This window comes from Hypanus sabinus, chromosome 5, assembly GCF_030144855.1.
Source record: "Hypanus sabinus isolate sHypSab1 chromosome 5, sHypSab1.hap1, whole genome shotgun sequence".
Classification (NCBI taxonomy): Eukaryota; Metazoa; Chordata; class Chondrichthyes; order Myliobatiformes; family Dasyatidae; genus Hypanus; species Hypanus sabinus.
The window spans coordinates 172,909,302-172,981,390 of NC_082710.1; the positions used below are offsets into that span (position 1 = coordinate 172,909,302).

The 72,089-nt window shown below is 43.9% G+C and overlaps 1 protein-coding gene across 2 annotated transcripts; it reads left to right on the forward strand.

Moving 5' to 3' along the window:
* The first annotated feature begins 24,507 nt into the window (after nucleotides 1–24,507).
* Nucleotides 24,508–27,468, forward strand: LOC132394590 (uncharacterized). Of its 2 annotated transcripts, none has more exons than XM_059970914.1 (2): nucleotides 24,508–25,332; nucleotides 26,886–27,468. In XM_059970914.1, the coding sequence occupies exons 1-2, from the start codon at nucleotides 24,766–24,768 to the stop codon at nucleotides 27,261–27,263; spliced, it is 945 nt and encodes a 314-aa protein (XP_059826897.1). In that variant the 5' UTR covers nucleotides 24,508–24,765; the 3' UTR covers nucleotides 27,264–27,468. The 2 variants fall into 2 exon arrangements, with proteins under 2 accessions (XP_059826897.1, XP_059826898.1); XM_059970915.1 differs by having other exon boundaries at nucleotides 24,513–25,332; nucleotides 26,951–27,468.
* Nucleotides 27,469–72,089: the final 44,621 nt, after the last annotated feature.

A 72,089-nucleotide genomic window follows, 5' to 3' on the forward strand; every position in this document is an offset into this window, starting at 1 on the left:
TATTCAGCCCCAAACCTTTGTTCACATGAATGAGTGTTACAACCAGGGATTCTGAACTCCCACCCCACCGCACAAAAACCTGGGAAAACTAAAGTATCAAACATGGAAACATCAGCAGTTTAAAACTTATGGGGAACTGGAACAGAAGTGATCAAGCCTGAAATCTGTCAGACCAGACCATATGGAAAGGCCCGACAGACTCGAGGGGCCTGGTGGCTACTCTTGCTCCCATTTTGATTTGATCTTGAGTCCGGAAAAGTTGAGTCTCGGCCATAGAACAGAGATTCACTGAGGCTACAATTCACACAGACATACAGTGTAATGAGCTACCTGCCATGAAAGTTCTCCGAAGTCCTCAGCAGGGGTTAGGGGTGTGTGTGATGGGGTTGGGGTGACAGGTTGGGTTTTTTCCCACTTGGGATAACTCCGGCCAAGTCATGATTTTACCAGAGTTGATATATCTGTTGGAACATCGCACATTACACATAAACCCAATAAATGTTCAGCTAGGATAAAGATCACATTTCACAAAGAGATAAGGAGATAGGGTGACAGTGAACACTGCACAAAACAACTGAAATTTCCCGAACAAAAGACATAGTAAAGTTGCTCTTCCACAGTTGCTGCCTGAGCGGTTTTCTGCATTCTCTGTTGCTATTGCCAGTACTGGAGACGTTTCAGTTTCAAAATAATTTGCAACACTTCAATTCAAAGTACATTTGTTATCAAAATATGCATACGGTATTCACCTTTTTTGTTTGGATATTTTCACGTTGCAGTGGATCATACAGGTTTGACATGAATTTGGAATGAATTAGCATAGATGCCAGTAAAGTGGGAGTGGACATGCGAATGCGAGAAAACCAGTATTTCCACAAGTGAAAACACCGTTGCTGAATTTCTGAATAGAATCTGCAGCCACAGAAATGAATTCAGAGCAGCGTGCTCGAAGGGTGAAATTTAGCTCTATTTCTCTTCCACAGTTGCGGTCTGAAGGCTTCACTGTTTCCAACACTCTTGTTTATACTTATGAACAATTCTTGCATCTGTAGTTTTAAAAATTACTTTTAATTAAGCACGCCAGCTGGTGGTCAGCTCAGGGGAAACTTGGAGCAGCAAAACTTGCTTTCCAAACTTTGTCTCTCAAGGGCGCCTTACAGCTCCTTATTGATCACTCCGCTGTCCTTGCCGGAGCAAAGGTACCCCTTAAGGGAACTGCAATGAGACTTCCGGTGGATCGGGTGATTAACTACTCGGACCGTGCCATCCACACTGTGCTATCGGAGTCATATGATAAGCGGCTGGAGTCATTGTGTTCAGCGCTCTTGCGGTCTACATAGGAAACACATCACCGGAGACCAACAGACGCTGCAGGCAAGAGGATGCAGGTATCGGTGAAACCTTTTACATGAAAGTCTAACTGAGGAGCATATATTTACAAAACCTTTGTATTTCTGCTGTAAACATAATTATGTAAATTAAACCTATTTTTGAAATAAGCAAAATAATGTGGTTCGAGGGTGGATTTTCCGACGTTGGCAACCAAAGTGGGAAACCCTATTGATGATCAGTGAACGTGATGAAGAAAGGGTGGAAGAACGTACCCTACCTGCATTGAACTGACGAGAAAAGGTGGACGGGTTGTGGTTGTTAGGATAAAGCAGTGTTGTCACTGAATCAAGTCAACTGAGTGAGCAGTAGGTTGAGCTGGGAGCTGCCGCACCGACACTGACCAGTGCTAATGCTCACCGGTAGTCCCTTCCCAGCAAACCTCGGAGCGCACAGGTCAGAAATGCACCTTTCACAATTGTTTAACAGCAAAGTCGGCTCCGAAGCAGGCAAAATAGGACTGAAAAGGGCATTGGCTTCACATGATCTGGTTGAAGACGGAAGTTAGATTTGCATAAATGTACAATTTTGAACAATCAAGGAATACCCACCAGTGTGTTATATCTAGACTAGAAGTCAAATGCCACGTTAGCATTCAATTCAAGAGGTCTAGAAGCAGGGAAGAGCAGGGAAGTAATGCTGAGGCTTTATAAGGCACTGGTGAGGCCTCACCTTGAGCATCGTGAACAGTTTTGGGCTCCTCATCAAAGAAAAGATGTTTTGGGATTGGAGAGGGTCTGGAGGCTGTTCACAAGGATGATTCTGGGAATAAAAGGGTTATCATACGAGGAATGTTTGATAGCTCTGGGTCTGTACTCCCTGGAATTTAGAGGGATGAAGGAGGATCTCATTGAAACCTTTTGAATGTTGAATGGCGTAGACAGAGTAGATGTGGAAAGGATGCTGCCAGTGGTGGGGGAGTCTAGGACAAGAGGGCACAGCCTGAGGATAGCATTCATAGCATTCAAGAGGATGGTGCTTGTGATGTGGCAATGTTTTGCAGACAGCTTAGAGAAGGGAGGCTTCAAACAAGTGAGAGAGGAAGTTCACGGGGCTTGTCTCTGCTCTTTGTGAAACACCACTTTTTTCCCATTCACAGGGAGCCATGAAACCTGTCCAGATGTTGTAACTGTAAGATGAGCCAAGGAGGATATTGAGAGAGAGTAGGTGTTGGAGCCTCCTCTCCATTTCTATTAACCCCCGTGTCACTTTCTAGACTGCATGTCCTCTTCATGTCGCCTTGTACCACTGGTTGCAGTTGTTACGATAGTGAACAGTCAAAGAGTAGAGACACACCTGTATCATATTCCCACTGAAGAAGTAGGAGCATGGGTCTGCCATTCGGCCCCTCCATCCTTTTCCTCCATCCAGTTGGATCATAGCTAGTCTGAGCTCACCACAACTAAACTTTGAAAACCAGTCCCCAGTGGCCCTTCCCTCCAAGGAATTATCTCAACTCTGGATATATTTTAATAATTCAGCCCAATGTCTCACTGTGCAGATAGTTGCAATGAAAAAGCTAAATAAAAGACCTGCAGATGCAGCAAGTACGAAATTAAATCAGAAGGATAAGCAATGAATAATGCAATCAGGCATTTGGGGGACAGTTGGTGAGGGAGAACATTATCCTTTCTTCATCAGGATAACATTTGCCCTCACCGAGGGCAGTCGGTCAGGATGATCTCATTTAAAACTTACCTTCATGGCAACCCCGGCCTCTCTCAATCCCAATCCTCCCGTTGTCCCTGCCATTCTGCCCCCTCTCTCCCTTTACCTTGATTCTAACTTAGTTTTATTCCCTCTTTTCCATTTCCAACATGACCTGAAACAATTAACTCAGTTTCTCTTTGCTTAGGTGCTGCCTGACCCATCCTGTGTTTCTTGCATTTTCTGTTTTATTAGGAAAATTCAAGATTCCTATCTCTGAGATAAGAAATTCCTTCGTGCCTGTGCCTTAATTCATCTCTGTGAAATAATGCCCTGGTTCTAGATTCTCTCGCTATCTTGCCGTTCAAAACCTCCGTTAGGGCATAAATGATTCACTAAGATCACCTCACTAGTTTTCTGGACTTCTGTGCGTTCAGGTCCTACCTGCTGAATGAAAACCACCTCTTCATCCCAGGAATCAGCCTGGGACAACCTTCTCCCAAGTGCCTTCAGTGTAGACATTTCCACCCTAACTTACCGGATGAAAGTTGCACACGAGTGTAGCCTCTCCCATAGTTGCAACTCAGCTTTTCCCTCCTTTTCAGCTCCATCCCCGGTCCAGTTCTGTAGGTCAATGTAATCCAGTTGTAGATCTTAAGCCTAATATGGAAGTTCAGATCTGTTCATGCTGTTCCATTCTCCCCGGGGACGTAGCTGGAATCACAGTGTAGAAATCTGCACCAGGTCGGGACAGACCCGTGTCCCGGGCTTCCGTCACCACCACTTGCTAAGCACGTTTCAATGAAAGTTGGGTGCAAAATATTATTTTAACTTGTTAGACTGGAGAGGTTTTGCATCAAGCACTGGTTTAGCTGTAAATTCTCTGTTTTAGAAAAAGTATGATCACCATTCAATATCCCGTGGCCTGGCTCCTCTCTTAAAATTGTTGGTGGGAGAATGGCAGTGGGAGAGGGGAGACAGTTACATCCACCACAGCCAGCTTAGTTTTCGGTCAACACCGCCCTCTATTGGCAGGTCAGTGTCACTACCTCCTTTCTGAAGAAGCAGCCTTTAAATCTGGGCCCATGTTGTCATCCTCTTCTCCACATCATTCTTTTTCAAACCTGCAGCCTTGCGTGTGGAGAAATCCAGAACTTACTGAAGATATTCTTTCTAAGTGCCTCGTTTCTGACAGATTCTAGGTAGAACTGTTGAGCTCACTGTCTAAGGTCTCCTGACTTGAAACGACCTTTCTACTCCTCTCATCTTATTCCCTGTGGGCTTCAGGTTCCTTTGTTGCCTGATCCTTCCTCATGGAATGCCTTAAGGAGTTTTATAATGAAATCTAACTTATCTAGCTTCTCTCCCAAGTGCTCTCAGAGTTCAGTGATGTGGTTACCCTGCACTCTTTTTTTTCCCAGAAATAAACTTTATTCATTATATATGTATATATACAGTAAATATAATCAATTAGGGTGTCATTCTGTGTCATTCTGCTATACATCCAGCATATTGTATACTTTGTTTACAAATATACGTATTTTATCCATCATTATATGCACTGGAAATGCAATTGGTGCATCAAATCAATACAATCTCTTAGAACATTATAACACAGTACTGGCCCTTCGGTCCATGATGTTGTGCTGATCTTTTAATCTACTCCAAGATCAATCAACCCCTTCCCACCCATGTAGTCCTCCATTTTTCTGTCAACTATGTACCTATCTGAGTGATTCTTAAATGCATCTGGGTCTACCACCTGGCAGGGCAGGGCACTCTACCCACCCACCACTCTCATTGTAATGAACATTTCGCCTATCAATGTTCCCTCTAATTTGTAATGACCACTGTGCAAAGATCCCATGCTGTGCAATTTTTCACCCAATAACAACAGCATGTGTGCACTGAATAATTTTGTCAATAAAAACAATATAAAATAGCCAGTTCTAAAATCTGCAAAAAAACAGCACAAATTCCACGTTGTCAGAACTGCACGCATCAGAAACCGGAAAAGGAATTGTGATTGTGTATGATCATGAAAAATACTTAACATGCCAACAAGGCTGAGAGTGACACAGTTAAAAATTCTTTCTGCACTAATAGCAAAAGATGTGTACATGTGCACACCTTAGAGGGAACATTACCCCCTATACTTTCTACCAATCACCTGAAAATTGTCTTCTCCCTCTCATCTTCACCATTTCTGCTCGATGAATGCCAGTCCTGTTTCCTCCTCAACTCAGTGCACCCAGGAATCATTAGAGGGGCTGTTACACAGGACCCAGCCCAGTGGTACAGGACCAGAGACTCTGCTCTTCCCTGCAGAGCCCTGGTGTGTTTTGTAACACATTCTTGCCCCTCAGGATGTTCCAATGAGCAACATTCCCCTACAGACATCTCCAGACACTGGAGGATGAGCATGATAAAGACTAAACAAAGTGTGTCTTCACCAAGTTGGATGACTTTCCAGTAGAAGCTGACATTTATCACAATATGCATCTTGATTTTCTCATTTTAGTGCTAAAATTTAACCTTATTTGTGAAAATGTGATCAGGAAATAAGGTACGGCCATTACATCACAAACAGGGACTTAAGTGTTGACTGCACCAAGCCCCAGTGTGTCTCCAGGCAAGGATTCCTACAGCTTAGGCATCCCGGACATCTCGTTGCAGTTTGAGGGGTGGAGTTTGTATCAGGGAAAGGGTTAACTCCACCAATTAATACACCAATCTGTGCGGCTCCGGAAGGTGGGAGGAAACTGGAACACCCAGGGGAAAAGCCACGCAGTTACAGGAACAACCTATAAACTCCAAACTCAGCCCCAGAGGTCGGGATCGAGCCCGTGTCGCTGGAACTGTGAGGCAACGGCCGTGTCAATGTACTACCCACATCCCCGGAATCCAAGGTGTGGAAAATTTCTTCTTCTCCAGCCCTTTACCCCCCCACACACACATGACTGCACCTATTACCTTCTACCTAGTCCTCCTTTCCCTCTCAACCCACCACCTTTCTATTCTGGTATCTTCCCCCTTCCCCTCCAGTCCTGAAGAAAGGTCTCGGCCCTAAACATCAACTGTTTATTCATTTCCATGTGTGTTGCACCTTTCCGTTTTCTGATCCCCTTACAGTAAAACCCTTTGACTAATTGGCATTTCTAATTGTTCGTGCTCCTCTGGCATCTGGCTAAGGGGAGGCATGTTTGGTGCAGGTATTAAACCTGTTTCCTCACAGGGATCAATCCTGACCCCGGCCTGTATGGAGTTGGAACGTGCACCATGTCACCATGTGATTCGGGCTCCCCCTGGGTCCTCTGGTTTCCTGCCACATCCCAACAACGTGCGGGCTGGCAAGTTAATCAGGCACTGTAAGTTTGTTCCTTGTGTGAGCAAGTGGAATCTCTAAGGAATTGATGGTAATGCAGGAAGATTAAAAGAAATTAAATGGTTAAACAGGCAGATGATGGGATGTATTACTTGAACCAAAACATTTGTTTATTCAGCAGACATCAGAGGTGTCTTCCTTCTTCAAAGAACCGGGTTTCTCTTCTTCCACTGTTGATGCTGCCCTTGTCCGGATCTCCTCCATTCCCCAGATATCTGCACTCACCCGTTCTTCCTGCTGCGTTAACAGTGATAGAGATCCTCTTGTTATTACCTATCCCATATGCCCCTGCATCCAGCTCATAATTCACCACCAATTGCACCATCTTCTATGGGATCCTACCAGCAAACTCAACTTTCCCTCCCCCTACCCAGCTCTCTGCTTTTCACAGGGCTTGCTCCCCTCCATGAATCCCTGGTCCATTTGTCCTTCCTCTCTAATCTCCCTCATAGCATTTATTCCTGCAAGTGGCCAAAGTGTTCCACCTGCACATTCACCTGCCCCCTCAGCACCTTTCAGGGCCCAAAATAATCCTTCCTGGTGAGGCAACACTTCACCTGCGAATGTGCTGGGGTGGTCTGTTGTATCCGGTGCTGATCTACACTGGTGAGATAGGTTGTAAAATGGGTGCCCGCTTTGTCGAGCACCTCTGCTCTATTCACCAAAAGTGGAATTTCCCGGTACCCAACCATTTTATTTCCAAATCTCATTCCCGTTCCAACATCTCTGTCCATGGTTCCTCTTGCTCCACAACGAGGCCACTGCCAAAATGGAATAGCAACATCTCATATTTTGTTTGGGTAGCCTCAAATTTTATGAACGAACATTGATTTCTCCTTCCACATTTCCCTCCCCCTTCCCTCTTTTTCTATTCCCCACTCTGGCCCCTTACATCTTCTCACCTGCCTATCACACCCCAGGGTGCCCCTCCTCCTTCTCTTTCTCCCATGGTCATTCTCCTCTCCTGTCAGATTCCTTCTTCTCCAGCCCTTTACCTTTCCCACTTAGCTGTTACCTATCACCTTCCAGCCAGGCTACCTTCCCCCACCCCGCACCTTTTTATTCTGGAGTCTTGTCCTTTCATTTCCAGTCCTGATGAAGGGTCTCGACCAGAAACATCGACTGTTTGTTCATTTCCTTATATTTCATTTTATTATTTTGACATGTACTGAAGTACAGTGAAAAGCCATCATACCGTTAATACAAAGCCATTCCTTACAAAAGTACATTGAGGTGATCAATTGATTGGCTGTCCGTCTTATCCTGAATATGACAGATTTGTGAAGATCTTAAATGATATGAACTGCACTAAGAAACCTGTGTGGGAGAGTTTCTAAACGGGAAAGTCTGATCCCCTCTCTCGACCTCAGAAGTCCAGGTCCAGCGGTAAGATTAGTCATTACAACTGAGGCCCATGACTACTTCTGTGCCTTATCGCGCACTTCACTCTCCTCGAAGCATTGCAGAGCCGCCTTCCCAGCTGTTGAGTGTCACTGTTGATCTCATCCGCTCAGTCCGCCCGAGCTGCCTTCTCAGCTAGGACAGGCCAGTCATTTCTCATCTGGGTATGAGGTCCGCTGCCTACCCTGGCTTAGCCCGCCTGTCAAAGCGGCGTAACCACGGCATGGACGCCATCACATGCAAACACCTACTTGGAGTCACGGGTGAGAGTTGAGAATCTGTTGGGTCCAGAGGTAAGTGAACGATTGCAGAATAGTCTCAAACCTTTTTACCACCCCCCCACACTGACACCCCATACATTGGGGTAGTACAAGATAAAACAACAACCGAATGCAGAATGAAGTGTAACAGCTAAGGAGATAGTCAGAGCAGGTAGACAGGAAGGTGTGAGGACATTACGAGGTAAATTGTGATGTGAAGAGTGCATCTGATCAGACTAGGGGACTGATCAACAGCGGCATAGAATCTCTCCTTCAGCCTGATGGTACGTGCTTTCAGGTGTTTGTGTCTTCTGTCCAATGGGAGTGGGGGATGAAAGAAAGTCCGGAGAGTGTGGAAGTTGTTACGCAAATGTGTTTTAATCTGGCATCTTAATGTATTTGTGGATGGTAGATTGTTCTAACATTGTAGATGTTAAGCTGACAACGGATGGAAGTTTGCATTACTGAGAGTTTCCCTCCAGGGAAAAACGTGGGTAGAGGAAGGAAGAGTTGTATCAACAACCCAAGAGATTCTTCAGATGCTGGAAATCTCTGATCCTGAACACAGGTGCCCCCAGGGTTGTGTTCTGAGTCCCCTTCTCTGCTCCCTTTACACCCACGACTGTACTGACCCAAACAGCTCCAATCTGCTGATGACATGACTTTGACTCACCTTATTTCTAACGGCAATGAGACAGTTTATAGAGGAGATGTTGACACCCTGACACAGTGGTGCCAGGATAACAATCTCTCCCTGAATGTTCAAAAACAAAAGGGCTGATTGTGAGTTACAGGATGAACAGAGACAGGCTTTTACATGGGCACCACTGAGAGCATCCTGACTGGCTGTATCACTGTCTGGTGTGGGAACTGCACCAACCTTGATCACTGGTCCTAACCTATTCAATCTTTCCTTATCATTCAGGTTCTCCAGACCTGGGAACAACATTGTCAATTTTCTTTATACTCTTTCAACTTTGTTTATATTTTTCCTATAGATTGGTAATGAAAATGCACACAATACTCCAAATTAGGCCTCACCAAGTTCTTATACAGCTTCAACATAACAACCTATCTCCTGTACTGAATACATTTATCTATGAAGGCCAAAATACCAAAAGATTTCTTAACATCCCTATCTGCCTGTGACGCCCCTTTCAACGAATTATTGACCTTGATTCCCAGACCCCTTTGTTCTACCACACTACTCATCTATGATGCAATTTATCCCTGTGGTGCCCAATGGCCTGGAACACTTCCACGGTACCTGTGGAGACCGTATCTTCTTTCTCCACAAGACTCCTATAGAAATCACTGATGTCTGTATCAGTGTGCACACCTGTTAGCAGCTCACACCCAGATTCATGTACTGTGGAGCAGGGTTAACAAAGACCACTGAATCCCTTTCCAGATCTTGGCGGCAAGGAAACGAAAGGCAGCCTCGTCCCACTGGAGTTGTTGTACTATCTCCATGCAGCTCTTGGCGGAGAGCCGTCCTGGGTCTGGGGGTGTTATTGGTTATTTGCCGTTACTTTGAAGGTAGTGCATATTTCACACTATTACAGTCCTGGTAGAAGAACTGAAAGTCTAGAGGGAGGGTTGGAAATTCAGTCAGACAGGCTGTTTTGTCCTCGATCGATGGATCCCTTTCTATTAAAGAAAGCTTTTCTTTAAAAGCTGACTGAGGGAAATAGTTTCAGACAGAGGGTGTTAGAGCAGCCAGAGGAAGTGGTGCAGGTGAGTACATTTATTGTGTTTACAGGATAATTCACAAGCATGGCAGTGGACAAACCCAAATGCAGAACAGAGGCGTGGAGGCAGAGTCGGGATGCATTATTGACGTAGTAAGTGTGCAATCGGTATCCAGGAGCGACTTAGAACTGGCAGTCCTAAGAACCACGAAACAAGCTTACTCACACCAGAGTCGACCAACGAACTGGCAGCTCCTTGTTGTGCTTCCAGGGCTCTTATCCTGCAGTTACTGATGGGAATGATTGGAACTCAGGCAAGAGGGTTCAGACCCTATTAAAGAGGTAATAGAAGAATTGCCAGACCATGACAATACATTATACATATAATTATTACTCCATTTTGAGCAGTGTTGGGAGGAACGACCTACCTTGGGGAAGCAACAGCACCTGTGCCTCTGGTACTGAGTCTGACCCTCTGGCTCAGAAAGGTAGGGAATAGAAGAGGATGGCAGCAGTAGTATGGAACTCTTTAGTTGGGAGACAGATAGGCAATCCTGTGGATGTAAAAAGGAAACACAGATGGTAGTTTTCCCCCGGGGTGTCAGGGTCCAAGATGTTTCTGAATGCATCCACAATATTCTGAAATGGGAGGGTGAGTAGCCAGAAGCTGTGGTAGCAACAACACAGGCAGAAAAAGGGAGGTGGTCCTGAAAACAGAATGCAGGGAGTTAGGAAGGAAGCTGAGAAGCAGGATCTCGGGGATGGTAATCTCGGGATTGCCTCCCGTGCCACATCACAGTGAGGATAGGAATAGAATGAGGTGCATATAAATGTGTGACTGAAGAATTGGAGGAAGGGACAGGGATTCAGATTTCTGGATCACTGGGACCTCTTCTGGGGCAGGTGGGACCTGCACAAAAGAGACAGGTTTTACTTGAATCCCAGGGGTAACAATATCCTTGCAGGCTAATTTGCTAGAGCTGTTTGGAGTACTTTATACTAATATGGCAGGGGTATAGGATCCAGTATGATAGAGCTGAGGATAAGCCAGGAGTTTTACAAGCAGATGACGTAATATGTAAAATGAATGTATTACATGAATGACAAGCCAATCATCGGATACAAAAGCAGATAGAGCAAGAAGTATGTTGTACCACAGAACCAAAATTCATACGGGCAAAGCACTGGCAGTGTTGTATTTATATGCACATAGAATTCGGAATAAGGTGGACAAGCTCATGGAGCAATGAGAGATTGGTTCATATAATGCTGTGGGTATCACTGAGTCGTGACTGAAAGGAGGCCATAGTTGGGAGCTTAACATCAAAGGATATACTTTATATTGAAAGGACAGGCAGGAAGGCATAAGTGATGGTGTAGTTCTGTTTGTAACAGATGGAATTACACTTTAGAATGAGGTGTTATAGGATCAGAGAATGAAGAATCTTTGTGGGTGAAGTTAAGTAACAGCAAGTGTAAAAAACACTATTATGGGAATCAAAGATACACCTCCCAATAGTAGGCAATATGGGGGTTCAGATTGCGAAGGGAGCTGGAAAGGGCAGATCATGTGGGTAATGACACAATTGTAATGGGAGACTTCAATATGCGAAGGGGTTGAGAAAATCAGATTGGTGTCAGATCACAAGAGAGGGAATCTGTTGAACGCCTATGAGGTGGCTTTTTAGAGCAGCTTGTGCTTAAGCCTACTCAGGCAAAGGCTATTTTAGATTGGGTGTTGTGGAATAACCCAGAGTTATTAGGGAAATTAATGGAAAGGAACCCTGAGAAGGTAGTGATCATATTATGATTGAATTCATACTACAGTCTGAGAGGGAGAAGTGTAAGTCACATGTATCAGTATTGCAATGCAATAAACGAGCACGAGAGAGGAGATTGCCCAGGTGGATTGGAGGGGGATCCTGATGGGGTGATGGCAGAACAGAGGTGGCAGAAGTTTCTGGGAATAGTTCACAAAGTGCAGGATAGATATCCCCACAGAAGAAGAAGTTCTCAAATAGCAGGGCTAGGCAACCATGCTGACAACACAAGTTAAGGACTGCATGAAACCGAGGAAAGGACATATAATATAGCAAAAGCGAGTGAGAAGTTGGATGATTGAGAGAAAAGATGAAATATGAAGGAACGCTAATTAATAATATAAAAGTTGAAAAAATGCTTTTTTCAGATACAATATCTAAGGAGTAAAAGAGAGCCAAGTGAATATTGGACTGCTGGAATATAATGATGAAGAGGTAGTGATGGGGGGGAACAAAGAAATGGTGGAGGAACTTCATAAATATTTTACATCAGTTGTCACAGTAGAAGACACTGGCAGAATGCCAGAAATGCGGGAGTATCTGGGGGCAGAAATCAGTGACATTGATGTTAGTAAGGAGAAGGTGTTTGGGAAGCTGAAAAGTGTATTGGTAGATAAGTCACATAGACAAGATGAACTACACTCCCGGGATCTAAAAGAGGTAACTGAAGAGATTGTGGAGGTTTTAGAAATGAATTTTCAAGAATCATTAGATTCCAGGTTTGTTCCTGAAGATTGGAAATTTGGAAATGCCACTCCACTCGTTCAGAATGCAGGAAGGCAGAAGAAAGGAAATTCTAGGTCATTTAGCCTGACTCAGTGGTTGGAAAGATGTTGGAGTCTATTTTTAAAGATGATGCTTTGTGCTACTTGTAGGCACATGATAAAATAGGCCAAAGTCAGCATAGTTTTCTGAAGAGGAAATCTTGCTGGACAGATCTGTTGGAATTTTTTAAGGAAATAACAGGCAGGATAGACAACAGCATCAATGGATGCTGTTTATTTGGAATTTCAGAAGGTCTTTAACAATGTGCTGCACATGAGCCTGCTTAACAAAATAAAAGCTCATGATATTACAGGAAAGGTACGAGCATGAGTAAAACATTGGCTGACTGGCAAGAGAGAAACTTTGGGAATAAAGCAGATCTTTTCTGGATGGCTGCCGGTGACTCTTGGATGCTGCAGGAGTCATGTTGGGACTGTTTCTTCTCATGTTGTATGTCAATAATTTGGATGAAGGAATTAACTGCATTGTGGCCAAACTTGTGAATGATTTAAATGTAGGTGGAGGGGCAGCTAGTGTTGAGGAAGCAAGGTGTCTGTAGAAGAACGAGACATTTGGGGAATGAGCAAAGAATTTACAGTTTGAATATAATATTGGGAAGTTCATGGCAATGCACATTTGCAGAAGTAATAAAGGTATGGACTATTTTCCAAATGGGGAGTAAATTCAAAACATAGAGGTGCAGAGAGCCTTGCAGGATCCCCTAACAGTTAACTTGCATGTTGTGTTGGTGGTGAGGAGGACAAAGGCAAGGTTAGCATTCATTTCGAGAGGACTAGATTACAAGATGATTTATTGGCATTGGTCAGACCGCATTTGAAGTATTGTGAGCAGAATTGGGTCTCTTATCTAAAAAAAGATGTGCTGACATTAGAGAGGGTTCAGGGGATGATCACCAGAATGATGGGTTAACAGATGAGGAGAGTTTGATTGCTCTGGACCTGTACTCACTGGAGTTTAAATAATGAGGGGGATCTCATTGAAACCTATTGAATGTTGAAAGGTCTGGATAGAGTGGATGGGAGCAGGATGTTTACTGAAGGGGGGGGGGGGAGAAGTCGAGGACCGGAGGGCCCAGACTCAGAAATGAAGGACGTTCATTTGGAACAGAGATGGGGATGAACTTATTCAGCAGGAGGGTGGAGGTCAGGCCAATGGGTATACTTAACGGTCTTGATTAATCAGGGTGTCAAAGAGTACAGGGAAAAGGCAGGAGAATGGGGTTGAGAGGAATAATAAATCAGCTATAATGGATTGGCAGAGCAAACTCGATGGGCTGAATATCCTAATTCTGCTTTTACGTCCCGTGGTCTTATGATAAGAAATTTACTTTGAACTGTTCTGCAGGTTTCGCTTTTCTGTTCAAGTCACAAGGAAGGCATGATGGTGTGGTAATGGCGACTCATTGTCCATTTGCCTTCTTTTATTCCCATACTCCTGTTTGCCATTCTCCAATAACCTGCTCTCCCAGGGTTGTTCTGTGCATCTGTGCCTTGCATAGACCTACCGATATGAACTGGGTTAAACACTCACGACAAGTTGCTGGTGAGACTACGCTTGGAATACCATGTGCAATTCTGGTCGCCTGGCTGTAAAACTGATTACATTAACCTGCAAAGATCTACAAGGATACCACGGGACTGGAGGGTTTGAGTTATTTGAAGAGCTCGATACTTCAATCCTTCCCCACCCTCCCTCAACATAGGAGAGTAACCTATCAAACATGAGGAGTAAAGATCAGATGCATCGTCACAGTCCTTCTCCCCAGGATAGAGAAGTGTAAAATTAGAGAGTAGAATTTTAAGAAGAAATGGGGAAGATGAAATGATAGTGGCTACTACCTAGATGATCAATATACCCCTGTTATTTTTTCGAGACCTTCTTCACAGTCTACAATAGCACCTACTATTATATCATATGCAGAAATGTTACCCACATCTTATACATTGTGATGCAAATTGTTGACATTAAATGAAGGAAAGTTGTGACCCACAGCCATCCCTGTGGCATAACACAGGCCTACAGTTTGATAAACAACCTTCCACTGTAACACTTTGCTAGCTACCCTCAAGACAATTCTGCATGCACACAGCTAGCTCTCACTAAATCACATGCAATTGGACCTTCCAGACAGCCTTTCTCACAGGATCTTTCTGAAAGCCATGCTTAAGTCTGTATAGACAACTTCCACTACCCTGTCCTCACCAATCTCCTTGCTTACCTCGTCAAAGAATTCTTAATAGATGCGTGAGATATGACTTCCCTTGCACAGAGCCAGATCAGTCCTTGTCTATCCAACTGCTGAAATATTCTGTTGCTTAGAATCCTCTCCACAACTGATAACAGGTTTGCTTGCCTGTAGTTTACTGCTTCTATTTGTTACTGTTCTTAAATAACAATGCAACACTTGCCATCCTCCGATCTCCGGAGATTCACCTGCGGCTGAAGATAATGCAATTACTTCTACAAGGGCCTCTGCAATTTCTTCTCTGGATTCCCAGAAAAGTCCAAGGATTCATTTGGTCATATTCTGCATATCCGTACATTGTCCGAGATATCACAACTTACTTTGACTCATTTTCTTCTGTATTCTTCTTCACAGTAAAATTTGTAGGGAAATATTTATTAAAATCCTTGCCCATTCTCTTGTGGATCCATAGGTGGACAGCCATGTTGATCTTCAATGGACCAATTCTCCACACCTCCTCACTGCCAATGCACCTCGTAGTTCTTACTCCCATTTATACACAAGGTAGAGGAGATGATTAAAATCTATCTCTCTGACTATCTATTTATATCTGCATTCATTTATTCTTTTGATTATTTGCTTGTTTATTTATTATTTTGTATCTCTGTCCCTTCCCCACCCTTCCTGCTCTCTCCTCTCTCCTCCCCCTCTCTCCATCCTTCCTCTCTCCTCCCCTCTCTCCTCCACTTCTTTCCTCCTCCTCTTTCCTCCCTCCTCTTCACCCCCCCTCCTCCATTTCCTTGTCTCTCTTCTCTGTCCTTTCTATCACTTTTCTCTCTCATTCTTTCTCCATCTTCTCTCTCCTTCTCTTTCCCTCTCTTTCCCTCTTCTCTCTCTCCTGCTCTCTCTACTTTATTCTCTTTTCTCTCTTTCCTTCTCTTCTCTCTGTTCTGTCACCTCTTTCTCTTCTCTTTCCCTCTCTCTCTCTCTCACCTCTCTCTCCACTTCTCTCTCCTCCCTCCTTCTCTTCTTCCCTCTTCATCCTCTCTCTCCTCCTTCCATCTCTCTTCCTCTCCTCTCTCTCTGTTTTCTCTCCATCCTTCTCTCCTGACCTCTCTCCCCTTCTCTACTCTCTCTCTAGTTTATTTTCTCTCTCATCTGTCTCTTTCTCTCTTCACTCACCTCTCATCAATTTTTTTCTCCTCCTCTCTCTCCTTCTCCTATGTCTTCTCTCCTTCCCTCTCACTCTTCTCTCTCTCCTCCTTTCTTTCACTTTTCTCACTCCTTCTCTCTCTTTCCTCCCTTCCTCTCCTTCTCTCTCCTTCCTCTCTCTTTCTCTCTGTTCTCTCTCCTCTCTCTTCCCTCTCTCTCCTTCCCTCTCTCCTCCTTTCCTTCTCTTTTCTCACTCCTTCTCTCCCTCTTTCCTTTCTCTTTTTCTTACTCCTCTCTCCTCTCTCCTTCCCCCTCTCTTTCTCTCTCTCTCTCCTCCCTCACTTTCCTCTCTCTCCTTCTGCTCTGTCCCCCTCACCCTCTTCTCTCTCCTTCTACCTCTCCTATTTCTTTCCTTTTCTCTCTGCTTCTCTCTCCCCTAATTTCTCCTCTGTTTTCTCACTTTTCTTCTCTCCTTCCAAATACTCGCCACTCTTCTCTCTCTTCTTTCTTTTCTCTCTCTTTTCTCTCTTTCTCTCTCTCCTCTCCCCTCCCTCTCTCCTTCTCACTCTCCTCTTTCTTCCTCTCTCTCCTCTCCTCTCTCTTCTCCCTCTCACTTTTTCTCTCTTTTTCTATTTTCTCTCTCTCTTCGTCACCTCTTTTCTCCTCACTCTGCCTCCTATCTCTTTCCTCTCCTTCTCCCTCTCCTATTTCTTTCCTTTTCTCTCTGCTTCTCTCTCCCCTAATTTCTCCTCTGTTTTCTCACTTTTCTTCTCTCCTTCCAAATACTCGCCACTCTTCTCTCTCTTCTTTCTTTTCTCTCTCTTTTCTCTCTTTCTCTCTCTCCTCTCCCCTCTCTCCTTCTCACTCTCCTCTTTCTTCCTCTCTCTCCTCTCCTCTCTCTTCTCCCTCTCACTTTTTCTCTCTTTTTCTATTTTCTCTCTCTCTTCGTCACCTCTTTTCTCCTCACTCTGCCTCCTATCTCTTCCCCTCTCTGCCCTCCTCTCTCTTCACTCTCTCCTTCTCTCTATTCACTCCTTTCTCTTTTTGTCTCTCTCCTCCTCCTCTCTTTCTTTTCTCTCCTCTCCCTATCCTCCTCACCCTCTCTTTCCTTCTCCTCTCTCCTCCCTTTCTCTCATCTCTCTCTCCCTCTCTATTTCTTTCTTTCTCTTCCTCTTCCTCAGTCTCCCCTTCTCCCCCTCTCACCCACTTTCTCTTCACTTTCTCCTTCTCTCTCTATTTCTTTTTTTCTCTTCCTCAGCCCCCCTCTCACCTTCCCTCTCCCCCACCCTCACTCTCTCTCCTCCTGTTCTCCTGTCTCCCCTCCTCTCGCTCCTCTCCCTCTCTTCTCTCTATTCCTGTGGTAAACTATGTATACCTGTCTGGACACGCCCTCTGCTGACTGCTCCTGTGGCTCCTCTCACAGACCCTTGTATAAAGGCGATTGGGGCACTGTCCTCCCTCAGTCTCAGAGATGTAGTGGGCTCCCCTTTTGCTGCTAATAAAAGCCTATCGTTCACTTCCTGTCTCCGAGAGTTACTGATGGTGCATCAATTCACTCCTTTCTCCTTTTGTCTCTCCACTCCTCTCTCTATCCTCTCTCTTTCTTTCTCTCTCTCATACTCTCTCTCCTTCTCCTCTCTCCTCCCTCACTTCTTTCTCTCTCTCTCTTCTCTCTCTCCTTCTTGCTCGCACTCTCTATTTCTTTCTTTCTCTTCCTCTTCCTCACTCCCCTCCTTCTCCCCTTCTCCCTCCACCTCACTCCCCATCCCACCCTCTTCCTCCCTCTCCCTCCCTCTCTCCTCTCTCCCTTCCTACCTTCTTGCTCCCCCTCCCTCCACCTCCCTCCTGTCTCCCGTCCTCCCCTCCCTCTCACTCCCCCTCTCTATCCCTCCCCTTCTCCCTTCCTCCCTCTCTCTTTCTCTCACACGCACGGATACATGGGATTTACAGGAATTGTTTGCTTCTCCTCAAGATTATTATCTGTTAAAAAACAGAACATCAAGCTCATTCCTAAAGCTAGTGAGAAAAGATTGTCGGAGATTATAGAATCCTGACCAAATAAAGTATGCTTGGTTATCATTGCATGCATCGGTTGCTTTGTTAAATTTTGATAAATATATTTGAAGTTGTATCATGAATGCATTAGTTCTGAATCTGACTGCACAATCCACTGCGATCTGCTGAAAGTAGCTGTGTTGTTTGATTATGGCTGTGATCAATACTGTTTTGCCGTACAGTGCAACTGTTGTCCTATAATGACAGAAATCCATTTGAGAGTTAATTCTATGTTTTGATGTTCAAAGTTCAAAGTAAATTTATCATCAAAGTACTTAAACAGTATGTCACCATATACCAGTTTTAAATTCAGTTTCTAGCCGGTAGTCACATTATAACAAAGAAATACAATCGAATCAATGAAAACCTACACACCAAGACAGATAAAGAACTAATGTGCAAAAGAAACCAAATGCAAAGCTATTATAATAAATAATTAATCAAGCAAGTCCATAAATGTGTGATAATAAACAAACAATTAAATAAATATCAACATCGACTCTCTCACACACTTCATCAGCTTACAATAGTAGGGTAGAAGGTATAAGTTATTAAACCAATTGAGTGGGCAGTAGGTTGAGTTGGGAGGTGTTGCACTTGCCCTGACCTCTGCTGAGGCTCATCGATTGTCCCCTCATGGGAAGAGCGGTTCAGGTTGGAACATAAAGGTGAGCTGCATTTCACACATCTGTTTAACCAGAAAATCAGCTCTGTGTTGAAGGGAAAGGAAAAGATCCAAGATCGAGTCATAGAACAGAGAAGGATATGCATCACAATTATCATTTTGAATCATATGAAAGGAATTCAGTGGAGACATAATATATGTATTAATGATTATGAGAGGCATAGATGAGGTAGGCTTAGTAAGTGAGACAGAGGTCTTTTACAGGGAATCTGTTAGATTTGTAGCAAAGAAGGTGGAACAAGAATGTAGAACACCACGTTGTGCCTAAAAAGTAAATCAAAAACACACAATAATGAACCCCTCCTACCTACACAATGTCCATATCCCCCCATCTTTTTCACATTCATCGCCTATCTAAGCATCTCTTAAAAGTCTCTAAAGTATTTGCTTCAACCACTGTATCAGGCAGCACATTACAGACACCCACCCCTCTCTGAGCAACAAATTACCCCTCATATTCCCTTTGAACCTACCCTTCTCACCTTCAGTGCACGCCCTCTGGTATTAGACTTTTCCACCCTGGGAAACAGATATTCTCTTTCCAATCTATCCAAGCCTCTCATAATTTTATAAGAACATAAGAGCAGAATTAGACTATTTGGTCAATTGAGACTGCTCAGCCATCTCATTATGGCTGATCCAATCTTCCTCTCAGCCCCAATCTCCTGCCTTCTCCCCACATCCCTTCATGCCTTGATCAATCAAATCTTTTTCAGAACTCCCCTCAGACTCTGTCACCCCAGAGAAAACAATCTAAGTTTGTTCAGCCTCTCATGGTGTTACATGCCCTCTAAACTAGGCAGAATCCCGCTAAACCTCTTCTGCACCCTCTCCGAAGCCTCTACATCTTTCCTATAGGGAGACAACCAGAACTGTTTGCAAGCGTCCAGATGTGGCCTAGATCGAGCTTTATAAAGTTGCAACATAACCTCGAATTTTTAACTCAATGCTTTGCCCAATAAAACAAGCATTCCATTAGCCTTCTTAACCACCTGTGGGCCTGTGTAGCCACTTTACAGGAGCTATCAACTTGGATCCCAAGATCTCTCTGCTCAGCAACACTTTTAAGGATCTTGCCTTACTGTCCCCTTGAATTTCCCTACCAAGGTGCAGCAGCTCACATTTTATCTGGGTTAAATTATATCTGCCATTTCTCTGTGGAGGTTCCAGCACAGATCCCTGTGGAACACAACTAATTACAGCCCTCCAGCTTGAATAGGCCCCTTCAAACACAACACTCTGTGCACAAGCCAGTTCTGAATCCAAACAGCCAATTCACTGCAGACCCCATATTTCACAATGTTCTGGATTAGCCTCACATGAGGGACTTTGTCAAACGCCTTACTGAAATTCATGTAACAACATCCACTCCCATACCTTCATTAATGCCTCTTGTCACCTTGTCAAAAAATTCGATCAAGATGGTAAGACACAATCTGACCCAAACAAGGCCATTATGGCTCTCCCTAATTAGTCCATGGGAATACCTCTGATGGGGTGGGACCAATTTCATTAATCAGTCTCACTACAGGAAGAATGTGAATAGTATAGAAAGTGTGCAGAGGAGATTAACAAGGATGTTGCCTGGATTGGAGAGCATGCATTACAAGAATAAGTTGAGTAAACTTGGCCTTTTCCTTTTGGAGCAACAGAGGATGAGAGGTGACCTGATGGAGGTGCATACGACGATGAAAGGCATTGATGATGTGGACAGCCAGAGGTGTTTTCCCAGGGCTGAAATGCCCAACATGAGGGGGCGCAGTTTTAATGTACTTGGAAGTAGGTACAGAGGGGATGTTGGGCTAAGTTTTTCACACAGAGTGCTGTGGGTGCTTGAAATACACTACCAGCCATGGTGGTGGAGGAAGATACACCTTCAGGTCTTTTAAGAATCTCTTAGAATATACATGGAGCTTAGGAAAATAGAGGCCTATGTGGTTGGGTAATTCTAGTCAGTTTCTAAAGTAGGTTACATGGTCGGCACAACATTGTGGGCCAAAGGGCCTGGAATGTGCTGTAGATTTCTATGTTCTATGTTCAATGCATCAATTAGAAGCCCGTTATGCATCCGAATCTCTCCTCATATGTCAAATCAATCACCGAGCTAAGAGAACTACAACTCATCACCACACTCACTCTCCAGAAAGCACATTCCTTTTGGTTAAGGCAAGAAAACTTGCCTTTCTTCCTATTCCATATTTATGGTTGCAATCGGACTTGTTACCCACCTCAGTCCTATCATAATAAAGTGCAAAACAGAGAATACTGGAGGAACTCAGCAGGCCAGGCAGCATCAAAAGAAAAGAGTAGTCAACGTTTCTGGCTGAGACCCTTCAGCAGGACCAGCCGTGTTGAACAGTCTCAGCCTGAAATGTTGACTGTACTCTTTTCCGTAGATGCTGCTGTGCCTGTTGAGTTCCCGCAGCATTTTGAGCGTGTTACTTGGATTTCCAGAATCTGCAGATTTTCCCTTGTTTGTTGATAATAAAGTCCAACATACTGTTTACAGGAGAGATTCAGCGGGTACTGGAAACCTCGAGCAATACACACAAAATACGAGAGGAGCTCAGTGAGTGGGCGTCACCTCTGGGAGAGTAAACAATCGAATTTTTGGGGCAAGACGCTTCTCTTTTCTCATGTGGTGCACATTGATATTGAATGCAAACACACCGAGGTACCTTTCAACATGAACATGGTCATATCTCCAATTTTATAAAAATAACACATGGTGTTTTCAATAAAAGTCAATTGCGTAGTTATTCCCAATTTATTGATAATTCTTCTTATGTTCTTGACGATTCACTCAGTTTGTCTGATTCAAAGCTCTTCACCCCCTCCTTCATATTCACAATCTCGCTCAGTTTTGCACCAGATGAGTCTTCTGTGTTCTCTTGTAAGCATGGTGCTACTTATTGCAATTATGTTTTGTTAGTTGCAGTGCATCTTAGATTAAAGAAACTTTTTTCCTTTGAATATTGGACTGCTTTGTTCTGAGATTAAACAGCCATTGCTCAACCAAATTGGTTCCTGTCTGAACACTGACTGAATTGAATTGAAGTGACTTTATTTCCTACATCCTTCACATACATGAGGAGTAAAAATCTTTATGTTACATCTCAGTCCAAATGTGCAATGTGTAATCATAGTAATTTATAATCATTTATAACAAATTGAACAGACAATATACCAAAGAAATACACTCAAATTAGTGTGAGTTATCAGTCTGGTGGGCTAGTGGAAGAAGCTGTCCTGGATCCTGTTGGTCCTGGTTTTCATGCTGCGGTACCATTTCCCGGATGGTAGCAACTGGAATAGATTGTGGTTGGGGTACCTCCGGTCCCCAATAAACCTTTGGGCCCTTTTTACAGGACTGTCTTTGTAAATGTCCTGAATACTGCAGTGGGAATTTCACATCTACAGATGCACTGGGCTGTCCGCACCACTCTCTGCAGAATCCTGTGATTGAGGGAGGTACAGTTCCCATACCAGGCAGTGAAGCAGCTGGTCAGGATGCTGTCAATTGCGCCCCTCTTGAAAGTTCTTCGGATTTGAGGGCCTTTTCTACCACCCAGCTGCGGTCCTCATTGATTTCAATGCCGAGGAATGTAAAAGCTGTTCACCCTCTCAAGCCCAGATCCATTGATGACAATAGGGGTTAGCCCATCTCCATTCCTCCTGTCAACGACAGCCAGCTCCTTTGTTTTTGTGACATTGAGGGAGAGGTTGTATCACTATCTGCAGAATAACTCGGGTTGTCCTATCCCGATAGGGGGAAGAAGAAAGTTATGTGGACCAGTGTTTGAGCAAGAATTACTTCTGAAGCCGGATACATTGTTGCGGCTGCATCTGAACTTGTAAGAGGTTGAGAAATAGAAGAAAACTCCATGGCTACGAAACGTCAATAACGAGTAACAACTGTGCAGCAAATAGCATCTGGGCATCGAACATAGTGGCGGATAAACAGAAAGATAACAGAATTTGGAGAACATGTTCAGTCAAATAAATTGGCATGAAAAGATTGTCAGAGATTAGACGGGAGACAGAAGAAAGAAGAGCAGCGCCAGAATAATAAATTCCTGGAAGAGGGAAGATCATACGTAAACGGCTCTTTCAGGAGGGCAATAATTGACAGAAAGTGTAAAACAGAAATGAGACATATGCTGACCATACAGCCGGGCTGAAAGAGGCACGGTATTTCATGAACTTTATTTGTGTGTTTGTTTAGCGGCAGCAGTACAGTACAACACATACAATCAGCATCGTACTGTGCAGAAGTCTTAGGCACCTTAGCTATCTATCTGCTCCTTAACCTCTGCACAGTACTGTCTGTACGGGTTAGGGTTAGTACGTTGCGGGCATGCTATGTCAGTGTCGGAAGCCTGGCGACACTTGCGGGATGCTCCCGGGACATCCTGGGACTGTGTTGGTCATTGACTCAAGTGATGGATTTCACTGAACCTTTCGATCTACAGTGCATGTGGCGAATGAAGTCAATATTTTTTCTAATTGTATTCCTTTCCCCACATTAATCCCATATTTTCTCTCCACTATTCCGTGAACCAGATCCACTTAGATTTCACTCCTGATCTACGCAATTTCAGCGGCCAGTCAATCTCTGACCTCTGAGGTTCAAGAGGCTGATTCTGGGAATAAAGGAGTTAACATCTGAGGAAAGGTTTAGATCTGGAATTTAGAAGAATGCGGGGGATGTTATTGAAACCTACCGACTGTTGAAAGGAGAATGCTGAAAGGATGTTTCTGATGGTGGGGGTGTCCAGAACTATAGCACACAGCCTCGCAATTGAGGACCGACCCTTCAGAACAGAACAGGCGAGTTTTTATTAGCCAGAGAACAGTGAAGCCAGAGAGAGGAATATTCTGCCAAAACCGTGGATATATTTAAGGCAAAAATTATTAGTTTCCTGATTGGTCGGGGCATCAACGGTTATGGGAATGAAAGGGATCCGGGACTTGCCATGATGGAATGGTAGAGCAGACCCGATAGGCTGAATGGTCTCCTTCTGCTCCTATGCCTTACGGTTTTAACACGGAATGCCCGGCAGTCCCTGCAAGGGAATGGCCCGTGTGGGATGGTCAAAGGCGTGTGGGATGGTCAAAGGCATGTGGCAGATTGGCTCATTGATAATAATCAGCAACAAGCACAAGTACCTCACTTGGATGGCAATAGGAGGGGGCCTTCCCTCCAGAATCCGTTCTGAAAGTCAGAGTCACTGACTGGCCTGATGCACTTGACAACGGTCAAATTAACAGTCCGGACAGTCCGGAACTCTACCACTGTCCCCAAGAGGATGAATGAGAAATGAACGGAGATGTAGAGATCACACGAGAGGCCGGAATGAATACCCAGGCAAGTACTACAGGGATATTTTGCCTTTCCAGCACAGTTCCAAAACACAGGCAATAATCTAAATCAGAAGTCCGGAAATAAGAAAAACAAGAGTGAAAGAGCAGCCGGCAAGCAATTCCAAAAAACACAACAGACTGAATCAAAAGCTTGAAAATCAAACCGGTCCACAATATAAAAATTGCAAGGCAAGGCAAAGAAAACACATTCGAAAGGAAAGCGCACTGGATTACAAGACAGACACACGATCAATTGGCTAATAGACTGAGTGAGGAACAGCACAATTCACAGCTTAAATATTCAGAATAACCAGGCACAGGTGAATTCAGTAACCATGCAGGTAACAGAGTAAGGCAAGAATGTTTAGCAAAAAGAATCCCGCTGACAGTCACACTACCAACACAGCACGGACCTCGGGACGACTGCGATATGCGTGGATCAATGTCCAGTTTTCGTAGGGAGAGTCGATTTGCAAGGAAGGTCTGCAGGAGAATGCAAGGGGTTCAAACAAGTTACCTGATTTACGGGCTGTTCCGGGGGACACATATCGGTCTACCGTTGAACCTCCTTCCGCATTAGACTTTGAGGGACTAAACACTGGAAATTTCTTCCTTGGCCAGAAGCAACAACGTGAGTGGTAACAGTGACCCGAAGACAGAGGCACTGACACTACAAATGTAGAGAACCAATTACACCTTCAATATTTAGGCCGAACGACATATTGAATGTAAATAAAGTTATTCACAATGCATAATGTATATTTTATCAAGGGCAGGAATCTGCATTAAGGAAGGCGTGTTCCGAAACTTACTGAGGACTTTGCAACAACCGTTCCGTAACCTCCCCTTCTGCGGATTAAATAAGAACTCCTGCTCATCTCCGCGCCCATTGCTGTGACGGTTGCTTTACTAAGAGTGTGAGAGCCGGAGAACTGTGTGACTGCGATGGATCAGTGGCCAGACGTAAAAGAACTATTTTCGAACCTCGTTCCCGCCGCTTTGGGCGTCATCGGCAATACAGCATTAACAGCAGTTCTGTATGGACTGGAGTATCTGGTGGAGAAAAACAGCCCATGTCCCTGTGATCCGGAATGGAATGCTATCCATTCGAATCTTGCTTTTATTGTACCCACAGTCGTCCTCCTTCTCATCAGTATGATGGTGGTACCCCGTTCGCGGCGAATGTTTAAGTGTGGAACGTGCAGACCATGTCCCGAGTGTGGAAGGTGCAGTGGATGTTCCCAGTGTTGTACGCGCAGTGAATGTCCCGAGTCTGGTTCACGGTTCCCAAGTTGCTGCAACAGCTGCAGAAAATGTTGTTTTGAATTGAACACACTGATGCAAATATCGATCCCATCTATCATATGGGTTGTTATTTTACTGCTGGATGGGGACTATGTCGCCTGTTACCAAGCCCCTTCAGTCAATCGGACGCACGGCCATCAGAAATGCGAACAGTTTTGCAACCTCGAGACTTCGTCTTCTCTGCGCTACTATTGCTTCAGGTCCCGGGTGAGTATCGTCAGATATTGCTTAAAGTCTGCGATTATAACAGTGCAGGTCTCTGGCCAGTGGATCTATCCGCGCCGTTACCGCCCCGGTACATCATAATTCAGATGCGAGAAAGCGCCCAGAACTGACATAGAAATGATGGCACAGGTTTAAAGTGAGAAGGAGAAATTTACAGGGTGATTTGAACGATAGGCTTTCCACTAAATGTTGGTGAATAACTGGAAAGTGGTGCTGGATGAGGCGTTGGAGACGGAAGTAGTTAAATACAGATACTTACGGACGAAATGAGTAGTGGAATACGGAATAAATGCAGGGAAATGGGGTTAGTGTCTGAGGGGATCGCAGTCGGCAAAGGTCAAAGTTCAAAAGTTCGAAGTAAGTTTATTATGCAAGTACATATATGTCACATGTCCCTACATTAGAAATTACTAGGCTTACCCAGCGCCCTGTATTTTTCCGAGCTCCGTGTACCTATGCAGGAGTCTCTCAAAAGACCCTGTTGCATCCGCCTCCACGACCGTCACCGGCAACCCATTCCATACACTCGCAACTCACTGCGTAAAAAACTTACCCTTGACATCTCCTCTGTACCTACTTGCAAGCACCTTAAATCTGTGCCCTCTCTTGTTAGCCATATCAGCCCTGGGAAAATGCCTCTGACTATACACACAATCAATGCCTCTCATCAGCTTATACACCTCTATCAGGTAACCTCTCATCCTCCGACGCTCCAAAAGAAAAGGCTGAATTAACTCAACCTATTCTCATAAGGCATGCTCCCCAATCCAGGCAACATCCTTCTCAATCTCCTCTGCACCCTTTCTACGGTTTCCACATCCTTCCTGTAGTGAGGCGACCAGAACTGAGCACAGTACTCCAAGTGGGGTCTGACCAGGGTCCTATATTACTGCAACATTACCTCTTGGCTCCGAAACTCAATCCCACTGTTGAGAAGGCCAATGAACCGTATGCCTTCTTCACCACAGAGCCATCTTGCACAACAGCTTTGAGTGTCCTATGCACTCGAACCCAAGATCCCTCTGAAACTCAACACTGCCAAGAGTCTTACCATTAATACTATATTCTGCCATCATATTTGACCGACCAAAATGAACCACCTCACACTTATCTGGGTTGAACACCATCTGCCACTTCTTAAATAGTTTTTCATGCTATGAGTTTCCCGCTGTAACCTCTGACAGCCCTCCACACTATTCATAACACCTCCAACCTCTCATACCCAGACATTCATTTTCTTGTGGGCATTCAAAGTAAATACAAAGGGAGAAGCTCTTTAGTTTGAGGGTAGTGACCCTTTGCAGTTCTTCACCAGTTGGTACCTGGCTCACTCTGAAGTGCGTACAAAGCAGTGATTGATGGCTTTCTTTAGATTAGAGCAGAATAATATGATATGGAGTTAGTACAGGGGATGAGTATTGGAGCAATGGACGGCCTCCTTAAAAAAATACCTGATCAATTTCAGCGGCTGGGCAAGCTCAATATTTACTCTCATTCTATTTATAAGCTGCTTGTTTTTTTTTATATCCTGGCAGATAATTGGCAGCATTATACTCGGTGTATCTGTGTTCTTACTGGTATTACTAAAATTCTTTCCGAGGTGGACTTATTGTGACTATACTGAGGAGGGATATTACAAGTTCAAGTATCTACAATCGTTGGAAAAGAAGAAATGGAAGAAGATAAAGAAAGAGTTGGGGAATATGGTGGCAAAGACGGCAAATGTGGAGGCCAAAGAGCTAATTTCAAATCTGAGCCACTACATAACTGATCAGGGTGAACAGAACCCTAACCACGGCGCACACAGCTCTAACGAAGGTGCACAGAGCTCTAGCCAGGGTGATCCGAACTCTAGCCAGGATGATCAAGAGTTGCAAGCACTGATAACGCCGGCCAGTGACAGTTCAGCATAACCAACTGTAGGAGCCGTGTTTTCTGAGCTGCACGTTAATTATTTTTATCATAAAATGTAGTGGTGGTAAAAGCAAATGGAATAAGTATCATACTGTTGCTTATTTCTTTGTAGGTTATAGCTTGGAAACGCAGTGTTCATGTTTTTGCTGACTGATTAATATCACTTAATATTGCTTCGATATTGTATGTTTTCTAATTATTAATAAAAAATTGAATAAAAGATTAGACTCTTTGGAACACACATTTAATTGGAGTCGAGGGTGAGTCAAGCAGGTAGAACAAATCTGTCTGGGTTCGCAGGCTGGTGACAATTGTTTGGTTTGATTTCGGATTTTTGTTTTGCCGCTACACCAACTGTTGACAATATTAAAATGAGGTGTCATCTTAATCACCATTTCAGAGACATCAGTGACCGACCACAACTCAACAAGGCAGGGTATACTTCCTGAACTCCAGCTGCAGCGCCCTGCAAAAGTATTCAGCCCCAACCCTTTGTTCACATGAGTGAGTGACACAACCTGGGATTCTGAGCTCCCACCCCACCGCACAAAATCCAGGGAAAACTAAAATATCAAATTTTGAAGCATCAGCAGTTTAAAACTTATGGGGAACTGGAACAGAAGTGATCAAGCCTGGGATCTGTCAGACCGGACCATATGGAAAGGCTCGACAGACTCGAGGGGCCTGGTGGCTACTCTTGCTCCCATTTTGATTTGATCTTGAGTCCGGAAAAGTTGAGTCTCGGCCATAGAACTGAGATTCACTGAGGCTACAATTCACACAGACATACAGAATAATGAGCTACCTGCCGTGAAAGTTCTCCAAAGCTTATAATGGCTGGGGTGTGTGTGAGCATATATATACAAGACCTTACCATACACAATCACAAACATCCCACAGCTCCATTTGGACCCGTTAAATTTTATTTTCTGCTCTGGTGAGGTGTTAGCAGAGTGGCCTGAGAACCGGGCGTACGCTGGTGATAATTCAGATGTAAAGGAGGAATTAAGTTGGAGTCTTGCATTTTACTGGTGGGTTCAGCCCCGCCATTAAAGTCAATTGACCATGTTATTGTGACCACAGCCTATCAGGCAGTGGTCAGCACAGAGATCCCTGCAGATACTGCAGGAGAAAAACACAGGGAATCCTGTACCGAGGTTCTTCGAGCGGGCTGTCATAACCCTGTGGCAGAATGTCTCTTCACCAAAACTCATCAATAAGCATCAAGACGTCACCCGCTGGCAGTGAGAGTACTCCTCTCCCCCCGATTCTTCCTGCGTGGTCGGAGTCTCACTGCAAGCACACACTGCCCTTGGACTGGCTCTGATGAAGATGAGACGCCAACCCCACCTCTTTTCATTTTGAGGAGCTATGCAACTGAATTCACGTGCTGACTGGTTCCATGGACACACACCGAATCAGACATCAAGATCTGCTGGAAGATCTTCAACTTGGTGAAAGAAATAATTCAGTCTATCCAGAAAATTTTCGACTTCTGGTGCAATGAGGTGTCTGTAAGTAAATACTGCCGGCTGGAATATTTATCCAGGGACGCCCTGAAGCCCGGTGGTCCTGCGCACAAGCACAGCTACCGCAAGTGAATTGTGGGAAAGGCTACCGGCGAGAGTCATGTGGACACTGGATACTGAGGGATGGGGTCCTGTGTAACAACCAGGCAAACACCTGAACACGTGATGGTCTGCTGTTCAAAGAGACTACATACATACCTTGGCCGCTTTGTTAGGTACTTCGAGTAGCTAACACAGTGGCCATTGAGTATATGCTCGTGTTCGTTTGCCGCTGCAGCCCATCCACGTCATGGTTCGACGTATTGTGCGTTCAGAGATGCCCTCCTACACAGTACTGTTGTATCAGGTGGTTATTTAAATTACTGACACCTTCATGTCAGCTTGAACCAGTCAGGCCATTCTCCTCTGACTTCTCCATAACAAGGCACACAGAAACACAGTTTACTCAATCTTTTAATTGTTCTGCTTTGTTTTGGTTTTCGTACCTTTCTCTGTAAACTGTAGAGATCGTTGTGCGTGAAAATCCCGGAAGATCAACAGTTTCTGAGATACTCAAACCACCCCGACTGGATTCAACAACCCTTCCAGGGTCAAAGTCACATTTATTCCCAATTGTGATGATCGGTCTGGGCAACAAGAGAACCTCTTGACCATATATGGATGTTTTCTGTATTGAGCTGCTCCCATATGATTGTCTGATTACAGAGCTGTATCAATGAGCGAGTGCACGGGTGTACCTAATAAAGTGGCAACTGAGTGTGAGGTGCATCTGATCCTTGTGCACAGAATGCCTGAGTTTGATGACTGTACTGTTGTATAGTCTTGACAACATTATGAACGTATAGTCTGGGCAAAACTATGAACATAGTGCAGCCGATGCACAGTTTGTGTTTCTGCTATGAATATAATTATATAGAAAAAGCATAGAAACATAGAAAAATACAGCTCAATACAGGCCTTTTGGCCCAAAAAGCTGTGCCGAGCATGCCTCTACCTTAGAACTACCTCAGCTTTACCCATAACCCTATATTTTTCTGAGCTCCATGTTCCTATCCAGGAGACTCTTAAAAAATCCGTTTGTATTTGCCTCCATTGCCATGGCCAGCAGCCCATTCCACACACTCTCTACGTAAAAAAACACCCCTGACATCTCCTCTGTACCTACTTCCAAGCACCTTCAAACTGTGCCCTCTCGAGCCAGCCATTTCAGCCCTGGGGAAAAGCCTCTGACTGTCCACAAGATCAATGCTGGTCATTGTCTTCTAAACCTCTATCAAGTCACCTCTCATCCTCCGTCTCTCCAAGGAGGAAAGGCTGAGTTCACTCAACCTATTCTCATAAGGCATTCTCCCCAATCCAGGCAACATCCCTGTAAATCTCCTCAGCACCCTTTCTATGGTTTCCACGTCCTGCCTGTAGTGAGGTGACCAGAACTGAGCACAGTACATGTTATGAATGTATACGCTCGGCGAAACTATGAACGTAGTGGAGCCCACACACAGTTTTGTATTTCTGCTGTAAACATAATTATGTAAATCAAACCTATTTTTGAAATAAGCAAAATAATGTGGTTCGAGGGTGGATTCTCCGACGTTGGCAACCAAAATGGGAAACCCTATTGATGATCAGTGAACGTGATGAAGAAATGGTGGAAGAACATCCCCTGCCTGCAGAGAACTGACGAGAAAAGGTGGACGGGTTGTGGTTGTTAGGATAAAGCAGTGTTGTCTCTGAATCAAGTCAACTGAGTGAGCAGTAGGTTGAGCCAGGAGCTGCCGCACCGACACTGACCAATGCTAATGCTCACCGGTAGTCCCTTCCCAGCAAACCTCGGAACGCACAGGTCAGAAATGCACCTTTCACAATTGTTTAACGGCAAAGTCAGCTCCGAAGCAGGCAAAATAGGGCTGAAAAGGGCATTGGCTTCACATGATCTGGTTAAAGACGGAAGTTAGATTTGCATAAAAATACAATTTTGAACAATCAAGGAATATCCACCAGTGCATTATATCTAGACTAGAGATATCCAATACATATAACAAAGGCCCTTGTTTTACAAAGCAACAGCACAATCAACCCCAGGGAAGGAAAACCTTGACTTTTGTATCTTTTGACCCAGCATGGATCTAAGCAGAAGACATGAATGGTCATGCACTTTGGTAGCAGAAATAAATGAGCAGACTGTTTTCTAAACAGGCAGAAAATCAAAAAAATCTGAGATGCAGAGGGATCTTGGAGTTCTGGTGCAGAACACCCTAAAGGTTAACTTGCAGGTTGAGTCAGTGGTGAGAAAGTCATATGCCATGTTAGCATTCAATTCAAGAGGTCTAGAATACAAGAGCAGGGAAGTAATGCTGAGGCTTTATAAGGCACTGGTGAGGCCTCACCTTGAGTATTGTGAACAATTTTGGGCTCCTCATCGAAGAAAAGATGTTATGGGATTGGAGAGGGTCCGGAGGCTGTTCACAAGGATGATTCTGGGAATAAAAGGGTTATCATACGAGGAATGTTTGATAGCTCTGGTCTGTACTCCCTGGAATTTAGAGGGATGAAGGAGGATCTCATTGAAACCTTTTGAATGTTGAAAGGCCTAGACAGAGCAGATGTGGAAAGGATGCTGCCAGTGGTGGGGGAGTCTAGGACAAGAGGGCACAGCCTGAGGATAGCATTCATAGCATTCAAGAGGATGGTGCTTGTGATGTGGCAATATTTTGCAGACAGCTTAGAGAAGGGTGGCTTTGAACAAGTGTGAGAGGAAGTTCACGGGGCTTGTCTCTGCTCTTTGTAAAACCCCACCTTTTTCCCATTCACAGGGAGCCATGAAACCTGTCTGGATGTCGTAACTGTAAGATGAGCCAAGGAGGATATTGTGAGAAAGTAGGTGTTGGAGCCTCCTCTCTATGTCTATTAACCCCGTGCCACTGTCTAGTCTGCATGTCCTGTTCATGTCGCCTTGTACCACTGGTTGCAGTTGTTACGATAGTGAACAGTCAAAGAGTAGAGACACACCTGTATCATATTCCCACTGGAGAAGTAGGAGCATAGGTCTGACATTCGGCCCCTTCATCCTTTTCCTCCATCCAGTTGGATCACAGCTAGTCTGAGCTCACTGCAACTAAACTTTGAATCCCAGTCCCCAGTAGCCCTTCCCTCCAAGGAGTTATCTCAACTCTGGATATATTTTAATAATTCAGCCCAACGTCTCACTGTGCAGAGAGTTGCAATGAAAAAGCTAAATAAAAGACCTGCAGATGAAATTAAATAGAAATTAAAAGTATGAAAGTATGAAATTAAATCAGAAGGATAAGCAATGAATAAGGCTATCAGGTTACAGCATTTGGGGGACAGTTGGTGAGGGAGAACATTATCCTTTATTCATCAGGATAACATTTGCCCTCACCGAGGGCAGTCGGTCAGGATGATCTCATTTAAAAGTTATCTTCATGGCAACCCTGGCCTCTCTCAATCCCAATCCTCCCATTGTCCCTGCCATTCTGCCCCCTCTCTCCCTTTACCTTGATTCTAACTTAGTTTTATTCCCTCTTTTCCATTTCCAACATGACCTGAAACAATTAACTCAGTTTCTCTTTGCTTAGGTGCTGCCTGACCCATCCTGTGTTTCTTGCATTTTCTGTTTTATTAGGAAAATTCAAGGTTCCTATCTCTGAGATAAGAAATTCCTTCTTGCCTGTGCCTTAATTCATCTCTGTGAAATATTGCCCTGGTTCTAGATTCTCTCGGTATCTTGCCCTTCTAAACCTCCGTTAGGGCGCAAATGATTCTCTAAGATCACCTCATTTTTTTTCTGGACTTCTATGTGTTCAGGCCCTACCTGCTGAATGAAAACCACCTCTTCATCCCAGGAATCAGCCTGGGACAACCTTCTCCCAAGTGCCTCCAGTGTAGACTTTTCCACCCTAACTTACCGGATGCAAGTTGCACAGGAGTGAAGCCTCTCCCATAGTTGCAACTCAGCTTTTCCTTCCTTTTAAGCTCCATCCCCGGTCCAGTTCTGTAGGTCAATGTAATCTGGTCGTAGATCTTGAGCCTAATATGGAAGTTCAGATCTGTTCATGCTGTTCCATTCTCCCCGGGAACGTAACTGGAATCACAGTGTAGAAATCTGCACCAGGTCTGGAAAGACCCGTGTCCCTGGCTTCTGTCACCACCACTTGCTAAGCACGTTTCAATGAAAGTTTGGTGCAAAATATTATGTTAACTTGTTAGACTGGAGTGGTTTTGAATCAAGCAGTGGTTTAGTTGTAAATTCTCTGTTTTGGAAAAAGTATGATCACCATTCAATATCCCGTGGCCTGGCTCCTCTCTTAAAATTGCTGGTGGGAGAATGGCAGTGGGAGAGGTGAGACAGTTACATCCACCACAGTCAGCTTAGTTTTCCATCAACACTGCCCTCTATTGGCAGGCCAGTGTCACTACCTCCTTTCTGAAGGAGCAGTCGGTAAATCTGGGCCCATGTTGTCATCCTCTTCTCCACATCATTCTTTTTCAAACCTGCAGCCTTGCGTGTGGAGAAATCCGGAACTTACTGAAGATATTCTTTCTAAGTGCCTCGTTTCTGACAGATTTTAGGTAGAACTGTTGAGCTCACTGTCTAAGGTCTCCTGACTTGAAACGACCTTTCTACTCCTCTCATCTTATTCCGTGTGGGCTTCAGGTTCCTTTGTTGCCTGATCCTTCCTCGTGGAATGCCTGAAGGAGTTTTATAATGAAATCTAACTTATCTAGCTTCTCTCCCAAGTGCTCTCAGAGTTCAGTGATGTGGTTACCCTGCACTCTTTTTTCCCCAGAAGTAAACTTTATTCATTATATATGTATATATACGGTAAATATAATCAATCAATTCTGTGTCATTCTGCTATACATCGAGCATATTGTATATTTTGTTTACAAATATACGTATTTTATCCATCATTATATACACTGGAAATGCAATTGGTGCATCAAATCAATACAAGCTCTTAGAACATTATAACACAGTACTGGCCCTTCGGCCCACGATGTTGTGCTGATCTTTTAATCTACTCCAAGATCAATCAACCCCTTCCCAACCATGTAGTGCTCCATTTTTCTGTCATCTATGTAACTATCTGAGTGATTCTTAAATGCATCTGGGTCTACCACTTGGCAGGGCAGGGAACTCTACCCACCCACCACTCTCATTGTAATGAACATTTCCCCTATCAATGTTCCCTCTAATTTGTAATGACCACTGTGCAAAGATCCCATACTGTGCAATTTTTCACCCAATAACAACAGCACGTGTGCACTGAATAATTTCGTCAATAAAAATGATATAAAATAGCCGGTTCTAAAATCTCAAAAAAATCATCACAAATTGCACGTTGTCAGAACTGCATGCAATCGAAACCGGAAAAGGAAATGTGATTGTGTACGATCATAAAAAATTCTTAACATGCCAACAAGGCCAAGAGTGACAAAATTTTATGTACAGTTAAGAATTCTTTCTGCGCTAATACCAAAAGATGTGTACATGTGCACACCTCAGAGGGAACAATGCCCCCTATACTTTCCACCAATCACCTTAAAATTGTCCACTCGCTCTCATCTTCACCATTTCTGCTCTATGAATGCCAGTCCTGTTTCCTCCTCAACTCAGTGCACCCAGGAAGCATTAGAGGGGCTGTTACACAGGACCCAGCCCAGTGGTACAGGACCAGAGACTCTGCTCTTCCCTGCAGAGCATTAGTGTGTTTTGTAACACATTCTTGCCCCTCAGGATGTGCCAATGAGCAACATTCCCCTACGGACATCTCCACATACTGGAGGATGAACATGATAAAGACTAAACAAAGTGTGTCTTCACCAAGTTGGATGACTTTCCAGTAGAAGCTGACATTTATCACAATATGCATCTTGATTTTCTCATTTTAGTGCTAAAATTTAACTTTATTTGTGAAAATGTGATCAGGAAATAAGGAATGGCCATTACATCACAAACAAGGACTTAAGTGTTGACTGCACCAAGCTCCTGTGTGTCTCCAAGCAAGGATTCCTACAGTTAGGTATCCCGGACATCTCGTTGCAGTTTGAGGGATGGCGTTTGTATCAGGAAAGGGGTTAACTCCACCAATTAATACGCCAATCCGTGCGGCTCCAGAAGGTGGGAGGAAACTGGAACACCCAGGGGAAAGCCACACAGTTACAGGAACAACCTATAAACTCCAAACTCAGCCCCAGAGGTCGGGATCGAACCCGTATTACTGGAACTGTGAGGCAACGGCAATGTACTGTCAATGAACTGTCCACATCCCCGGAATCCATGTTGTGGAAAATTTCTTCTTCTCCAGCCCTTTACCCCACCCCCCACACACATGACTGTGTCTATCACCTTCTACTAGTCCTCCTTTCCCACTCAAACACCACCTTTCTATTCTGGTATCTTCCCCCTTCCCCTCCAGTCCTGAAGAAAGGTCTCGGCCCTAAACATCAACTTTTTATTCATTTCCATGTGTGTTGCGCCTCTCTGTTTTCTGATCCCCTTACAGTAAAACCCTTTGACTAAATGGCATTTCTAATTGTTTGTGCTCCTCTGGCATCTGGCTATGGGGAGGCATGTTTGGTGCAGGTATTAAACCTGTTTCCTCACAGGGATCAATCCTGACCCCGGCCTGTATGGAGTTGGAACGTGCACCATGTCACCATGTGATTCGGGCTCCCCCTGGGTCCTCTGGTTTCCTGCCACATCCCAACAACGTGCGGGCTGGCAAGTTAATCAGGCACTGTAAGTTTGTTCCTCGTGTGAGCAAGTGGAATCTCTAAGGAATTGATGGTAATGCAGGAAGATTAAAAGAAAATAAATGGTTAAACAGGCAGATGATGGGATGTATTACTTAAAAGAAACCATTTGTTTATTCAGGAGACATCAGAGGTGTCTTCCTTCTTCAAAGAACCGGGTTTCTCTTCTTCCACTGTTGATGCTGCCCTTGTCCAGATCTCCTCCATTTCCCAGATATCTGCACTCACCCCTTCTTCCCACTGCTTTAACAGTGATAGAGATCCTCTTGTTATTACCTACCCCATATGCCCCTGCATCCAGCTCATAATTCACCACCAATTGCACCATCTTCTAAGGAATCCTACCAGCAAAAACAACTTTCCCTCCCCCTACCCAGCTCTCTGCTTTTCACAGGTCTCGCTGCCCTCCATGAATCCCTGGTCCATTTGTCCTTCCTCTCTAATCTCCCTCCTAGCATTTATTCCTGCAAGTGGCCAAAGTGTTCCACCTGCACATTCACCTGCCCCTTCACCTCCTTTCAGGGCCCAAAATAACCCTTCCAGGTGAGGCAACACTTCACCTGCAAATGTGCTGGGGTGGTCTGTTGTATCCGGTGTTGATCTACACTGGTGACATAGGTTGTAAATTGGGGGCTCGCTTTGTCGAGCACCACTGCTATATTCACCAAAAGTGGGATTTCCCGATACCCAACCATTTTATTTCCAACTCTCATTCCTGTTCCAACATCTCTGTCCATGGTTTCTCTTGCTCCACAACGAGGCCACTGCCAAAATGGAAGAACAACATCTCATATTTCGTTTGGGTAAGCTCAAACTTGATGAACGAACATCGATTTCCCCTTTCGCATTTCCCTCCCCCTTCCCTCTTTTTCTAATCCCCACTCTGGCCCCTTACATCTTCTCACCTGCCTATCACACCCCAGGGTGCCCCTCCTCCTTCTCTTTCTCCATGGTCATTCTCCTCTCCTATCAGATTCCTTCTTCTCCAGCCTTTTACCTTTCCCACTTAGCTGTTACCTATCACCTCCCAGCAAGGTTACCTTCCCCCACCCCGCACCTTTTTATTCTGGAGTCTTGTCCTTTCCTTTCCAGTCCTGATGAAGCGTCTTGACCAGAAACATAGACCCGTTTGTTCATTTCCTTAGATTTCATTTTATTATTTTGACATGTACTGAAGTACAGTGAATAGCCTTCATACCGTTAATACAAAGCAATTCCTTACAACAGTACATTGATGTGATAAATTGATTGGCTGTCTGTCTTATCCTGAATATGACAGATTTGTGAAGATGTTAAATGATGTGAACTGCACTAAGAAACCTGTGTGGGAGAGTTTATAAACGGGAAAGTCCGATCCCCTCTCTCGACCTCAGAAGTCCAGGTCCGGCGGTAAGATTAGTCATTACAACTGAAGCCCATGACTACTTCTGTGCCTTATCACGCACTTCACTCTCCTCGAAGCATTGCAGAGCCGCCTTCCCGGCTGTTGAATGTAACTGTTGATCTCATCAGCTCAGTCCGCCTGAGCTGCCTTCTCACGCTAGGACATGCATGTCATTTCTCACCTGGGTATGAGGTCCGCTGCCTGCCCTGGCTTATCCCGCCTGTCAAAGCGGTGTAACCATGGCATGGCCGCCATCGCATGCAAACACCTACTTGGAGTCAGGCGTGAGAGTTGATAATCTATTGGGGACCAAATGTAAGTGAACGCTTGCAGAATATTCAAACCTTTTTACCCCCCCCCCACTGACACCCCATTCATTGGGGTAGTACAAGGTAAAACAATAACAGAATGCAGAATGAAGTGTAACAGCTACAGAGATAGTGCAGAGCAGGTAGACAGGAAGGTGCGAGGACATTACGAGGTAAATTGTGATGTGAAGAGTGCATCTGATCAGACTAGGGGACTGATCAACAGCGGCATAGAATCTCTCCTTCAGCCTTGTGGTACATGCTTTCAGGTGTTTGTATCCTCTGTCCAATGGGAGAGCGGGATGAAAGAACGTCCGGAGAGCGTGGAAGTTGTTACCCAAACGTGTTTCAATCTGGCATCTTAATGTATTTGTGGATGCTAGATTGTTCTAGCATTGTAGATATGAAGCTGACAACTGATGGAAATTTGAACAACTGAGAGTTTCCCTTCAGGGATAAACATGGGTAGAGGAAGGAAGAGTTGTATCAACAACCCAAGAGATTCTTCAGATGCTGGAAATCTCTGATCCTGAACACAGGTGCCCCCAGGGTTGCGTTCTGAGTCCCCTTCTCTGCTCCCTTTACACCCACGACTGTACTGACCCAAACAGCTCCAATCTGCTGATGACATGAATTTGACTCACCTTATTTCTAACGGCAATGAGACAGTTTATAGAGGAGATGTTGACACCCTGACACAGTGGTGCCAAGATAACAATCTCTCCCTGAATGTTCAAAAACAAAAGAGCTGACTGTGAATTACAGGAGGAACAGAGACAGGCTTTTACATGGGCACCACTGAGAGCATCCTGACTGGCTGTATCACTGCCTGGTGTGGGAACTGCACCAACCTTGATCACTGGTCCTAACCTATTCAATCTGTCCTTATAATTCAGGTTCTCCAGACCTGGCAACAACATTGTAAATTTTCTTTATACTCTTTTAAATTTGTTTATATTTTTCCTATAGATTGGTAATGAAAATGCACACAGTACTCCAAATTAGGCCTCACCAAGTTCTTATACAACTTCAACATAACAACCCATCTCCTGTACTGAATACATTTATCTATGAAGGCCAAAATGTCGAAAGATTTCTTTAAATCCCTATCTGCCCGTGACGACCCTTTCAACGAATTATTGACCTTGATTCCCAGACTCCTTGGTTCTACCACACTACCATTCACTAATCTACAATGCAATTTATCCCTGTGGTGCCCAATGGCCTGGAACACTTCCATGGTCCCTGTGGAGACCGTATCTTCTTTCTCCACGAGACTCCTATAGAAATCACTGATGTCTGTATCACCATGCACATCTGTTAACAGCTCACACCCAGATTCGTGTACTGTGGAGCAGGGTTAACAAAGACCACTGAATCCCTTTCCGGATTTTGGCGGCAAGGGAACGAAAGGCAGCCTCGTCCCACTGGAGTTGTTGTTCTATCTCCATGCAGCTCTTGTCGGAGAGCCGTCCTTGGTCTGGGTGTGTTATTGGTTATTTGAAGGTGGTGCATATTCCACACTATTACAGTCCTGGTAGAAGAACTGAAGGTCTAGAGGGAGGATTGGAAAGTCAGTCAGACAGGCTGTTTTGTCCTCGATCGATGGACACCAACGTAAATGTGCAGCAAGTTGTTCAGAGGGCAGAGTTTAGAATGATGAAGAGTCTCCGCCTGAAATGTCGGCTGTTTATTCATTTCCATAAGATGCTGTCTAACGTGCTGAGTTCAGCCTGCATTGTGAGCACGGTTCAGAAGGACTACCTCACTGCGACAGAGTACTCGGCCCAGCGAGCTTTTCGCTACCGACAGCGGAGCAATCACTCAGCAGTTCGTTCAACACGCTGGAGGAACTCAGCAGGTTGGGCAGCATCCGTGGAAACAAAGTCAATGTTTCAGGCCGAGACCCTTCGGCCCGAAACGTTGACTGTTTGTTTCCACGGATGCTGCCTGACCTGCTGAGTTCCTCCAGCGTGTTGTACGTGTTGCTTTGACCCCAGTATCTGCAGTGTACAGCTACTTTGTGTATAAAATCAGCAGTACCCCAATGCACATTCGCACTTACAACGGGTAGTACCGACACCCACCAGCAGATGGGGTACCGAGCCACGGAACAGTACAAACATTTGCAGGGCTCGCCACCGCCATCCTGTGGTTGCACGCGTCACTACAATAAACAGCAATGGCAAGTTCAGACCATGGACCAGGCCCCTTTGAACAACATGTTGTGCCGAACTAATTAATCACGCAATTAAACGTCGCATTAAGGTAATCCCTCCTACCCGTACAATGTCCATATCGGGACACCACGCCACGAGTGTCAGTTGACAGAAAGCTGGGACTGATGGATAGGTGATAGAGTGAAAAGAGAGGGAGGACTGAGAAAGAGGATTCTGGAGGGAATTTCAAAGACGACGGCTGGAGGCATGGCCGCCAGTGGATAAGCTGGAGCTTTCTTCCCCGGAACACTGCTGGTCACAATCCAGAGGTTGATAGTAACTTCATGACAGGACTTGGTTATAGTCAATGGTCGCATTCTTTTTCCCGAACATTCACGAGTCTGCAACTTCTATGGCACAGGTTTAAGGACAGAGGGGAAAAGATTTAGTAACATAGAAAACCTACAGCACAATATAGGCCCTTCGGCTCACAAAGTTATGCTGAACAAGTCCCTAAGAAATTACAAGGGTTACCTGTAGCCCTCTATTTTTCTAAGCTCCATGTACCTATACAGAAGTCTCTTAAAAGACCCTATAGACTCCTCCACCGCCATTGCCGGCAGCCCATTCCACGCACTCACCACTCTCTGAGTAAAAAACTTACTCCGACATCTCCTCTATGCCTACTCCCAAGCACCTTAAACCCGTGTCCTCTTGTGCCAACCATTTCAGCCCTGGGAAAAAGTCTGACTGTCTGCATGATGAATGCCTCTCAGCAACTTATACACCTCTATCAGGCCATTTCTCATCCTCTGTCACTCCAAGGAGAAAAGGCCGAGTTCACTCAGCCTGTTTTCATAAGGCATGCGCCCCAATCCAGGCAACATCCTTGTAAATCTCCTCTGCACAATTTCTATGGTTTCCACATCCTTCCTGTAGTGAGGTGACCAGAACTGAGTACTGTACTCCAAGTGGTGTCTGACCAGGGTCCTGTCCTATATAACTGCAACATTACCTCCCGGCTCCTAAATTTATTTCCATGATTGATGCAGGCCAATACACCATATGCCTTCTTAACCTCAGAGTCAACCTGCTCAGCTGCTTTGAGCACCCTATGGACTCAAACCACTAGATCCCTCTGGTTCTGTACAGTTAATATTCAGTTCTGGTCACCAAATTATAGGAAAGATATCAGCAAAATAGAGAGAGTACAGAGAAGATTTACTAGAATGTGACCTGGGTTTCAGCACCTAAATTACAGGGAAAGGCTGAACAAGTTAGGTCTTTATTCATTGGAGCATAGAAATTTTGAGGGGGGACTTGATAGAGGTATTTAAAATAATGAGGGGGATAGATTGAGTTGACATGGATAGGCTTTTTCCATTGAGAGTAGGGGAGATTCAAACAAGAGGACATGATTTGAGAATTAGGAGGCAAAAGTTTAAGGGTAACATGAGGGGAAACTTGTTTACTCAGAGAGTGGTAGCTGTGTGGAACGAGCTTCCAGTATAAGTGGTACAGGCAGGTTCGGTATTGTCATTTAAAGTAAAATTAGATAGGTATATGGACAGGAAAGTAATGGAGGGTTATGGGCTGAGTGTGGGTCAGTGGGACTAGGTGAGTGTAAGCATCAGCACGGACTAGAAGGGCTGAGATGGCCTGTTTCCGTGCTGTAATTGTTATATGGTTCTATGGCAAATCTCCGCACTGCCAAGTCTTACCATTATTACCATTAATTCTATATTCTGCCATTATACTTGACCTACCAAAATGAACCACTTCACACTTATCTGTTGAACTCCATCTGCCACTTCTCAGCCCACTTTTGCATCCTATCAATGTCCCGCTATAACCTCTGACAGCCCTCCACACTATCCACAACACCCCCAACCTTTGTGTCATCGGCAAATTTACTAACCCATCCCTCCACATCCTCATTCAGATCATTTATAAAAATCACAAAGACTAAGGGTTCCAGAACAGATCCCTGAGGCACACCACAGGTGACTGACCTCCATGCAGAATATGACCTGTCTGCATCCACTCTTTGTCTTCTGTGGGCAAGGCAGTTGTGGATCCACAAAGCAATGCTCCCTTAGATCCCATGCCTCCTTATTTTCTCAATAAGCCTTGCAAGGGGTACCTTATCAAATGTCTTGCTGAAATTCATATACACTACATCTACTGCTCTTCCTTCATTAATGTCACATCCTCAAAAAATTAAATCATGCTCGTAAGGTACGACCGGCCTTTGGCAAAGCCATGTTGACTATTACTAATTATATTATACTTCTCCAAATGTTCATAAACCCTCCCTCTCAGGATCTTCTCCATCAGCTTACCAGGCACTGAAGTAAAACTCACTGGTCTGTAATTTCCTGGGCTATCTCTACTCCCTTTCTTAAATAGGGGAACAACATCCACAACCCTCTAATTCTCTGGAACCTCTCCATCCCCATTGGTTTTGCAAAAATCATTGCCAGAGGCTTAGCAATCTCCTCCTTCACTTCCCAAAGAATCCTGGGGTACAGCTCATCTGGTCCCGGTGACTTATCCAACTTGATGTTTTCCAAAAGCTCCAGCGCATTCCCTTTCTTTTAAAGAAAGCTTTTCTTTAAAAGCTGACTGAGGGAAATAGTTTCAGACAGAGGGTGTTAGAGCAGCCAGAGGAAGAGGTGCAGGTGAGTACATTTATTGTGTTTAAAGGATACTTCACAAGCATGGCAGTGGACAAACCCAAATGCAGAACACAGGCGTGGAGGCAGAGTCGGGAGGCATTATTGACGTAGCAAGTGTGCAATCTGTATCCAGGAGCGACTTAGAACTGGCAGTCCTAAGAACCATGAAACGAGGTTACTCACACCAGAGTCGACCAACGAACTGGCAGCTCCTTGTTGTGCTTCCAGGGCTCTTATCCTGAAGTTACTGATGGGAATGATTGGAACTCAGGCAAGAGGGTTCAGACACAATTAAAGAGGTAATAGAAGAATTGCCAGACGGGATCATGGCAATATATTGTACATATAATTATTACTCCATTTTGAGTAGTGTTGGGAGGAACGACCTACCTTGGGGAAGCAACAGCGCCTGTTCCTCTGGTACTGAGTCTGACCCTGTGGCTCAGAAAGGTAGGGAATAGAAGAGGATGGCAGCAGTAGTATGGAACTCTTTAGTTGGGAGACAGATAGGCGATCCTGTGGATGTAAAAAGGAAACACAGATGGTAGGTTCCCCCCGGGTGCCAGGGTCTAAGATGTTTCTGAAATCATCCACAATATTCTGAAATGGGAGGGTGAGTAGCCAGAAGCTGTGGTAGCAACAACACAGGCAGAAAAAGGGAGGAGGTCCTGAAAACAGAATGCAGAGAGTTAGGAAGGAAGCTGAGAAGCAGGATCTCGGGGATGGTAATCTCGGGATTGCCTCTCGTGCCATATCACAGTGAGGATAGGGATAGAATGAGGTGCGTATAAATGTGTGGCTGAAGAATTGGAGCAGGGGACAGGGATTCAGATTTCTGGATCACTGGGACCTCTTCTGTGGCAGGTCGGACCTGCACAGAAGAGACAGGTTTTACTTGAATCCCAGGGGGAACAATATCCTTGTGGGCTAGTTTGCTAGGGCTGATGGGAGTGGTTTATACTAATACAGCAGGGGGAATGGGAGCCAGTATGATAGAGCTGAGGATAAGCCAGGAGGTTTACAAGTAGATGATGTAATATGTAATATGAATGTATTACATGAATGACACCCAATCATCGGATACAACAGCAGATAGAGCAAGAAGTATGTTGTACCACAGAGCCAAAATTCATACGGGCAAAGCACTGGCAGTGTTGTATTCATATGCACATAGCATTCGGAATAAGGTTGACAAGCTCATGGAGCAATGAACGATTGGTTCATATAATGCTGTGAGTATCACTGAGTTGTGGCTGAAAGGAGGCTATAGTTGGGAGCTTAACATCAAAGGATATACTTTATATTGAAAGGACAGGCAGGAAGGCAGAAGTGAAGGTGTGGCTCTGTTTGTAACAGATGGAATTACACTTTAGAATGAGGTGTTATAGGGTCAGAGAATGATGAATCTTTGTGGGTGAAGTTAAGAAACTGCAAGTGTAAAAAACACTATTATGGGAATCAAAGATACACCTCCCAATTGTAGCCAATATGGGAGGTTCAGATTGCGAAGGGAGCTGGAAAGGGCAGATCATGTGGGTAATGACACAATTGCAATGGGAGACTTCAATTTGCGAAGGGGTTGAGAAAATCAAATTGTTGTTGGATCACAGGAGAGGGAATCTGTTGAACGCCTATGAGGTGGCTTTTTAGAGCAGCTTGTGCTTAAGCCTCTTCAGGCAAAGGTTATCTTAGATTGGGTGTTGTGGAATGACCCCGAGTTATTAGGGAACTTAATGGAAAGGAACCCTGAGTAGTTAGTGATTATAATATGATTGAATTCATCCTACAGTCTGCGAGGGAGAAACATAAGTCACATGTATCAGTATTGCAATGCAATAAACGAGCACGAGAGATGTGATTGCCCAGGTGGATTGGAGGGGGATAATGATGGGGTGATGGCAGAACAGAGGTGGCAGAAGTTTCTGGGAATAGTTCACAAAGTGCAGGATAAGATTTCTCCACAGAAGAAGTAGTTCTCAAATAGCAGCGTTAGGCAACCATGCTGACAACACAAGTTAAGGACTGCATGAAAGCCAAGGAAAGGGCATATAATATAGCAAAAGCAAGTGAGAAGTTGGATGATTGAGAGAAAGGATGAAATCTGAAGGAACGCTAACTAACAACATAAAAGATGAAAAAATGCTTTTATTCAGGTACAATATATAAGGAGTAAAAGAGAGACAAGTGAATTTTGGACTGCTGGAATATAATGATGAAGAGGTAGTGATGGGGGCAAAGAAATGATGGAGGAACTTCATAAGTATTTTACATCAGTTGTCACTGTAGAAGACACTGGCAGAATGCCAGAAATGCAGGAGTGTCTGGGGGCAGAAATCAGTGTCATTGCTATTAGTAAGGAGAAGGTGTTTGGGAAGCTGAAAAGTGTATTGGTAGATAAGTCACATGGACCAGATGAACTACACTCCCAGGGTTCTAAATGAGGTAACTGAAGAGATTGTGGAGGTATTAGTAATGATCTTTCAAGAATCATTAGATTCCAGATTTGTTCCTGAAGATTGGAAAATCGGAAATGCCACTCCACTCGTTCAGAATGGAGGAAGGCAGAGGAAAGGAAATTCTAGGTCATTTAGCCTGACTCAGTGGTTGGAAAGATGTTGGAGTCTATTTTTAAAGACGAGGTTTTGGGGTACTTGTAGGCACATGATAGAATAGGCCAAAGTCCGCATAGTTTCCTGAAGAGGAAATCTTGCCAGACAAATCTGTTGGAATTTTTTAAGGAAATAACAGGCAGGAGAGACAAAGTAGAGTCAATGGAGACTGTTTATTTGGAATTTCAGAAGGTCTTTAACAATGTGCTGCACATGAGCCTCCTTAACAAAATAAGAGCCCATGACACTATGGGAAAGGTACGAGCATGAAAAAAAGATTGGCTGACTGGCAGGAGACAAACAGCGGGAATAAAGCAGATCTTTTCTGGATGGCTGCCGGTGACTTTTGGATGCAGAAGGGGTCATGTTGGGACTGTTTCTTCTCATGTTGTATTTCAATAATTTGGATAAAGGAAGTAACTGCATTGCGGCCAAGTTTGTGAATGATTTGAAGGTAGGTGGAGGGGTAGCTAGTGTTGAGGAAGCAAGGTGTCTGTAGAAGAATGAGACATTTGGGGAATGAGCAAGGATGTCACAGATTGAATATAATATTGGGAAGTTCATGGCAGTGCACGTTTGCAGAAGGAATAAAGGTACGGACTATTTTCCAAATGGGGAGAAATTTCAAACATCAGAGATGCGGAGAGCCTTGCAGGATCCCCTAACAGTTAACTTGCATGTTGTGTTGGTGGTGAGGAAGGCAAAGGCAAGGTTAGCATTCATTTCGAGAGGACTCGATTACCAGAGTAACGATGTAATGCTGATGATTTATTGACATTGGTCAGACCGCATTTGAAGTTTTGTGAGCAGAATTGGGTCCCTTATCTAAAAAAAGATGTGCTGACATTAGAGAGGGTTCAGGGGATGTTCACCAGAATGATGGGTTAACAGATGAGGAGAGTTTGATTGCTCTGGACCTGTACTCACTGGAGTTTAAATAATGAGGGGGATCTCATTGAAACCTATTGAATGTTGAAAGGTCTGGATAGAGTGGATGGGAGCAGGATGTTTACTGAAGGTGGGGGGAGGAGTCGAGGACCAGAGGGCACAGACTCAGAAATGAAGGATGTCCATTTAGAACAGAGATGAGGATGAATTTATTCAGCAGGAGAATGGAGGTCAGCTTAATCAGGGTGTCAAAGGATACGGGGAAAAGGCAGGAGAATGGAGTTGAGAGGAATAATAAATCAGCTATAATGGATTGGCAGAGCAAACTCGATGGGCCGAATAGTGTAATTTTGCTTCTAGGTTCCTATGGTCTTATGATAAGAAATTTAATTTGAACTCTCCTGTCTTTTAGCTTTTCTGTTTAAGTCACAAAGAAGGCATGATGGACTGGTAATGGCAACTCACTGTCCATTTGCCTTCTATTATTCAAACACTTCCGTTTGCCAGTCTCCAACAACCTGCTCTCCCAGGGTTGTTCTCTGCATCTGTGCCTTGCACAGACCTACCGAATATGAACTGGGTTAAACACTCACGACAAGTTGTTGGTGAGACTACGCTTGGAATACTGTGTGCAATTCTGGTCGCCCGGCTGTAAAACTGATTACATTAATCTGTAAAAATTTACAAGGACACTATGGGACTGGAGGGGTTGAGTTATTTAAAGAGGCTCGATACTTCAATGCTTCCCCACCCTCCCTCAACATAGGAGTGACCTATCAAACATGAGGAGTAAAGATCAGATGCATTGTCGCAGTCCTTCTCCCCAGGATAGAGAAGTGTAAACTTAGAGAGTAGAATTTTAAGAAGAAACGGGGAAGATGAAATGATATTGGCTACTACCTAGATGATCAATATACCCCTGTTATTTTTTGGAAACCTTCTACACAGTCTACAATAGCACCTACTATTATATCATATGTAGAAAGGTTACCCACATCTTATACATTGTGATGCAAATTGTTGACATTAAATGAAGGAAAGTTGTGGCCCACAGCCATCCCTGTGGCATAACACAGGCCTACAGTTTGATAAACAACCTTCCACCGTAACACTTTGCTAGCTACCCTCAAGACAATTCTGTATGCACACAGCTAGCTCTCACTAAATCACAAGCAATTGGACCTTCCAGACAGCCTTTCTCACAGGATCTTTCTGAAAGCCATGCTTAAGTCTGTATAGACAACTTCCACTACCCTGTCCTCACCAATCTCCTTGCTTACCTCGTCGAATAATTCTTAATAGATGTGTGAGATATGACTGCCCTTGCACAGAGCCAGATCAGTCCTTGTCTATCCAACTGCTGAAATATTCTGTCGCTTAGAATCCTCTCCACAACTGATAACAGGTTTGCTGGCCTGTAGTTTACGGCTTCTATTTGTTACTGTTCTTAAATAACAGTGCAACACTTGCCATCCTCCGATCTCCAGAGATTCACCTGCGGCTGAAGATAATGCAATTACTTCTACAAGAGCCTCTGCAATTTCTTCTCTGGATTCCCAGAAAAGTCCAAGGATTCATTTGGTCATATTCTGCATATCCGTACATTGTCCGAGATATCACAACTTACTTTGACTCATTTTCTTCTGTGTTCTTCTTCACAGTAAAATTTGTAGGGAAATATTTATTAAAATCCTCGCCCATTCTCTTGTGGATCCATAGGTGGACAGCCATGTTGATCTTCAATGGACCAATTCTCCACACCTCCTCACTGCCAATGTACCTCGTAGTTCTTACTCCCATTTATACATTGGGCAGAGGAGATGATTAAAATCTATCTCTCTGACTATCTATTTATATCTGCATTTATTTATTCTTTTGATTATTTGCTTGTTTATTTATTATTTTGCATCTCCGTCCTTTCCCCACCGTTCCTGCTCTCTCCATCCCCCCTCTCTCCTGCCCCTCTCTCCTCCCCCTCACTCTTCCCCCTCACTCTTCCCCCTCTCTCCTCCCCTCACTCCTCCCCACTTCCCCCTCTCTCCTCCCCTTCTCCTCCTCCCCTCCCCCTCTCTCCTCACCCTCTTCATCCCCCTCTTTCCTCCTCTTCCCTCTCTCTCTTCTCTCTCTCCTCACTCTTCTCTCCTTCCCTCTTCCTCCTCTTTCTCCTCCTCCCCTCTCTCTTCCTCTCTTCTCTCTGTTTTCTCTCTCTCCTTCTCTACTCTCTCTCTACTTTCTTTTCTCTCTCATCTGTCTTTCTCTCTTTCTCTCTCTTCACTCACCTGTTTCTCATCTATTTTTTCTCCTCCTCTCTCTCCTTGTCCTCTGTCCTTCTCTTCTTCCCTCTCGCTCTTCTCTCTCTCCTCCTTTCTTTCACATTTCTCGCTCATTCTCACTCCTCTTTCTTTTCTCTCTTTCCTTCTCCCTTCCACTCCTTCTCTCTCCTTTTCATTCCTCTCTCTCCTCTCCTCTCTTCTCTTTTTCTCTCTGCCTCTCCTTCCACTCTCTTTCTCTCTGTTCTCTCTCTCCTTTCTCTCTCCTCTCTCCTCCCTCTCTCTCCTTCCCTCTCCTCCTTTCCCTCTCTTTTCTCATTCCTCTCCCTCTTTCCTTTCTCTTTTTCTTACTCTTCTCTCTCCTTCCCCCTCTTTTTTTCTCTCTCTATCCTCCCTCACTTTCCTCTCTCTCTCTCCTTCTGCTCTGTCCTTCCCCTCACCCTCTTCTCTCTCCTTCTCCCTCTCCTATTTCTTTCCTTCTCTCTCTGCTTCTCTCCCCTCATTTCTCCTTCTCTCCTTCTAAACTCTCCACTCTCTCTCTCTCCTTTCTTCTCTCTCTCTCTCTCCTTTCTTCTCTCTCTCTCTCTCATCCTCTCCTCTCCCTCTCTCCTTCTCTCTCTCCTCTTTCTTCCCCTCTCTCCTCTCCTCTCTCTTTTCCCTCTCACTTCCTCTCCTCCTCTTTCTATTTTCTCCCTCTCCTCTCCTCTCCTCTCCTCTCCTCACTCTGCCTCCTCTTCTCCCCTCTCTCCCTCACTTTCCTCCTATCTCTTCCCCTCTCTCACCTCCTCTCCCTTCGCTCTCTCCTCTCTCTTCTCTCTATTCACTTCTTTCTCTGTCTCTCTCCTCCTCTCTCTCTTTTCTCCTTTTCTCTCCTCTCTATCCTCCTCTTTCCTTCTCAAACTCCTCTCCTTCTCCTCTCTCCTCCCTCATCTCTCTCTCCCTCTCCCTTCTCCCCCTCTCTCCCTTTCTCTTCTCTTTCTCCTTCTCTCTCTATTTCTTTTTTTCTCTTCCTCATCCCCCTCTCACCATCCCTCTCCCCCACCCTCACTCTCTCTCCTCCGCTCCCCCTCTCTCCCCTCCTCTCACTCCTCTCCCTCTCTTCTCTCTATTCCTGTGGTAAACTATGTATACCTGTCTGGACACGCCCTCTGCTGACTGCTCCTGTGGCTCCTCTCACAGACCCTTGTATAAAGGCGATTGGGGCACTGTCCTCCCTCAGTCTCAGAGATGTAGTGGGCTCCCCTTTTGCTGCTAATAAAAGCCTATCGTTCACTTCCTGCCTCCGAGAGTTACTGATGGTGCATCAATTCCCTCCTTTCTCCTTTTGTCTCTCTACTCCTCTCTCTATCCTCTCTCTTTCCTTCTCTCACTCATTCTATCCTCTCTCCTCCCTCACTTCTTTCTCTCTCTCTTCTCTCTCTCCTTTTCTCTCCAACTCTCAATTTCTTTCTTTCTCTTCCTCTTCCTCACTCACCTCCTTCTCCTCCTTCTCCCCTCTCCTTCCCCCTGCACTCTACTCTCTCTCTCCCTACCTTCTTGCTCCCCCTCCCTCCACCACCCTCCTCTCTCCCATCCTCCCCTCCCTCTCACTCCCCCTCTCTCTCCCTCCCCTTCTCCCTTCCTCCCTCTCTCTTCCTCTCACACACACAGATACATGGGATTTACAGGAATTGTTTGCTGCTCCTCAAGATCGATATCTGTTGAAAAACAGAACTTGAAGCTCATTCCTAAAGCTGGTGAGAAAAGATTGTCGGAGATTATAGAAACCTGACCAAATAAAGTATGCTTGGTTATCATTGCATGCATCAGTTGCTCTGTTAAATTGTGATAAATATATTTGAACTTATATAACGAATGTATTAATTCTGAATCTGACTGCACAATCCACTGCGATCTGCTGAGAGTAGCTGTGTTGTTTGATTATGGCTGTGATCAATACTGTTCTGCTGTACAGAGCAACTGTTGTCCTATTCATAGACTACCAATGACAGAGATCCATCTGAGAGTTAATTCTATGTTTTGATATTCAAAGTTCAAAGTAAATTTATTATCGAAGTACTTATAAAGTATGTCACCATATATCAGTTTGAAATTCAATTTCTAGCTGGTAGTCACAGTAGAACAAAGAAATACAGTCGAATCAAAGAAAAACTACACACCAAGACAGATAAAGAACTAATGTGCCAAGAAGCCAAATGCAAAGCTATTATCATAAATAATTAATCAAGTAAGTCCATAAATGTGTGATAATAAACAAACAAACAAATAAGTAAATATCAACGTAGACTCTCTCACACACTTCATCAAGTATTTTTTCAACCATTGTACCAGGCAGAACATTACAGACACCCACCACTCTCTGAGCAAAAATGTACCCCTCATGTCCCCTTTGAACCTACCCTTCTCACCTTCAGAGCATGCCCTCTGGTAGTAGACCTTTCTGCCTTGGGAAACAGATACTCTCTGTCCAATCTATCTAAACCTCTCATAATCTTATAAGACCATAAGACATAGGAGCAGAATTAGACCATTTGGTCAATTGAGACTGCTCTGCCATTTCATTATGGCTGATCCAATCTTCCTCTCAGCCCCAATCTCCTGCCTTCATGCCCTGATCAATCAACCCTTTTTCAGAACTCCCCTCAGCCTCTGCCACCCCAAAGAAAACAATCCAAGTTTGTTCAGCCTCTCATGGTGTTACATGCCCTCTAAGCTAGGCAGAATCCCGCTAAACCTCTTCTGCACCCTCTCCGAAGCCTCTACATCTTTCCTATAGGGAGACAACCAGAACTGTTTGCAAGCGTCCAGATGTGGCCTAGATAGAGCTTTATAAAGTTGCAACATAACCTCTTGACTTTTTAACTCAATGCTTTGCCTAATAAAAACAATCATTCCATCAGCCTTCTTAACCACCTGTGGACCTGTGTAGCCACTTTCAAGGAGCTATCAACTTGGATCCCAAGATCTCTCTGCTCAGCAACACTTTTAGGGATCTTGCCTTAATAGTGTCTTGTCTCCTTGAATTTGCCCTAACAAGGTGCAGCAGCTCACATTTATCTGGGTTAAACTACATCTGCTATTTCTCTGTGGAGGTTCCAGCACAGATCCCTGTGGAACAGAACTAATTACAGCCCTCCAGCTTGAATAAGCCCCTTCAAACACAACACTCTGTCCTCTGTGCTCCAGCCAGTTCTGAATACAAACAGCCAATTCACTGCAGACCCCATGCATCACAATGTTCTGGATTAGCCTCACATGAGGGACTTTGTCAAACACCTTACTGAAATTCATGCAACAACACCGACTACCCTACCTTCATTAATGCCTCTTGTCACCTTGTCAAAAAATTCAATCAAGATGGTAAGGCACGATCGGCCCCATACAAAGCCATGATAGCTCTCCCTAATTAGACCATGGGAATACCTCTGATGGGGTAGGACTGACTTAACGAATCAGCCTCACTGCAGGAAGGATGTGAATACTATAAAAAGGGTGCAGAGGAAATGTAGAAGGAAGTCGCCTGGATTGGAAAGCATACCTTATGAGAATAAGTTGATTAAACCTGGCCTTTTCCTCTTGGAGCAACAGAGGATGAGAGGTGACCTGATGGAGTTGTATACGACGATGAGAATAATTGTTGGTGTGAACAGCTAGAGGCGTTTTCCCAGGGCTAAAATGCCAAACATGAGGGGGCATAGTTTTAAGGTGTTTGGAAGTAGGTACAGAGGGGATGTTGGGCTACGTTTTTCACACAGAGCGTGGTGGGTGCTTCAAATACACTACCAGTGATGGTGCTGGAGGCAGATACAATAGGGTCTTTTAAGAATCTCTTAGAGAAGTACATGGAGCTTAGAAAAATAGAGGGTTATGTGATTGAGTAATTCCAGTCAGTCTCTAGAGTAGGTTACATGGTCGGCACAACATTGTGGGCCAAAGGGCCTGGAATTTCTATGTTCAATGAATCAATTAGAAGCCCATTATTTTCAGAATCTCTCCTCATATGTCAAATCAATTACCGAGGGAAGAGAACTACAACTCATCACCACATTCACTCTCCAGAAAGCACAGTCCTTCTTGTTAAGGCAAGAAAACTTTGTCCCTATTGTATATTTATAATTACAATTGGACTTGTTACCCATGTCAGTCCTATCATAATAAAGTGCCACACACAGAATGCTGGAGGAACTCAGCAGGCCAAGCAGCATCAAAGGAAAAGACGTTTCGGGTTGAGACCCTTCAGCAGGACCTTTCACCACCCCCCTGATGAATGGTCTCGGTGTGAAATGTTGATTGTACTCTTTTCCATAGATGCTGCCAGGCCTGTTGAGTTCCTCCAGCATTTTGAGTGTGTTACTTGGATTTCCAACATCTGCAGATTTTCCCTTGTTTGTTGATAATAAAGACCAACATACTGTTTACAGGAGAGATTCAGCGGGTACTGGAAATATCGAGCAACACACACAAAATGTGAGAGGAGCTCAGTGAGTGGGCGTCACCTCTGGGAGAGTAAACAATTGAATTTTCGGGGCAAGACCCTTCTCTTTTCTCATGTGGTGCACCGGCACATTGATATTGAGTGCAAACACACCGAGGTACCTTTCAACATGAGCATGGTCATATCTCCAATTTTATAAAATTAACACGTGGTGTTTTCAATAAAAGTCAATTACATAGTTATTCCCAATTTATTGATATTTCTTCTTATGTTCTTGACCATTCACTCAGTTTGTCTGATTCAAAGCTCTTCACCCCCTCCTTCATATTCACAATCTCGCTCAGTTTTGCACCAGATGATTCTTCTGTGCTTTCTTGTAAGCATGGTGCTACTTATTGCCAGTATGTTTTGTTAACTGCAGTGCACCTCAGTTTGAAGAAACTTTTTTCCTTTGAATACTGGACTATTCTGTTCTGAGATTAAGCAGCCATTGCTTAACCAAATTGGTTCCTGTCTGAACACTGATTGAATTGAATTGAGTTGACTTTATTCCTTACATCTTTGATGGGGTCCAAAATTGACCCGATGAACTGTGCTGCTATTAAGAGAGAGAGGGAGACAGAAACTGCTTGTAAGATTGATGTTATGGTTTCTCTACAAATTGCAGCCATTGCTCAACCAAATTGGATCCTTTTTGATTGAATTGAATTGAATTGACTTTATTTCCTACATCCTTCACAGACATGAGGAGTAAAAATCTTTACGTTACTTCTCCGTCTAAATGTGCAATGTGTAATTATAGTAAATTATAATTATAATAAAATGAACAGACAATATACCATAGAAATACACTCAAATCAGTGTGAGTTCATCAGTCTGGTGGGCTAGTGGAAGAAGCTGTCCCGGATCCTGTCGGTCCTGGCTTTTATGCTGCGGTACCATTTCCCGGATGGTAGCAACTGGAATAGGTTGTAGTTGGGGTATCTCGGGTCCCCAATAAACCTTCGGGCCCTTTTTACAGAACTGCCTTTGTAAATGTCCTGAATACTGCAGTGGGAATTTCACATCTACAGGTGGGTTGGGCTGTCCGCACCACTCTCTGCAGAATCCTACGATTAATGGAGGTACAGTTCCCATACCAGGGAGTGAAGCAGCCTGTCAGGATGCTCTCAATTGCGCCCCTATTGAAAGTTCTTAGGATTTGAGGGCCTTTCTCACCACCCAGCTGAGGTCTTCGGTGATGTGGATGCGAGGAATGTAAAAGCTGTTCACTCTCTCAAGCCCAGATCCATTGATGACAACAGGGGTTAGCCCATCTGCATTCATCCTGTAAACGACAACCAGCTCCTTTGTTTTTGTGACACTGAGGGAGAGGTTGCATCACTATCTACGGAATAACTCGGGCTGTCTTATCTCTATTGGGGAAAAAAGAAAGTTATGTGAACCAATATTTGAGCAAGAATTACTTTTGAAGCCGAAAACATTGTTCTGGCCGCATCTGAACTTGTAAGAGGTTGAGAAATAGAAGAAAACTCCATGGCTACGAAACATCAACAACGAATAACAACTGTGCAACAAATAGCATCTGGGCATCGAACATAGTGGCGGATAAACAGAAAGATAACAGACTTTGGAGAACATGTTCAGTCAAATAAATTGGCATGAAAAGATCGTCAGAGATTAGACGGGAGACAGAAGAAAGAAGAACGGCGCCAGATAAGTAAATTCCTGGAAGAGGGAAGAACAATATTTTTTATTCAGAGTGGTGAGTGCATGGAATGGGCTGCCAGCAATGTTGGTGGTGGCAGATACGATAGGGTCTTTTAAGAGGCTTTTGGATAGGTACATAGAGCTTAGTAAAATACAGGGCTATAGGTAAGCCTAGTAATGTCAAAGTTAGGGACTTGTTCAGCACAAATTTGTGGGCTGAAGGGCCTGTATTATGCTATAGGTTTTCTATGTTTCTAACATATGTAAATAGCTCTTTCAGGAGAGCAATAATTGACAGAAAGTGTAAGACAGAAATGAGACAGATGCTGACCATACAGCCAGGCTGAAAGAGGCTTGAAATTTCAAGAAATTTGCTTGTGTGTTTGTTTAGCGGCAGCAGTACATTACAACACATAAAATCAGTATCGTACTGTGCAAAAGTCTTAGGCAGCTTAGCTATATATCTGCTCCTTAACCTCTGTACGGGTTAGGGTTAGTATGTTGTGGGCATGCTATGTCAGTGTCGGAAGCCTGATGACACTTGCGGGATGCTCCCGGGACATCCTGGGACTGTGTTGGTCATTGACTCAAGTGATGGATTTCACTGAAAGTTTCGATCTACAGTGCATGTGGCGAATAAAGTCAGTATTTTCTCTAATGTATTTCTTCCCCCACATTAATCCCATATTTTCTCTCCACTATCCCGCGAACCCGATCCACTTAGATTTCGCTCCTGATCGACACAATTTCAGCGGCCAGTCAATCTCTGACCTCTGAGGTTCAAGAGGCTAATTCTGGGAATGAAGGGGTTAACATATGAGGAACATTTGATGACTTTAGGCCTGGAATTTAGAAGAATGCGGGGGATATCACTGAAACCTACCGACTGTTGAAAGGGCTAGATAAGGTGAATGTCGAGAGGATGTTTTCGATGCTGGGGTGTCCAAAACTAAAGCACACAGCCTCGCAATTGAGGGACGACACTTTAGAACATAGGTGAGGACGATTTTTTTTTTTAACCAGAGAACAGTGAAGCCAGAGAGAGGAATGTTCTGCCACAGACAGCTGTGGAAGCCAAGACCGTGGGTATACTTAAGGAGAAAATTGATAGTTACCTGATTGATCAGGCCATCAACTGTTATGGGAATGAATGGGATCCAGGATTTGCCATGATGGAATGGCGGAGCAGACTCGATAGGCTGAATGGTCTAAATCTGCTCCTATGCCTTCTGGTCTTAACACGGAATACCCTGCAGTCCCTGCAGAGGAATGGCCCGTGTGGGATGGCCAATGGTCACTGGCTCATTGAAAGTAATCACCAATAAGCACAAGTACCTCACTTGGATGGCAATAGGAGGGGGCCTTCCCTCCAGAAGCCGTTCTGAAAGTCAGAGTCACTGACTGGCCTGATGGGCTTGACAACGGTCTCCGGCGAGACAGTCCGGAACTCTACCACTGTCCCCAAGAGGATGAATGAGAAATGAACAGAGATGTAGAGATCACACGGGAGGCCGGAATGAATACCCAGGCAAGTACTACAGGGATATTTTGCCTTTCCAGCACAGTTCCAAAACACAGACAGTAATCTAAATTAGAAGGCCAAACAGAAGTAAAACAAGAATAAAAGAGTAGCTGGCAAGGCAAAGGCAAGGCAAGGCAAAAAAAAAACATTCAAAAGGAAAGCGCACTGGATTACAAGACAGATACACGATCAAGCATTGGCTAATTGACTGCGTAAGGAAAAGCACAATTCACAGCTTAAATATTCAGAATAACCAGGCACAGGTGAAGTCAGTTACCATGCAGGTAACAGAGCAAGGCAAGAATGTTTAGCAACAAGAATCCCGCTGACAGTCACACTACCAACACAGCGCGGACCTCGGGACGACTGCGATATGCGTGGATCAATGCCCAGTTTTCGTACGGAGAGTCGATTTGCAAAGAAGGTCTGCAGAAGAATGCAAGGGGTTCAAACAAGTTACCTGATTTACGGAGCAAACACGAGGAAATCTGCAGATGCTGGAAATTCAAACAACACGCACATAATGCTGGTGGAATGCAGCAGGCCAGGCAGCATCTATAGGGAGAAACAGAAGGACTGTCGATGTTTCGGGCAGAGACCCTTCGTCAGGACTGGTTAAAACTGGTTAAAATGGTATATACTGGTTAAAAGTGGTTAAAATGATTTTAAAAGTTTAGAACTGGTTAAAACTGGTTTCTACTGGTTAACAACACACACAAAATGCTGGTGGAACACAGCAGGCCAGGCAGCATCTATAGGGAGAAGCGTTGTCGACGTTTCGGGCCGAGACCCTTTGTCAGCAGTCCTGACATATGTTATACTGGTTTAAACTGGTTTATACTGGTTAAAAATGGTTTAACTGGTTTATACTGGTTAAAACAGGTTAGAACTGGTTTATACTGGTTCAAACCAGTTTATGCTGGTTAAAATCAGTTAAAACTGGTTTGTACTGGTTTATACTGGTTAAAATGGTATATGCTGGACAAAATGGTTAAAAATGGTTTAAAATGTTTAGAACTGGTTAAAACTGGTTTATACTGGTTAAAATGGTTTATACTGGTTTTAAATGGTTAAAATGGTTTATATTGGTTAAATCTGCTTAAAATGGTTTAAATGGTTTAAAATGTTTAGAACTGGATAAGACTGGTTTATACTTGTTAAAAGTGGTTAAAACTGGAACATGTTATCAAGGTATATTTGGCAGGGTAAAAGGCCTAGAGTTCGTCTCAAATCTTTGCAATTAGCAAAGGAAAAGGGGGGATGGGACCTACCTTCTCTTGGAGATTATTATTTTGCAGCACAGTTGAGAGCTGTGATATGTTGGTGCAGCCCATCATATGACGCTCAATGGATAAACATTGAGGAACGGGTACTTCCCATCTCCATACAAGCAATTTTGGCTGATGACAACCTGCAAAGGTAGATCAATACTATTGATAACCCATGGGTGAAATTGACTCTTAAAATATGGAAAACTACTATAAGAGAATATGATCCAGAGGGAGATATTGCAATTCTTAAATTGTGTGCATATGACTTAGATTTTACACAAATTAAATTAGAGGCTAGATTTAAGCACTTGACAGCTAAAGGAATAACAGTTCTTTGCAACATAATGAAAGAAGGAACACTGTTCAGTTTTGAAATGCTTAAAGAGAAACACTTATTAGAAAAACAAGATTTTTATCGATATTTACAGATGCGACAATATGTTAATAAGACGCTTAAAATGTAACCAAGGCAAGTACATGTTTGATAGAGCTATTTAGAAAAGCATATAATTCAGATAATGGTAGTAGAATCATTTCAAGCATGCATAAGGGGTTATCAAATCTTAAAACACATTCGACTTCATACATTAAAACAAAATGGGAGAAGGAAGGAGGGATAATTATATCTGAGGAAGAATGAACAACAATATGGAGATCTCAATGGAAGTATACCAGTTCACAGAAATGGAGGGAGTTTGAATGGAAAAACTTGATAATATATTTTATTACACCCTCTCAGAAATCCCATTATGATAGTAACCTCCCAGTTTGCTGGAGAAATTGTGGAAATCAAAATGCAAATCAATATCATATTTTTTGGGACTGCCCTGTGATCAAAAACTATTGGAGGGGGATACACAATGCCCTACAAGATATCTTTAAATGTGAAATACCCTTAGAGAGTAAGACCATGTATTTTGGATATATACCTCAAGAATGGCTGAAAAGAGATAAATATTCAATGAATATACTGTTGGTGGCTGGTAAAAAGACTCTTACTAGGAAATGGTTATCACAGGAGCGCCCAACTTTAAATGCATGGATGGAAATTGCAATAGACATTTACATAATGGGGAAGGTAACGGCATCTGTTAATCATAAGCAGGAACAATTTCATTCAAACTGGGAAAAATGGTTTAACTACATCATGCCTCATAGGCCTGATTTTATCCTCACAAATCAATGAATATGTTGTAAAAAAAAGATCACTCCCTACTTGTACATAGTTCTTTCCTTTTGCTTGTTTTTTCTTTCCATTCTTTTCTATAAGTGTATACCTCACATAAATACTTTGTGGAGATTTGTGATATATATGATTATATGATATATATGTACAATGTCTGAAATACATCTTATGGAAATGTTTGATGATGAACTTCAATAAAAAAATAAATTACAAAAAAAGAAATACTACACAACAAGACAGATAAAGAAGTAATGTGCAAAAGAAGCCAAATACAAAGCTATTATAATAAATAATTAATCAAGCAAGTCCATAAATGTTTACTAATAAACAAACAAACAAATAAGTAAATATCAAAGTAGACTCTCTCACACACTTCATCAGCTTACAATAGTGGGGCAGAAGGTATAAGTTACTAAACCAATTGAGTGGGCAGTAGGTTGAGTTGGGAGGTGTTGCACTTGCCCTGACCTCTGCTGAGGGTCATGGATTGTCTCCTCATGGGAGTGCGGCTCAGGTTGGAACATAAAGGTGAGCTGCATTTCACACATCTGTTTAACCAGAAAATCAGCTCTGTGTTGAAGGGAAAGGAACAGAGAGAGATGCATCAGAATTATCATTTTGAATCATATAAAGGGAACTCAGTGGAGACATAATATATGTATTAATGATTATGAGATGCATAGATAAGGTACGCTTAGTAAGTGAGACAGAAGTCTTTTACAGGGGATCTGTTAGATTTGTAGCAAAGGAGATGGAACAAGAACGTAGATCACCGTGTTGTGCCTGAAAAGTAAATCAAAAACACCCAAAAAGGAACCCTTCCTACCTACACAATGTCCATATCCCTCCATCTTCCTCACATTCATTGCCTGTCTAAGCATCTCTTAAAAGCCTCTAAAGTATTTGCTTCAACCACTGTACCAGGCAGCACATTACAGATATCCACAACTCTCTGAGCAAACATTTACCCCTCATATTCCCTTTGAACCTACCCTTCTCATCTTCAGTGCATGCCCTCTGGTATTAGATATTTCCACCCTGGGAAACAGATACTCTCTGTCCAATCTATCTAAGCCTCTCATAATCTTAGAAGACCATAAGACATAGGAGCAGAATTAGACCATTTGGTCAATTGAGACTGCTCTGCCATTTCATCATGGCTGATCCAATCTTCCTCTCAGCCACCATCTCTTGCCTTCTCCTCACATCCCTTCATGCCCCGATCAATCAAAACTTTTTCAGATCTCCCCTCAGCCTCTGCCACCCCAGAGAAAACAACCCAAGTTTGTTCAGCCTCTCATGGTGTTACATGCCCTCTAAACTAGGCAGAATCCTGCTAAACCTCTTCTGCACCATCTCCGAAGCCTCTACATCTTTCCTGTAGGGAGACAACCAGAACTGTTTGCAAGAGTCCAGATGTGGCCTAGATAGAGCTTTATAAATTTGCAACATAACCTCGAATTTTTAACTCAATGCTTTGACTAATAAAAACAAGCATTCCATTAGCCTTCTTAACCACCTGTGGACCTGCGTAGCCACTTTCAAGGAGCTATGAACTTGGATCCCAAGATCTCTCTGCTCAGCAACACTTTTAGGGATCTTGCCTTAATAGTGTCCGGTCTCCTTGTATTTGCCCTAACAAGGTGCAGCAGCTCACATTTATCTGGGTTAAACTACATCTGCCATTTCTCCGTGGAGGTTCCAGCACAGATCCCAATGGACCACAACTAATTACAGCCCTCCAGCTTGAATAAGCCCCTTCAAACATGACACTCTGTGCGCAATCCAGTTCTGAATCCAAACAGCCAATTCACTACAGACCCCATGCATCACAATGTGCTGGATTAGCCTCACATGAGGGACTTTGTCAAACACCTTACTGAAATTCATGTAACAACATCCACTCCCATACCTTCATTAATGCCTCTTGTCACCTTGTCAAAAAATTCAATCAAGATGGTAAGACACGATCAGCCCCACACAAGGCCATTATGGCTCTCTCTAATTAGACCATGGGAATACCATTGATGGGGTGGGACTGACTTAATGAATCACCCTCACTACAGGAAGGATTTGGAAGCCATAGAAAGTGTGCAGAGGAGATTTACAAGGCTATTGCCTGGATTGGAAAGCATGCATTATCAGAATAAATTGACTAAACTTGGCCTTTTCTGCTTGGAGTGATAGAGGATGAGAGGTAACCTGATGGAGGTGTATACAATGATGAAAGGCATTGATGCTGTGGACAGCTAGAGGTGTTTTCCCAGGGCTAAAATGGCCAACATGTGGGAGCATAGTTTTAAGGTGCTCGGAAGTAGATACAGAGGGGATGTTGGGCTAAGTTTTTCACACAGAGCATGGTGGATGTTGGAATACACTGCCAGCGATGGTGCTGGAGGCAGATTAAAATAGGGTCATTTAAGAATCTCTTAGAATAAGTATATGGAGCTTAGAAAAATAGAGGGGATGCGGTTGGGTATTTCTAGTCAGTTTCTAAAGTAGGTTACATGGTCGGCACAACATTGTGGGCCAAAGGGCCTGGAATGTGCTGTAGATTTCTATGTTCTATGTTCAATGAATCAATTAGAAGTCCATTATTCATCAGAATCTCTCCTCATATTTCAAATCAATCACCAAGGGAAGAGAACTAGAACTCTCCAGAAAGCACATTCCTTCATTTTAAGGCGAGGAAACTTTAAGTCTAATAAAAGATAGTCAGATATTAGATGGGAGACAGAAGAAAGAAGAGCAGCAGCAGAATAGTAAATTCCTGGAAGAGGGAAGATCATACGTAAACGGCTCTTTCAGGAGGGCAATAATTGACAGAAAGTGTAAAACAGAAATGAGAAATATACTGAAGATACAGCCAGGCTGAAAGAGGCACGGAATTTCATGAAATTTGTTTGTGTGTTTGTTTAGCAGCAGCAGTACAGTACAACACATACAATCAGCATCGTACTGTGCAAAACTCTTAGGCACCTTAGCTATATATTTGCTCCTTAACCTCTGCACAGTACTGTCTGTACGGGTTAGGGTTAGTACGTTGTGGGATTGCTATGTCAGTGTCAGAAGCCTGGCGACACTTGCGGGATGCTCCCGGGACATCCTGGGACTGTGTTGGTCATTGACTCAAGTGATGGATTTCACTGAACGTTTCGATGTACAGTACATGTGGCAAATAAAGCCAATATTTTCTCTAATGTATTTCTTTCCCCACATTAATCCCATATTTTCTCTCCACTATCCTGTGAACCTGATTCACTTAGATTTCACTCCTCATCTACACAATTTCAGCGGCTTGTCAATCTCTGACCTCTGAAGTTCATGAGGATGGTTCTGGGATTGAAAGTATTAACACAAGAGGAACTGGAATGTAGAAGAATGCGGGGGATCTCTTTGAAACCTACTGAATGTTGAGAGGACTAGATAAGGTGAATATTGAGAGGATGTTTTCGATTGTGGGGGTGTCCAGAACTATAGGACATGGCCTCGCAATTGAGGGGTGATTGTTTAGAACAGAAGTAAGGAGGATTTTCCTTTGGCCAGAGAGTAGTGAAGCCAGAGAGAGGAATCTTCTGCCACAGGCAATTGTGGAAGCCAAGAACGTGGGTATATTTAGGGGGAAAATTATTAGTTTCCAGATTGGTTGGGGCATCAACGGTTATGGGAAAGATCAGGATCCGGGATTTCCCATGATGGAATGGCGGAGCAGACTCGATAGGCTGAATGGTCTAATTCTGCTCCTATGCCTTATGGTCTTAACACGGAATGCCCGACAGTCGCTGCAGGGGAACGGTCCGTGTGGGATGGTCAAAGGCAAGTACTTTACCGGATATTTTGCCTTTCCAGCGCAGTTCCAAACAAAAGCAATAAACTAAATCAGAAGGCCGGACATAAGAAAAATAGGAAAGATGTCAACAAAATTGAGAGAATACAGAGGAGATTTACTAGAATGTAACCTGGGTTTCCACATCTAAGTTACAGGGAAAGATTGAACAAGTTAGTTCTTTATTCGTTGGAGCACAGAAGGTTGAGGGGGGAACTTGATAGAGGTAATTAAAATTATGAGGAGGATAGATAAGAGTTGACCTGGATAGGCTTTTTTCATTGAGAATAGGGGAGATTCAAACAAAAGGACATGAGTTGAGAGTTAAGGGGCAAAATTTTAGGGGCAACACGAGGGGGAACTTCGTTATTCAGAGAGCGGTACCTGTGTAGAATGAGCTTCCATTAGAAGTGGTAGAGGCAGGTTCGGTATTGTCATTTTAAAAAAAATGGTCAGGTATATGGACAGGAAAGGAATGGAAGGTTATGGGCTGAGTGCAGGTCGGTGGGACTAGGTGAGAGTAAGCATTCGGCATGGACTAGAAGAACCGAGATAGCCTGTTTAGGTGCGGTAATTGTTATATGGTTAAGAGTAAAAGAGTAACAGGCAAGCAATTCCAAAAAACACAACAGACTGAATCAAAAGTTCTAAAATCAAACCAGTCCACAATATAAAAATTGCAAGGCAAGGCAAAAAAACACATTCGAAAGGAAAGCGCACTGGATTACAAGACAGACACACGATCAATTGGCTAATAGACTGAGTGAGGAACAGCACAATTCACAGCTTAAATATTCAGAATAACCAGGCACAGGTGAATTCAGTAACCATGCAGGTAACAGAACAAGGCAAGAATGTTTAGCAAAAAGAATCCCGCTGACAGTCACACTAGCAACACAGCACGGACCTCCGGACGACTGCGATATGCATGGATCAATGTCCAGTTTTCGTAGGGAGAGTCGATTTGCAAGGAAGGTCTGCAGGAGAATGCAAGGAGTTCAAACAAGTTACCTGATTTCCGGGCTGTTCCCGGAGACACATATCGGTCTACCGTTGAACCTCCTTCCGCATTAGACTTTGAGGGACTAAACACTGGAAATTTCTTCCTTGGCCAGAAGCAACAGCGTGAGTGGTAACAGTGACCCGAAGACAGAGGCGCTGACACTACAAATGTACAGAACCAATTACACCTTCAATATTTAGGCCGAACGACATACTGAATGTAAATAAATTTATGCACAATGCATAATGTATATTTTATCAAGGGCAGGAATCTGTATTAAGGAAGGCGTGTTCCGAAACTTACTGAGGACTTTGCAACAACCCTTCCGTAACCTCCCCTTCTCCGGATTAAATAAGAACTCCAGCTCATCTCCGCGCTCACTGCTGTGAAGGTTGATTTAGTAAGAGTGTTAGAGCCAGAGAACTGTGTGACTGCGATGGATCAGTGGCCAGACGTAAAAGATCTCTTTTCGAACCTCGTTCCCGCCGCTTTGAGCGTCATCGGCAACACAGCATTAACAGCAGCTGTATGGATTGGAGTATCTGGTGGAGAAAAACAGCCCATGTCCCTGTGATCCGGAATGGAACGCTACCCATTCGAATCTTGCTTTTATTGTACCCACAGTCGTCCTCCTTCTCATCAGTATGATGATGGTACCCCGTTCGCGGCTAATGTTTGAGTGTGGAACGTGCAGACGATGTTCCCAGTATGGAACGTCCAGTCAATGTCCCCAGTATGGAACGTTCAGTCAATGTCCCCAGTATGGAACGTCCAGTCAATGTCCCCAGTATGGAACGTTCAGTCAATGTCCCCAGTATGGAACGTTCAGTCAATGTCCCCAGTATGGAACGTCCAGTCAATGTCCCCAGTATGGAACGTTCAGTCAATGTCCCCAGTATGGAACGTCCAGTCAATGTCCCCAGTATGGAACGTTCAGTCAATGTCCCCAGTATGGAACATCCAGTCAATGTCCCCAGTATGGAACGTTCAGTCAATGTCCCCAGTATGGAACATCCAGTCAATGTCCCCAGTATGGAACGTTCAATGTCCCCAGTATGGAACGTTCAGTCAATGTCCCCAGTATGGAACGTTCAGACGACGTCCCCGGTGTGGAATGTGCAGCAAATGTCCCGAGTCTGGTTCACGGTGCCAAAGTTGCTGCAACAGCTGCAGAAAATGTTGTTTCGTATTGAACACACTGATGCAAATATCGATCCCATCTGTCATATGGGTTGTTATTTTACTGCTGGATGGGGATTATTTCGCCTGTTATTTCGCCCCTTCAGTCAATCGGACACACGGCCATCAGACATGCAAAGAGTCTTGCAGCCTCGAGACTTCGTCTTCTCCGCGCGAGTATTGTTTCAGGTCCCGGGTGAGTATCGTCAGATATTGCTTAAAGAGTGCGACTATAACAGTGCAGGTCTCTGGCCAGTGGATCTATCCGCGCCGTTACCGCCCCGGCACATCATAATTCCGATGCGAGAAAGCGCCCAGAACTGACATAGAAATGTCAGCACAGGTTTAAAGTAAGAAGCAGAAATTTACAGGGTGACTTGAACGATAGGCTTTCCACTAAATGGTGGTGAATATCTGGAAAGAGGTGCTAGATGAGGCGTTGGAGACGTAAATACTTAAATGTAGGTACTTACAAACGAAAAGAGTAAGGGGATACGGAATAAATGTAGGGAAATGGGGTTAGTGTCAAAGGGCATCGCAGTCGGCAAAGGTCAAAGTTCAAAAGTTCGAAGGAAGTTTATTATGCAAGTACATATATGTCACATGCCCCTACATTAGAAATTACTAGGCTTACCCAGCGCCCTGTATTTTTCTGAGCTCTGTGTACCTATGCAGGAGTCTCTCAAAAGACCCTATTGCATCCGCCTCCACGACCGTCACCGGCAACCCATTCCATACACTCGCTACTCTCTGCGTAAAAAACTTACCTTTGACATCTCCTCTGTACCTACTTGCAAGCACCTTAAATCTGTGCCCTCTCTTGTTAGCCATTTCAGCCCTGGGAAAATGCCTCTGACTATACACACAATCAATACCTCTCATCAGCTTATACACCTCGATCAGGTAACCTCTCATCATCCGTCGCTCCAAAAGAAAAGGATGAATTCACTCAACCTTTTCTCATAAGGCATGCTCCCCAATGCAGGCAACATCCTTCTCAATCTCCTCTTCACCCTTTCTATGGTTTCCACATCCTTCCTCTAGTGAGGCGACCAGAACTGAGCACAGTACTCCAAGTGGGGTCTGACCAGGGTCCTATATAACTGCAACATTACCTCTAGGCTCCTAAGCTCAACCCATGGTTGAGAAGGCCAATGAACCTTCTCAAGAGTCAACCTGGGAGCAACTTCGAGTATCCTATGGACTCAAACCCCAAGATCCTTCTGATCCTCAACACTGCCAAGAGTCTTACCATTGATCCTATATTCTGTCATCATATTTGACCCACCAAAATGAACCACCTCACACTTATCTGGGTTGAACCCCATCTACCACTTCCCAGCCCAGTTTTGCATCCTATCGATGTCCCGCTGTAACCTCTGACAGCCCTCCACACTATCCACAACCCCTCCATCCTCTTATACCCTGACATTCATTTTCGTGTGGGCATTCAAAGTAAATACAAAGTGAGAAGCTCTTTAGTTTGAGGGTAGTGACCCTTTGCAGTTCTTCACCAGTTGGTACCTGGCTCACTCTGAAGTGCGTACAAAGCAGTGATTGATGGCTTTCTTTAGATTAGAACGGAATAATATGATATGGATTTAGTACAGGGAATGAGTATTGGAGCAATGGATGACCTCGTTGAAAAAATATCTGATCAATTTCAGCGGCTGGGCAAGCTCAATACTTACTCTCATTCTATTTATAAACTTCTTGTTTTTTTTAATATCCTGACAGATAATTGGCAGCATTATACTCGGTGTATCTGTGTTCTTACTGGTATTACTAAAATTCTTTCCGAGGTGGACTTATTGTGACTGTACTGAGGATGGTTATTACAAGTTCAAGTATCAACAAGCATTGGAAAAGAAGAAATGGAACAAGATGAAGGAAGAGTTGGGGAATATGGCGGCAGAGACGGCAACCGTGCAGGCCAAAGAGCTAATTTCAAATCTGAGACACCACATAACTGATAAGTGTGAACAGAGCTCTAACCAAGGTGATCCGAACTCTAACCAAGGTGAACAGAACTTCAGCCAAACAAGAGATACAAACATTGATGAAGCTGGCCCCAGTGACAGTCCAGCATAACCAACTGTAGGAGCCATGTTTTCTGTGCTGCACATTAATTATCTTTATTATAATAAGTAGTCACATTAGTGGGGTGGTGGTAAAAGCAAATAGAATAAGTATCATACTGTTGCTTATTTCTTTGTGTGTTGTAGCTTGGAAACACAGAGTTCATGTTTTTATTGACTGTTTAATATCATTTAATATTGCTTCGATATTGTATGTTTTCTAATTAGTAATAAAGTATCAAATAAAAGATTTGACTCTTTGGAACACATATTTAATTGGAGTCGAGGGTGAGTCAAGCAGGTAGAACAACTCTGTCTGGGGTCGCAGGCTGGTGACAATTGTTTGGTTTGATTTCGGATTTTTGTTTTGCCGCTACACCAACCATTGACAATATTACAATGAGGTGTCATCTTAATCGCCATTTCGGAGATCAATGATCGACCACAACTCAACAAGGCAGGGTATACTTCCTGAACTCCAGCTGCAGTGCACTGCAAAAATATTCAGCCCCAAACCTTTGTTCACATGAATGAAAGATACAACCAGGGATTTTGATCAATTTAACTGTGAATTTTGTATTTATGCATCATATGAACCTGTTTCACAGCAGGGTTCCATCCGAGAGTTCATCATATTTGTTGATGTTCGAACTTCAACGTAAGTTTATTATCAAAGTCTGTATACAGTGTGTCACCAGATACTAGGTTGACATTCATTTTCATGCCGGTTTTCACAGTAGAACAAAGAAATACTTCAGAATGAAAGAAAAACTACAGAAAAAGACAGTTAAAGAAATAATATGGAAAAGACGATAACTACAAAACTATTATAATAAATCAGTAATTGAGCAACCAAATCAATAAATGTGTAACAATGAACAAACAAATAAATAAAATGACAAATAAACTAATATTCGTAAGCATGAGGCACCAGCAAACATTCCATGGTCATAGTCAGTTAGATTGCATTTCCTCACCATTCTCTTCTTTGCTGTGAACAACAGCTGAACCTCCTGTCTATGTCTTTATATTTTTATGCAAAGAGCTGATGCCACATGATTGGCCTATTCAATATTTACATTAATGACCAGATGCATCTGAGAAAGTGGTTGATAAATGTACATATTGTTACTGATATATCTGGCAGTTCTCATTCCATATTTTGCTGGAATTTTGTTTGCGTTATCATTAACATTACCTTGCTAACTTGTGAAATTAGTGAAATTGTTCAGTAATTTGAACATTCCTTCACATTGAGAATTGGGATATAAACTGATCTTTTCCCATCTAAAGGCCATTGTTGGGTTTTCCAGATCTACTGGCAAATTGCGTGCAACACTTTTACAGCATCACCTTTTAAAATGTTAAACAATTCATCTGGAATTCTGTCACATATTCCAAGACAGGTATATTCCAAATAAGAAAATTTCAAAGGGAAGAAGGAAACTACTGTGGCTGACAAGTGAATAAGTCAGAGCCAAAGTGAAAGCAAAATAGAGGGTATACATGGAAGCCAGAGCTAGTGGGAAGACAGAAGATAGGGGAGCTTTTAAAAACTTGCAGAAGGGAAATAAGAAGGTCATTCAGAAAGAAAAGATGAATTATGGGAGGAAGCTGGCAACTAATATCAAAGAAGATCCTAAAATCTTTTTAAAGTATACAAAGCATGAAAGAGAGCTGCAGGTAGATATGGGACCAATACAAAATGATACTGGAGATTGTGTTGAGAGATGCAGAGATGACTGAGGAACTGAATGTGTATTTTGCACCTTCACATTGGAAGCTATCTGCAATGTATCAGACATTCAAGAGTGTCAAGGAAGTGAAGTTTGTGCTGTGAAAAATATGACTGAGGTGCTCAGGAAGCTTAATGGCCTGAGGGTGGATAAATCTTCTGGACCTGATGGAATGCACCCTTGGGTTCTGAAGGAGGTAGTTGCAGAATTTGTGAAGGCATTAACAATGATCTTTCAAGAATCAATAGATTCTGGCATTGTACCAGATGACCAGAAAATTGCAAATGTTACTCCACTTTTTAAGAAGGGTGGGAGGCATCAGAAAGGAAACTATAGACCTGTTAGCCTGACATCAATGGTTGGGAAGTTGTTGGAATTGATTGTGAGGGATGAAATTACAGAGTACCTGGAGGCAGATGACAAGATAGGCCAAAGCCAGCATGGTTTCCTGAAAGGAAAATTCTACCTGACAAACCTACTGCAGTTATTTGAGGAAATTACAAGCAGGGTAGATAAAGGAGATGCAGTAGTTGTGGTGTACTTGGATTTTCAGAAGGCCTTTGACAAGGTGTTGCACATGAGTGTCATGTCAGGCAGTTGGAGACTGGACCAAAATGCAGGACACCCACTGAAGTACTAGGAACTGGGCAGGACAAAGCTGAAGGACAGGACAGGTCACAGTTCATGGCATTCTAGCTAGCCTCCTGGGCAGGCCACAGAATTCCTGGACAGGATGCAGAGGGTCTAGGCAGGACACAGGGCACAACCCAGTGGAGGCAAGGGACAGGAAGGGACAGAACTAACCACAGGGCAACAGCAATCTGGCCTGTCTTACCCAACAGAGGCAAGGGACAGGAAGGAACAGACCAAACTGCAGGGTAACAGTAATCCAGCCTGGCTTACCCAACAGAGGCAAGGGACAGGAAGGGAGCTCGGTCTGGGGTGGCTCCAAGACTCAAGGCAGCCAGTAGATTTGGGCAGGCTACAGAACAGCCAAATCCATAACTCACTGAATGGCATCAGCTTCCACCAATGAGTTACTCCAGGCAGAGACTGACAGGACAACCCCCCAACCACACTCAATCCCAGAGTCCCTTATATTCACAGCCTACAGATGAGCCTCAGGTGCGAATGCTTGAGTCACGGTCCGGTCCGCGGACTCCAGACTCCGGGTCCTCTGACAATGAGGCTACTTAGCAATATAACAGCCCATGGAATTACAGGCTATTTACTAGAGTAGGTGGAGCACTGGCTGCTCGGCGGAAAACAGAGAGTGGGAATAAAGGGATCCTATTCTGGCCAGATACCAATTACCAGTGGAGTTCCACAAGGGTTGGCATTGGAACCGCTGCTTTTTATGATTTATGTCGATGATTTGAACTACAGTATTAATGGCTTTGTGGCTAAATTTGCCAATGATACAAAGCTAGGTGGAGGAACAGGTAATGTTGAGGAAACAGAGACCCTGCAGAGAAACTTGGATAGTTTAGGGGAACGGGCAAAGACGTGGCAAATAAAATATAACGCTGAAAAGTGTATGGTCATGCACTTTGGTCGAAGAAATAAATGGGCAGACTATTATTTAGATGAGGAGAGAATTCAAAATGAAGAGAAGAAAAGAGACTTGGGAGTCCTTGTACAATATACCCTAAAGTTTAACCTCCAGGTTGAGTCGTTTGTGAAGAAGGCGATTATGATGTTGACATTCATTTCTGTAGAATATAAGAGCAGGGATGTGATGTTGAGACTCTGTGTTGCCTTTATGGCAGTTATTTAGTTTATAATATTTTTACTTAGTAATTCGTTTGTTAGCACTCTAGTTAAAGTTAGAATTGTTTAAAGTAAATTCGTTGTCTGTGATATATCGCGGCGTGCAATGACGTCACATCCGGTTTCGCCGCGTCCTGTGGGAAAATACCGGTTTTGGAGAAATGGGAAGGTGGGGGCCAGAAATGTGCAAGTCCAGCTCCAGCAAATTTTTCTCTCTACGCACTAGGAACATAGTGAAAGCAATGCTGTAAGTCATGAGATAATCGATATGTTGAATTAAAATGTTAACGCCGATCCTGTTAAAAGTAACGATGGTTTTCGTTAGTTAAAGAGTTGCGGATAGTTTGAGTTGAAGTGTATTTAAAGCAGTCAATGGCGTAGGTAGATTCTGACTGTATGCTGCACTTTAATGTAATGTAGTTGTTGTAGTTTTACCTTTGCAAGTATTTACGATGTAAATGTAATATCAAGAAGGAAACAAATGCTGTACAAATTTTGTATTGTTTTATCAACATTTTTCACCATACGTTAATGTGGAAGAGTGAACAGTAAACGGTTAATCTTATTGCAACCTTGTTTTCATTGACAACGGTTTATCACGGTGTTTAGTTCAGCGTTATTTTACACGCCGAGCGAGAACACTACAGTGTAAAAGTGGCATTATCAGGTGTTTCAAGTGCTGCAATGACAACTTGATCCAGCACCAAGTCGTTGTCACCCAGCGACAGAGGCAGTACGGCATCATCAAGTAAGGCCGCCCATGCAAGAGCTAAGGCAGAAGCCGCCAAGGTGCGAGTGCGCTACGCCAAACAAGAAGCAAAATTGAAGATGGGAGCGGCTGCCAGAGAAGCCAAAAACCAGAAGGAAGCGGCTGCCAGAGAAGCCGAAAACCAGATGAAAAAGACTGCCAGGGAAGCCGAAAACCAGTTGGAAAGGGCAAGGATAGTGGTAGAGTTAGAAGTGCTGGCGCTGGAACGAGAAGAAGAAGCTGCCAGGGTGGAAGCAGAGTTCATAGAAGATGCTGAAGAAATTCATGATCTGGTTGACGTAAAATCTACTTCAGAAAAGACCAGATTGGAACGCACAAGTGACTATGTCCAATCTCAAACAGACTGGAAGATTCGTTCTTCCACTCGATACTTATTTGATAATGCCCCACTTCATGAAGAGTCCCAGAGAGGTCCAATTGCATCACATCCATCTGAGGAAGACAATTTACCCTTCCGCAATGAAGTCAAGAATGAAAGGGCTGATGACAAATACCTCTTGACACCAAACTTACCAGATTTGGCGAGAAGAGAGGCAAAGGCTGAATTCAGAACAGCAAATTCCATAACAGAGGTACGCCCTCGGTCATATACCCGCTGACGTATTTCCCCAGCCCGCATGCCACTTGCAGTTGAACCCATGGCACAGTATTTAGCACGACGAGATCTCGTCACTTCAGGACTGTACCAGTTCGACGACAAACCTGAAAATTACCGTGCATGGTACTCCACATTCACCAATGCTATCGACAGAATCCAGCTCAGAGCATCCCAAGAGTTGGATCTTATGGCGAAATGGCTGGGAAAAGAATCATGCGAACAGGTGAGATGCATATGTTCAGTGTACATCAACAGACCCAAGCTAGCCTTGAGCAAAGCACGGGAGAGACTTCGGGAGGGCTATGTGGCCCCCGAAATTATTGGAGCGGCGCTATACCGACGTCTGGAAAATTTTCCTAAGGTGTCGGCCAAGGACCACATTAAGTTAAGGGAGCTCGGAGATTTACTCATGGAGATTCAAGGCGCCAAAGAAGATGGCTACTCAGCTGGTCTAGTATACCTAAATACTCCATCCGGGATTAGACAAATCGTGGACAAACTTTCATTTGGGCTGCAGGACAGGTGGGTGTCTGTTGCCTCAGAGTACAAAGAAGACCACAATGGTCGATTTCCTCCCTTCGAGTATTTCACTAGGTTTGTGTGCAAGGAGGCGAAGAAGCGAAAGTACCCTAGCATCATGGGTCCAGGAAGCAGTACAATTTATATCAAGCCAGATAAATCCTCTTTGAATAATTTCAACATTAATAAACCTGTCTCAGTGCTTAAGACTGAAGCCTTCACAACTAACAACAACCCTCACAAGAATTGTCCATTGCATTACAAACCCCACTCCCTCAGAAAATGCAGAATGTTTAGGGAAAAATCCCTTGAAGAGAGGATGGCCCTTCTCAAGGAGAAAAGAATATTTTTAAATGCTGTTCCTCGAACTCTCACTTTGCTAGAGAGTGTACGATCGCCATGAAGTGTCCAGAATGTAATAGCACTAATCATGATGGGGCCTTGCATCCCGGCCCGTTACCGCAAACCGACAACGCTCCTTCACCCCCACAACAGGATGGCGGGGAGGGAGAGGCTCACTCCAGGACAACTGTTGTCAGCTCAAGCTGTACAGAAGTTTGCGGTCAAGCTCAGTCAAGCCGTTCTTGTTCAAAGATCTGCCTCACTAAGGTGTACCCTAAA

Excerpts from the sequence above, each read along its gene's own strand:
- LOC132394590 (XM_059970914.1), top strand. The coding sequence starts at position 24,766 with ATGGATCAGTGGCCAGACGTAAAAGAACTATTTTCGAACCTCGTTCCC. Across the intron at positions 25,333-26,885 it reads ACTATTGCTTCAGGTCCCGG|ATAATTGGCAGCATTATACT; the intron begins GTGAGTATCGTC and ends ATATCCTGGCAG.